The 70000-nt window shown below is 42.0% G+C and overlaps 2 protein-coding genes and 1 pseudogene across 3 annotated transcripts; 2 read left to right on the top strand and 1 right to left on the bottom strand.

The window, feature by feature from the left end:
- The first annotated feature begins 10761 nt into the window (after positions 1–10761).
- Positions 10762–22765, top strand: LOC308309625 (matrix metalloproteinase-17-like; annotated as a pseudogene). Its single transcript has 6 exons — positions 10762–10783; positions 12189–12294; positions 13735–13817; positions 16668–16820; positions 17585–17842; positions 22438–22765. The product of its transcript is annotated as a matrix metalloproteinase-17-like (transcript).
- A 3970-nt stretch (positions 22766–26735) lies between these two features.
- klf4 (Kruppel like factor 4) lies at positions 26736–38457 on the bottom strand. The gene is given in 6 exon segments (XM_080756232.1): positions 26736–28765; positions 29669–29836; positions 35304–35830; positions 35832–36127; positions 37878–37989; positions 38144–38457. Coding segments are annotated over 6 exon segments (1284 nt in total). The 5' UTR covers positions 38149–38457; the 3' UTR covers positions 26736–28589.
- Positions 38458–65344: 26887 nt separating this feature from the next.
- Positions 65345–66115, top strand: LOC308309624 (proteasome subunit beta type-4-like; the record flags this gene model as incomplete). Its single annotated transcript, XM_080755535.1, has 1 exon — positions 65345–66115. The coding sequence occupies one exon, from the start codon at positions 65345–65347 to the stop codon at positions 66113–66115; it is 771 nt and encodes a 256-aa protein (XP_080611661.1).
- Positions 66116–70000: the final 3885 nt, after the last annotated feature.

Raw genomic sequence — 70000 nt, 5'->3', positions numbered from 1 at the left:
AACAACCCCTCCATGATCTCAGGAAGGAGAGGACAGAATCTCACGCCTTAATGCAGGGGACGCAGGAGAGGATTGAAACCATGAGAGCGAAGGTACTTTTGTTTCATGGCTGTCTCACTGTATTTCAAGCACATATCTTGCTAATCCAGCCTGTGTACATTTTGTGTACTAGTCAGCACCATTTTAGACATATATTGTAATGATTTATGACCATATATCAATCAAAATGTACTGTAATTCTGCAAACTGTTAATAATTATTTCAATCAAAGGTTGCTGGGGTCTGGGGACCCCCTGCAGTAGGCTACCTACGTAGTACCTACCTGTTTGTTGCTGGGGGTCCCAGAGATAGAAATGCCACTAAATGGGGGTCCGTATTCTAATGCATGTCAAACTAACCATAACCTCACAAAACGAGTAGTCCGTGTTGTAGGAAATTTACCAACGGGGTTTGAACAGGCAAAGTTACGAGGTTAGGACAGGATGGCAGTTCAAGGTATCAGTTTAACATTGTAATTCATAACATTTTCAGAACAGTTGTATAAATAATTCATACAAGCGAGTCAGGTGACAAGTTACCTCCTCCTCCTCTTATCGGCATTTAGAGCCTGGATAGCTACAGGCACGAAGGAGAACTTATACCCTGTTGCTTTTGGCCCCTGGAACCTTTAGGCGAATGCCAGAGGGAAGCAGCTTGAGCTCAGAGCTGAGGGGATGGGAGTTGTCCGTACAAATGGACGTGGCTTTCTTAAGCACCTGATTTTTAAATACTTGGTCTAGATAGACTACTGAAATGAACTCCGACAATCTTTGAGGCCGTTCTCACAATCCTACCAAGGTGGTTTTTGTCCTTTATGTTTAGGTTTCCATACCAACAAATGATGGAGAATGAGATAACTGACTCAATAAAGGCACCGTAGAACAGTTTCATTAGGGATTTGTCAACCTGAAATTTAGCGATCTGCCTCAAGCAAAAGAGGCGTTGTTGGCCTTTCTTGCACAACATTTCACAGTTTCACATCGAATTTCAGCTTGCTGTCAAATGTAGTATACCCAGGTATCTGTAAGTGGTCTGCAGGTGGACTTGCTCACCATGGGCAACGCTGTTCTGGGGAACTGGGAGGGCTCTCCTGAAGTCTACACACATTTCCTTGGTTTTCGAGACATTCAGTTACCTGGATGTAAAACATAAAAACAATGTTGAGTTATAATTGTACACCACTGTGTTTGTAACTTACTTATTTCTCTGCCCTTGATTTTCTATACTGCTTATATTCACATTGTTAGTAGTTATGATTGAATTGATGAATATGGATCAATTATTTCCATCTTGACCAAGTGGGGACCCAGCTAGGGGTCCTTGAGGGAGTTCCAGGGGGTCCCCAGCTAAATGATGGTTAGTAACCAAATGGGTCTGTAGGCCTATACCTCAGAGAGTGTACAAATGGAACCAAATGGACCCGTTGGTTCCATTTGTCAGTTAAATACATTGGGGGACCCAGAGATAGATGGTGGTCCCCGGCATTCAAATGGGGGTCCCTGGCATTATGTTTTCAAATGGGGGTCCGCGGGATACTTAGTGGGGGTTCTTGACATGAAGAAGTTTGGGAACTACCACTGGTCTAGATATAGCAGTATAGTATATAGTCATCATCATTGCCATCTAGTGGCTGTTATAGCACATATCACTACATCCCTTTTGCTTTGAATGTAAAATCACAACAGAATACTTTTAAACATTTCTGTTGAACTCTGAAATTACACAACTCTTCTCTTCATCTTCCCTATCTACTGCTGTTGAACATATAAGAGTTTATTGCGAGCGTACGTGTGGGTGCGCGGCTGCGCGCATCTTTGCAGTCGGGTTTCTGAGCTGAGCTGTGTTTGAGCTGAAGTGGGATCCATGATAACGCACGTGCATGTATCTAAGACATCAGCTCGTGCACGCCACCTTTTGGTCACAGTGACGTCACACCACCACGACCACCACACCCACGCCCAACAAGCTGCTCTAGACTAGAGACAGTGTTTGTTACAACAATCCGTTTGTTTTAATATTAAACACCTCGGAATGCAACTTTTATTGACATGTAGGCCTACATGGAGTTAATGAGAGTCGTCAGTGTTTTTTTACCATGGCTGGTGAAAAACCAAACAACTATAAAGAAGAAGCTGTGGAAACAGAAGTAGGCCTTTATGTCCATCAGCTGCATCAAACTGCAGGTGAGTCACCGTGAGTGTTTGCAGGTGTTAGCCTACTGTTAGCTTAGCTCATTGCTTTTCAACCCCTTTCACATCAGGGTCCATTATTTAAATTAATTTGTTGACACTGCGGAAGCTAAATTATTTGTGGGTCATTGGCCTGTCTCATCTGCAGTGTTGTTGGTAATCCTGTAGCCCCGCAAGCAGAACCCAAATGTAGTAAAGTTTCTGAGACTTTGATTACTTTACACATTGCGACAATCTAATTTCATAAAAGCTTTATGTAGGGTTCCGAGAGGGGCTAGTAATCCTGTTGATTAGAAAGGGCCAAAGCACTGTAGAGGAGGGGGTGTTCATGTTCATATTTGTATGGCGTTTTGTCTTTTTGAGTGGTATGTGTGTCTGTGTCTGAGCACAGAAATAGTGTTATAGCATTTGTTCACCACCAAGTGTCACTGTTGCACAGCCTAACACACAGACACAGGCCAGGGAGGAGTACAGTACAGTACAGTACAGTACAGTACAGTACAGTCATGTTGGAAGTCAGAAAAGAAGAGCTTAGTATATACTAGCCCCTCTCGGAACCCCCTGGGTCAGCCCAATCCGAACCGAACCGGGCTGACCCGTAGGGTTCCTGGTCACGCTAAGATTTTTCAATGCGATTGTTGGGACGCGGATATACACAAACTCATAGTTTAGTCGATCGGCGCGGTATTACGACGCTTTTTATTGTGTTTGTTTACGGATGTGCGAACTATAAGTACCTTACATACCTCTGATAAAATCTCCTGTGTCGCGGAAGCCGTTAAGTATTTTTAATCCATGTTTGATTAAAAATGTCGCTTTGATTTCTTCTTGTTTATTTACCGTTTATTGTACCGCCTCCCGATGTGCGGTTGGCTTTGCGGGCTATGTCCCTGCCTTTGATCTGCTCCGTCATAGCTGTAGCACCACTAGCTAGCCAGATAGGCGGTACAATGAGGTGTCAATAAACAAGGTAGGAAGAAGCGCCATTTTTAATCAATCATGGATTAAAAATACTTAACGGCTTCCGCGACACAGGAGATGTGTCGGTATGGTATGTAAGGTACTTATAGTTCGCACATTCGTAAGTCAATACATGAATAACCATGGTAAAAGCGCGCAGAAGTCCGTCTCATGGCGTGTTTACATTGTATTTGTTTGTGCGTAACTGGCGACAGCCCCACGTGAAGCAGGACCCAATGCAGTAAAGTCATAAAAGTGTCAGAAACTTTACTACATTCGGGTTCTGCTTGCGGGGCTAAGTATATACATAAACTGAAATTGAAGAATATATATTCAAAGATTTGAGGCACATTTTCATGATTAAAAAAAAAATAGCAGACCTACTGTACAAGTTCATAGCACGGCACTCGGTGCCGCGCTATGAGCTTGTAGATCTGCTATTTTTCAATAGCTAAAGTAGGCCTATAACATAATGCTTAAAACACCAAAAGGGGTTCCTGCACAAAATGTAACTGGCCGTGATGCTGCCTCCTGCATTATGCAAATTCAAAACGGGTGGTACAGGGCTGTTCAGTGACTTCAATGAGCGCTTCCAACACTTTAGAAAAAATAATCACCTGCACAGAATTTCTTGACAGAAAGTAGCTCATAATAAATAACATGTCTACAGTGTTTTAATCAAGTACATTTTGAAATCTGGATATATTTCCACATGGAAGCATTGATACTTTTTCTTGAAGGGATATTTCACAATTTCTATAGTCGTTGCAACTGTATTAATTGATTGCCTGAGTCCCGTGGTGGGAATTCTGCTCTGGTTTTGATGAATATTAACCCATTTTGTGGCGGGAACCCCTTTTGGTGTTTTAAGCATTGTTTTACTTTAGCCATTGAAAAATAGCAGATCTACAAGCTCATAGCTCACAAGCTCAAGCTACGAGCTTGTAGGTCTGCTATTTTTGAAAATATTCTTATAAAATATTCATGGGGGCTTCTGGGTAATCCAGTCCCAATGCAATGCCTATATATGGAGTGTCATGGCAGCCTCCGTGTCGCTCTGTCCTCGTGTCACAAGTCGTGATGGACTGACGCCCGTATATGGTGACGGAGCCACTTGTTTTGCAGGTTTTCATAGTGATCTACGGTCGCAATTACTATGCAGAATGTCCCATTTCACACAAGTTTTCAAATGTATAAATTGTATACAAATATTTTTGAAAATGGCAGATCTTCAAACTCAATGTGTCGCATCGCATGCTTGTAGATCAGCAATTTTCAAATGGCCGAAGTGTATATAGGGCTTAATGTGGTTGATGTGTGTTTTGTAGTAATGATGTACCAAATGGACCTGGTATCATTTTACACTCTCGAGAGTTAAATTATTAAACATCTGCATTACTTAATTTATCAGAAGTCCACACAATTAGAGAATGTAGAAGAATTATTTTGATCAACGTCTGCCTGTTATCTCTCCTAATGGTACCAACATCAATACAGCAAGATCTTATCCAACGACATGAAAATATTCTTTAGTTTTGGGTCTGAGAGGCTAAATGTCGTCAAATGGTGGTTCAGTGGCTGCCTCAAATGCCCAATAAATAAATACTGGGCCTTGATATGAAGAGTTGAAAACCACTGCTCTAAATGTACAAACTAACATACAGTAAGGAAAGTTTTCAAATGAATGTAGTGGAGTAAAAGTACAATATTTGCCCCTGAGAGTGGTGAAAGTGAAGTAAAAGTACTGGAAATTGAAATACTCAAGTAACATTTTTTTACTGTTGTAGCCTACTTATGTTTTTCCCTATATAACAACGTCCAACAGTTTCCCTATATAACAATAGCAGATCTACAAGCTCATAGCGCGCCACTGAGTGGCGCTCTACGAGCTTGTAGGTCTGCTATTTTATATTTGACAAAGAAAGACGGGTTTTTCAGATTTTCTTTTGGGATCTAGAAGCCTTTTTTTAATCGACCTCAGTCCAAAATGGGTTAAAGGAGTAATGTCACGGCGAACCTATGCCCAATTTTGGTCCGAAATCAATTCAAACACAGTTTTCTTGTTCGGTTTATTTTTTTCAGTTCCCATTGACAATGAATGGTGAATTTACGTCATATGTGTCTGAGCAAATCGACATACGTTACGTCATGATGATGTACGATGATAAGACACCCCTCACTTCACACGAGTGTGATTATTTTTTAATAGAGCATTTGTCCCCACACGTCTCAATATTTGCCAATGACAGGAGAAATTAGGTCAAATTTCCTTCAAACATGACGTAAATTAAACATCAAAACATAAATTGCCATTGACAATGAAGAAAAAAGGTATGTCGTATGTAGACGAGCAAATCCGCTAACCAGTCGGATGTCGGTGGGAACACTCAGGAACACTAAGGGACCACCATTCTTGATGATGATGTACGATGATGATGAGCAACCCTCACTTCACACGGGTGTGATTTTTGAGTGGTGCAACCACTCCTATAGACAGCTATGTGTGTGGCTGTGTCCCTGGGTCCGAGCACGAAGTGTTATAGCGTTTGTTCACCACAAAGGCCACACAGGCCAGGGAGGAGGGCTTGTACAGTACAGTACAGTACAGTACAGTACAGTACAGTACAGTACAGTACAGTACAGTACAGTACAGTACAGTACAGTACAGTACAGTACAGTACAGTACAGCACCACTCACTTCAGACGGGGTCTGATCTTTTTAAGTGGTGCAACCACTTCTACATCCAGCTTTGTCCGTGTACCTGTGTACCTGTGTGTGTGTGTGTGTGTGTCTTTGAGCACGAGTGGTGTGCGCATGCGCGCGCGTGCACCACTGGTGTGCACCCGCACCCGTGTGTGTAGTGCCGTGCATGTGCGCGTGCACCACTGGTGTGCGCACGCACCCGTGTGTGGACGTTGTTGCTACATAATTAGTGTCAATGCTAGCGAGCTAAAATATAGCCATCCTTGCTCTAGAAAGCACCAATGTTTCCATCTAGACCACCGGATTATCAGCAAAAACCTCCGAAAATCGCGCTAATGGACCAAACAACGGAGAGCTCCGTAGATTATGAGTTATTCAGCTTTTAGAGAGGGGAGTTGCGCCACTTGGTTCACACAGGTGTGATTTTTATAATATATATACTTTTTTTGTTTGTTTTTAAAGGAGAATGATGCCTGGTGCTCTTGTCTGGAACCCTTCTCAGAACAGCGGGGGGAGAGGTACAGATTTGGCTCCCTGCCTCTCCCCGGCCTGTGGACCCGGCAGACCGGTGAGTGTGTTACAATGTTACAATCATGTTATTACAGTGTTACAATGTTATTGCAAGGTTACTACAATGTTACAATGTTAAAAACGGTTTTCGAGGGAATTTGAGTACTTTCGGTCATTCCTTTTTTGCAATTTGAGTTTTTTCCCAATATTTTTTACTTCTACTAACAACTACATCTCCGATGCAAATATTATACTTTTACCTCCACTACATTTATTTGAAAACATTAGTTACTAGTTACTTGCAGATTTCTTTTAAATATTTATTACAAAACATACATTAACCATTTAGACCTGAGGACTATTCTACAAATGCCTTCTAAATCCTGACAGTTTTCTGAAAAGCTCATGTTTCTATGTCAGTGGTGCTCAAACATTTTCATGTCAAGGACCCCCAAAAATATATGTAATTGGCCACCGACCCCCATCTGAAAATATGTTTTTCCAGTGACCGAAGTAAAGATTATTTTAGTTAAAAAAGTTTGATGTAAAAGAATATACATTCAAATATTTGCACCACATCTTCATGATTTTTCAAAAATAGCATATGTACAAGCTCGTAGCGTGGCACTGGGTGACACCCGTGCTATGAGCTTGTAGATCTGCTATTTTTCAATAGCTATAAAACCAATACTTTTGTAGTTTTGCTGAAGTACTTTTTAAATTCTGGACTTTTATGACTTTGAGTATTTCTATACAGCACTATTATACAGCACTATTGATACTTTTACTTAAAGGACAACTTTATATTTTTTTCAACCAAGGTTCATGTTTTAGGTTATTAGAGAAAGTAAAAGATGAGTGTACATTTTCTATCATTTGCTGCTTTCTTTCGATTTTATCTATTTTTGACATGGGGGTAGGGGCATTCGAACATGGGGCTAAATATGTTTTTTTTTCATTTTTTTACAAAATCATATAGCGTTTTCTTTTTTATTGTTATTTACTATAGTTCTACTAGACAAACATATCGAGTCTATATGACAGTGACATTCAGTTGATCCCGTGATCTTCTGTGGCCAGATGTAATAAAAAAAAATAATAATAAAGTCCTCGTTTTTCATCATTTTGGACCATGGGCTATAGCCCATATCGTACGGCATACTATAGCACGCCGTTTTTCATCATTTTTGAGGTTTTGAAAAAAGATGAAAAAAACGATGGGTTATAGCCCATCGTTTTTTGAATTTTTGAATTTTTTTTTATCCTCGTTTTTCATCATTTTGGACCATGGGCTATAGCCCATATCGTACGGCATACTATAACACGCCGTTTTTCATCATTTTTGAGGATTTGAAAAAATATGAAAAAAACGATGGGTTATAGCCCATCGTTTTTTTAATTAAAAATAAATAAATGTATCCACGTTTTTCATCATTTTGGTACCATGGGCTATAGCCCATATCATACGGCATTCTATAGCACGCCGTTTTTCATCATTTTTGAGGATTTAAAAAAAATGAAAAAAACGATGGGTTATAGCCCATCGTTTTTTGAATTTTTGAATTTTTTTTTATCCTTGTTTTTCATCATTTTGGACCATGGGCTATAGCCCATATCGTACGGCATACTATAACACGCCGTTTTTCATCATTTTTGAGGATTTGAAAAAATATGAAAAAAACGATGGGTTATAGCCCATCGTTTTTTTAATTAAAAATAAATAAATGTATCCACGTTTTTCATCATTTTGGTACCATGGGCTATAGCCCATATCGTACGGCATACTATAGCACGCCGTTTTTCATCATTTTTGAGGATTTGAAAAAAATGAAAAAATGAAAAAAAAAACGATGGTTATAGCCCATCGTTTTTTGAATTTTTTTAAGCCTCGTTTCTCATCATTTTGGACCATGGGCTATAGCCCATATCGTATGGCATACTATAGCACGCCGTTTTTCATCTTTTTTGAGGATCCGCCTATGCTCATTGTGCAGAATGTCCCATTTCAAGTTTTCAAATGTATAAAAACCTTTTAGAAAATAGCAGCTGTACAAGCTCAAACAATGCGCCGCATTGCGAGCTTGTAGATCGGCTATTTTCAAATATGGTCAAAATGTATGTGGGAATCCAGGTGAATGGGTGCACCTACTGCACCTGACCTAGTCACATGACCAGCAGGAAGCACAAAAGTCTTGTTCCTCCTAGTTGAGAGCCATTTTGCCTCTGCTGCAGGAAATGGGGTACCCTCTCATGCAGGGTGAAGGAGAAAGCACATGGTAGGCCTTGTTGGTTGCAGCCAATGTTGCTAATGGCTTTTGTTTGGTTGAGCACATGCCACTGTTGGCCATATTGTTCATTTGTGCACTTTAGTCTGTTTCCATGTTGTCTTGTTTGACCTTAATAATCAAATGTTCCCTAGTAATTATAAACTTGTAACTTTATTATCTTAGTATCTTGCCTCACTGATTATTGCCCTAATGTTTTATTTATAAAATATATATTTACAATATATTTACTTTACTATGTGAATTTGGTTTGGCATATTGACCTTATTTTGATTTGTTTATTTGCTGTGTGCTGCCTGGGGGCAAACTATCTCAAAATCTAAAGCTTTTAGAAGCCGTTGTGCCATGGCCTAATGTGCAATGATTGGGCTGAGGACATGGGTGCATACTGGGCCATTATTAATATTGATTGATTGGTTTAGATGTTGCTGCTATGCACTTTATTTGCTTTTGGTATTATTTTGATGTTTAATCTGCTGTGTACGGTTAGTTTAGAGGCCACAGTAGGCGCGTGGGCACAAACAGAGATGGGCAGTATTTGAAATACATGTATTTGAAATACGTATTTGAAATACTTTTTTGTATTTTGTAATTTGTATTTCGCTGGGATGGAAGAAATGAGATGTATTTTGTATCTAAATACTTTCAAATTGAGTATTTTCTGTATTTCAAATACATAAAATACTTTTTTTGTTTTAATGTAATTTTATTCTCAAATGGACACATGTTAAACATTTACACTGCCTCAGGTTTAAACTGTAGCTGGGGCAAAACACACACACACCCACCCATACACACAACACAACACAATGTGTGATGTCACTTCTATCCCGCCTTCTGATTAATCAATCAGATTGATTGAAATATTTATTAACAGTTTGCAGAATTACAGTACATTTCAAGCACAAACTCAATACAAAGACTGTTAACTATGAGTAGACGACCCAATTAAGGTCATTTTTTTAATATGCTACATCAGCTATGTTTGAAGAGAAATGGATTATTATTATTTTTTTCACAAATCTCTTTTCAGATGGGGAGGGGGGGGGATGCAACCTACAACACACATACATTTGGGTGGTCCTTGCCTTGGCATGAAAAATGTTTGAGGACCACTGTCGTAGCCAGGCCTTTACATAGCTCCACCTGATATAGTAGGCTACAGAGTTGCAATCAGATTTGATGTCAGCAGCACTGAATGTCAACCAATAGCTTGGCTTTCCTGCCCATTCTTTCCTGTGACAGGTGGAATACAACCCCCATGGACTTTTTAACATCTTTTTACCGCTAACATTGTCTCCGCTCGCCCGCGGCAGTGTCACTATTATCAGCAGATGATATTATAGGCGAGCCTACTGTGAGCTATTGTTGCCATTTAAACGTGCTTATCCGTTACACAACCATGCAGACTAGAGTGACAATTGGCCACAAACGTAACAATGTTCCAGTGGATGAAAGCTTGGCTGGGTCATCTGGGTCAGTGGTTCTCAAAGGCCCATTTTCCACCAAAAGAACTTTGGATCTAACTGGTTCTCCGTACTATAGATACTTGGAACCTTGGCGCTTTCATGGAACCGGCGGCCATTTTTTGGTTCCAGTTCTAAACCAACTTTAATTTGAAGGGTTCTGAACCGATTCATTTTCAGAGGAAACACTCTGAACTGGTTCAATATTAGGTGGGGAAGAAATAACCAAAGGGGAAAAGGGGCCAAAGTGGGGCCTGTGAGGGCGGTTTCCATTATGAGTCCCTGTAAAAATAAGTTCATATATAGCTTCAATCATTGTCTGGACCCAGTGGCTCAGTGTGTTAGAACGCTGCCACATGATCGGGAGATGGTGTTGTCTTTACTTTCAAGACCGATTTCAGAAGAAGAAAACAGGTGAATGGTAGCCTGGGTAAACCCCTCCCCCTCGCCAGATTTGCATTCTGGGGGAGTGGGTTTACCCAGGCTAGGTGAATGGTGCACCTACTGCACCTGACCTAGTCACATGACCAGCAGGAAGTACAAATGTCTTGTTCCTCCTAGTTGAGAACCATTTTGACTCTGCTGCAGGGAATGGTGTTCCAGCTCTCATGGTGAAGGAGAAAGCACATGGTAGGCCTTGTTTGTTGCGGCTAATGCTGCTAATGGCTTGTGACAGTAATCATTACTATAGTGTTTGTTCAGTAACAGAGGTCTCCCTGTCTCTCCAACTTTTTATACTGAACAAACACTATAGCAATGATTGCTGTCACAATATAGAGCTTAACACTGTTACTGAACACTCTATAGCAGGGGTTCGCAACGTTTTTGGCTGGGGGCCCTCGGAAATGCTTTGGCCATGTTTCGCGGTTTGACCATCTCTCCCATCAGTGGTCAGAATGTTGTGCTCTCAAAGAATAACAATTCTGGACAGGAATCCTGAATTGGATTCTTGGGATTGTTTCTCCCACAGTACAGTTAGGGGTGAAGAAACGGCACCTCTGTCCCTATTATGTTCCTTTTCACTCCTTACATGGACTGCCCAGCAAAGTGTGTGCAAAATTTGGCATCGACCGGGTTAACCGTGCCGGAGATTAGCTGTTAACAAACTGACGGACAGACACACACACACGGACGGACGGACGGACGGACGGACGGACGGAGTGCAAAACATACTCTCTCCCCATGCCTTTGGCCTGGTGGAGACAATAATTAGTTTTGTGCTTCTGTGTTTTTTTTTCTTTATATCCCTGCACTGTTCTGCTCAATTTGTTGTATTTACATGGTTTATTTTTATTATCTGCTCATAGTGTTGCCTTTTCATAGATGATATCCCCCAGGTTCTTTACTGTGTTTGTACTCCCTGCAGTTAGGTTACCAAGTCTGTTAAAAAATATCCTCGTTTTTCATCATTTTGAGGATTTGAAAAAAAAACGATGGGTTATAGCCCATCGTTTTTTGATTTTTTGATTTTTTTTTTATCCTCATTTTTCATCATTTTGGACCATGGGCTATAGCCCATATCGTACGGCATACTATAACACGCCGTTTTTCATCATTTTTGAGGATTTGAAAAAAATGGAAAAAACGATGGGTTATATCCCATGTTTTTTGAAATTTTGAAAAAAAAAAAGTTATCCTCGTTTCTCATCATTTTGGACCATGGGCTATAGCCCATATCGTACAGCATACTATAGCACGCCGTTTTTCATTCATTTTTGAGGATTTGAAAAAAATGAAAAAAACGATGGGTTATAGCCCATGTTTTTTGAAATTTTGAAAAAAAAAGTTATCCTCGTTTCTCATCATTTTGGACCATGGGCTATAGCCCATATCGTACGGCATACTATAGCACGCCGTTTTTCATTTTTTAGGATTTGAAAAAAATGAAAAAATGAAAAAAACGATGGGTTATTCCCCAGGGGTCAGGGACTCTGTGTCATTAGAGCTCTGACCTTTGACCCCCATGTCCTTCCCCAGGGGTCAGGGACTCTGTGTCATTAGAGCTCTGACCTTTGACCCCCATGTCCTTCCCCAGGGGTCAGGGACTCTGTGTCGCACACCAACGGCACGCAGCAGCAACACTCCCACACGGCCGAACCACCGGTGCTGCTGGACCTCCCCGTAAACAGGTCTACTGTTCTGTAAGTCCAACGCCATGTACGTCTATACTGTTGATTTTGACAGCACATTTTCATATCATAGTATTTGGAATTAAACTTAATTGAGTTTTAGTCATATTTTTTGTCATCTGAAATGTTTTGGTGTTAGTCTAGTTTTAGTCGACTAAATATCATAAGAGTTTAGTCGACTGATGCAGTTGATTTAGTCCACTAAAATGTATTTTGGTGGGCCTTGATGTTGTCATAATGGCTGGTCACGTGCTGAAAATAGCAGATCTACAAGATCACAACATGTTGCGCTGCGACACGTAGTGAGCTTGTAGATCTACTATATTCAGCATATTATATTATATTCTACTGGATCTCTTGTCCACTAGTCCCTCCCTAACATTTTTTGTGGGATTCTCGCCAGTCTCCACCTCCATCCACAGTGCTCAAATTGGAAATACTTGCGCTTTGCACACAAGTTGGCCATGAATGGCCTACTAGAGCACGCAACTTACCTCAATCAAGTTATGGTCCGTTTGATACTCAAATTGGTTACGTCATCCACATATGTATAGATATTGTGTATTTTTGGTGGCCCCCTTGGTCAGTCAGGGATTGGCTGATGATGTAAAAAGGGTGGTTCCTTATTGGCCGAGCGTGCCATCAAAAGACACAATCCCTGATTGGCTGAGGGAGTCACCAACATACGCAGCCGAAAACAGTACTTGCGCTCTGCTCGCGCAAGTAAAAAATACCTCAAAATTGTAAGTAAGTAACTAAGTACAGTACTTACTTTCCACCACTGCTGAATGGAGATCTTTGTTGATAGGCTGACTGGCGTCTTGCTCACACAGGGAGCCCCTGTGGTGGCGATGGCCTCATCATTGGCAGTCTGGCCATGTTGCCACTGGTTTAAAGCACTAGACAGCCCATATAGACCAATGAACTGGAGGAGCTGATGTCATGCTCTGATATTTGGCTAGCTAGAAGTAGGTTTAACCACTCTAACCCTGTATACTTGATGTTGAACAGCCGGAGTCCCTCAGGGCTCTATACCAGGCCCGCTGATGACATGACACAGGATTGGGATACAGTATAAGAGAATACATGCTGTATTATTTAAACACTCGGTCCCGTTATGTCTAGCAGCGCAGTGAGCGCGCACCGATACATTAAAGCACGCCCCTCATTAGAACGACCCCACCAAGCGCAGGTTTTGGTTGCACAGTGCTGCTCACACAAGCACACTGTACCATGTGTACATAATGTACTGTGCACTGCACACAGCACCATTCACCGAGTGATCTCCAGACATATAGTTTATTGGGGACGATAAGGTTCAGTGTTTATAGGTCGCTTAAGGTCCTGGGTTAGTTTCATGGTGTGTCTACACTTTCTGTGATCTAGCACTTTGTTATTGCCAATCCTTTTCCTCCATCCTTATCTCTTCTCCTCCCACTCTTGTCCTCTCAGACTGGCACGAGATGCCCCAGACAGATGCACCAGTCACTTTGATGCAGTGGCCCAGATACGAGGCGAGGCTTTCTTCTTCAAAGGTACGGAATTAAACCCAAAGATGAAATGAGTGAGGGTGGCGAGGTGAAACCAAATGAGCGTTGAACAGAGAATGAGAGAGGACCAGTGGTGACATGCTCGTAGAACACAGTACCACGGCGTGTACTGGTACCCCCAAAACATTTTACGTGCACGCGCAGGTACGGAACGGGACGGTGCACGTGCGTGCACACTAGAACGCGTCCCCAATCCCCATAACAGAAGCGTAGCGTCTGTTGGGAAGCCCAGTCAATGGGCTGCTGAAAGACGGAGGTGAGAAAATAAATTGGCACCTTTTACCAAACTACTAAACAATATCCCACTAAAAAATGTTAGTAGAACTAAAAGACTAAGTAATTTTATGTTTGGCTGCATGCTGAATATAGTATAGATCTACTGTAGGCTAGTCTGTATCTGTATCGGCACATAGGCTACCGTGTGTTGACACGTCGGAACCAGTAGATTATCAACACAGTATGGTGCTATAGAATGTGTTGTTACTTGTTACCTGTTGTTTTATGGTCGTTTGAATTAATTAATTTGTCACGAGTTGACTCATACACTATAGCTGTGCTGTGCACGTGCAGGTTCATAGCTCTATGCGCCGCACGTGACGTCATTAAAATGCTGTGGTACCGAAAAGACACTGTGTGAATGGGTGAATGTAATGGACATTGTAAAGCACTTTCGATAAAGGTTCTACCGGTGTATATATATATATACTGTAAATCAGGGGTGCCCACACTTTTTTGACTTGAGGTCTACTTTTAAAATTGCCAGCTCAAGGTGATCTACCAACCAAAGAAATATTATCCCATTACTTAAAATACTCAAAATAAATAACATTAAGGCATTAGGACTGTTTCAATCAATCAATTCTATTTATTTACCACCTTTATTTTGTTAAAGTTACTCTTTGTAATAACGTCAATCAATTTCAATTTGTAATAACATATTGCTCATAAAATGTTACAAATATTAAAAGTATCACACATAAAAAGCATACACAATCACATGAAGGAATAATGCACTCAACTCAACCAGAGCAGAACTCCTACCACAGGACTCTGGTAATCAATTAATAGGCCTACAGTTGCAACCACTATTAATGGAAAGTATTTCATACAATTTAAGTTAAAAAAATCGGAACTATCCCTTTAATCAGATGACTGCTTTCAGCCTTGCACTGAATGGAGTCCGTCAGCGCTGCGTAATCCGGACAGTCACTGCTGACAGCTAGTCTTAAACAGGCCTCCAAATGATCGTCCGTCAATGTGGGAAAACGCTGATTCACATAAATATGTGGAGCCAAATAACGCTGTGAGCGAGGCTGCACAAGTCCTGATGTTTGGATACTTTTCCTTCACGAGTAAGTTACAAAACTCTCCATCGCGGGCGCGCAACTTTAACTGGATGTCAGCCTGCAGTGCCATGATCTCATTCTCCAACGCAGAAGAGTTCATGTTAAAAAGTGTTGCTATTTTCGAGGCAATGGAATCAACATCAGCTTCTGAATGGGAAGCACATGAATGTAGCGATGGGCTCGAGTAAGGCAAACGCAGTTGGACTTGGAATGTGACATCGTGAAAAAATAATCTTCTTCCCACTCTGCATGGAAGTGATTTGTTTTAGGCTTCTTTGCCGCGCGCATCTTGCTATATGAACAATGATGGATAGATATCCTTTTAATTTGTTTGTTTAACAATAACAGACCCGATGTTCCCCACACTTGAAAACAAGGCACTGCATTGTGGGGGGTTTTAAAGCCGCCGCCGCCGCCTGCCCGAGGCGACTCGAGGATTGTTTTCTCTTTTTTTTTTCATGTCAGGGCCAAGCGGTCTACTTGCGCAGCGCTTGCGATCGACTGGTCGACCGCGATCGACGTAATGGGCACCCCTGCTGTAAATGAACCATTTACCAAGAGCACAGAGATCATTAATTCAGACTGTGGTCTTGCTCTCTCTGATCAGACCAGATGAACAGAACATTGAGTGGTTGAGTAAAACTGTGCTTAGTTGTCACAACCAATCCAGATAGAATGAGCCAAGTCATGCAACTGAGAAACTCCAGTCCAACAGGACCACGGAGCTGAGGTTCCCAAATGGTGTGCCATGGCACCAGTGGTGGAAACTAAGTACATTTATTAAGTAGTATTTCCAATTGTCTGTCACTTCGTGCCGTGCTGCAAGCTTGTAGATCTCCATTTTGTCTTTTCTTTTTTTGAGTGGTACAACCACTCCAAGGAACAGCAATGTCCGTGTCCGTGCGTCCACCTATGTGTTCACCCACCTATGTGTTCATTAATGAGCACCAGTATAATGAGTACCAGTAGGGGCGCTGTTTGCCAGAAACAGAGAGAGAGAGACAGTGCTGCACTGTTGCCTGCTAATATGAGAGAGAGAGAGGGGAGTTGCACCACTCGGTTCACACGGGTGTGATTCTTTTCTTGAAAGTATGACTGATTTGGAAGGCATTTGTAGAATCGAACCCATGGATAAGGAATGAAGCCATTCATTCGCACACTGTGGGCTCCGATGCTAGTGATGCGTGGCTTTATTTGCACAATGCTCCTCCTCAGACCTGAGGAAGAGCATTGTGCTCGAAACGTCACAGTCATTCATTTGTGCAAATAAAGGCACGTATCACTAGCATCAGAGCCCACAGGTAAGGTAAGGTCATTTTAGTGTGCGAGCGTCTTCATTCCTTATCCTTGTATACTACTCATCGCTCGGCTGCGCCCAAGTTTGGGTTGGATTGTGCATGTCTTTGTACTTTTTTTCCCGTAGAATCGAACCCATGTCATAATGGCTTAAAGCACCTTTAACTTCACCCTATTCTTCTCTGTCACGTAGGGAAGTATTTCTGGCGTCTGACCAGAGAGAAACACTTGGTGTCTCTGCGTCCCGTTCAGATCCATCGTTTCTGGAGAGGCCTGCCAGTCAACCTGGACAGTGTGGACGCCGTATACGAGAGACCTGGAGACCACAAGATCGTTTTCTTTAAAGGTACTATAGGACCGCCCCTCCGGGTGCCGGCTTATCGCAGGCCACGTTTATTTGTTTATTAAATGGATCCCCATTAGCTGACGCCTCGGTGACAGCAAATCGTCCTTGGGTCCATAGAAGATACACTGCATTCAGTAAAGACATGATAAAAAGACACAATATTACATTATATGAAAAGAAGACAACGTAAGATTGACGGATGTGCAAAGCAGTGTTCCAGGCTCTGATCCAGAGATTTCCCAGCTCTAGTAAGTGCAAAACACAGCATTGTCCTAAAGTCCCCTAGTCTAGACCTATGTCAACCTATACGTGTCAGACACGCTAGCAAGCTGTTCCAAGCTCTGAAACAGAGATTTCCTGGTTCTTAAATGGCTGTCGGGAACAATGCAAGCCGTTCCATTTATACTGCTGTGCAGCACAAATGTTATTCGGACAATCAGGGTTGGGTTAGCCAATCAGGGACTTATAATGGCCTAGAGGCATAAAAAGTGACGTGACATGACGCCAATATGTTGATTCTATTACTAATTTACATGTTTGGAATCATAACCTGACCGACCTCAAAAACTTCAGTTCAGTTCTCATTGTGAATGATTTGTCTCTGGTGAATGGTAAAAAAAAAAAACCTTTAGATAGGTGTTGCGGGCATTCTGCATTTCCGTGCTTTCTCTCAAATGATCAATTATTAGAAAATGTCTGGTAGATAGTCAGCATCAGTTATTAAGCTCTCTCTCTCTCTCTCTCTGCCCTTGACCGACACTCAGGTCTAAAATACTGGGTCTTTAAAGACAACAACGTGGAGGAGGGATACCCCCGTCCAATCAGCGACTTCGGCCTACCCGTTGAGGGGGTGGACGCGGCCTTCGTTTGGCTGCACAACGAAAAGACCTATTTCTTCAAGGACAATCACTACTGGCGCTACGACGACCACCTGAGACGGATGGACCCGGGCTACCCCAAAGACGCCACGCTGTGGAAGGGGCTGCCTCTGCACCTGGACGATGCCATGAGGTGGTCTGATGGTGAGCGGTCGTAACCACTTAAACCCCTGTAGTCTTAGATGCCCCTTTTCCACCAGGATTGAACCGTTTCGTTTATTTTTTTCCCACCTGATATTGAACCAGTTCAATATTCAGTGTTTCCACTGAAATGTATTGGTTCAGAACCCTAACATCTGGTTTGGAACTGGAACCAAAAAAATTCTGCTGGTTCCGTGAAAACACCATGCATGGTTCCAAGAATCTAGAACGGAACCTGCAGTTCTAGAACCAAAGTTATTTTGGTGGAATAAGGGGCCTTAGAGATTTGGACTTGGGTTACAACTGTACTCTTAGACCACTATTTGTGCCTGATCATTTAACTTTGAGTGTCAAAATGTACACGTTTAGGGGCTTTAGGTGTAGCCCCTAAACGTGTACAGTCGGTTAAGTTCTGCTTTTAGCCGCTAAGCAGAACTTAACCGGCTTCACTTAGAGTGGGACAGTCCACAATGGCCAAGCATGCGTGCACCGTGCGCAGTGCGTCCATGTATAGCCTATATCGTACGGCATACTATTGCGCGACCGTTTTTCATCATTTTTGATGATTTGACAATATTGAAAAAATGACAAAAACGATGGGTTATAGCCCATGTTTTTTGAAGTTTAAAAAAAAAAAGTTAGCCTCGTTTCTCATCATTTTGGACCATGGGCTATAGCCCATATCGTACGGCATACTATAGCGCGCCGTTTTTCATCATTTTTGAGGATTTGAAAAAAATGACAATGACAAAAACGATGGGTTATAGCCCATGTTTTTTTAAATTTTGAAAAAAAAAGTTAGCCTCGTTTCTCATCATTTTGGACCATGGGCTATAGCCCATATCGTACGGCATACTATAGCGTGCCGTTTTTCATCATTTTTGAGGATTTGAAAAAAATGACGAAATGACAAAAACGATGGGTTATAGCCCATGTTTTTGAAATTTTGAAAAAAAAAAAGTTAGCCTCGTTTCTCATCATTTTGGACCATGGGCTATAGCCCATATCGTACGGCATACTATAGCGCGCCGTTTTTCATCATTTTTGAGGATTTGAAAAAAATGACAATGACAAAAACGATGGGTTATAGCCCATGTTTTTTGAAATTTTGAAAAAAAAAGTTAGCCTCGTTTCTCATCATTTTGGACCATGGGCTATAGCCCATATCGTACGGCATACTATAGCGTGCCGTTTTTCATCATTTTTGAGGATTTGAAAAAAATGACGAAATGACAAAAACGATGGGTTATAGCCCATGTTTTTGAAATTTTGAAAAAAAAAAGTTAGCCTCGTTTCTCATCATTTTGGACCATGGGCTGTAGCCCATATCGTACGGCATACTATAGCGCGCCGTTTTTCATCATTTTTGAGGATTTGAAAAAAATGACGAAATGACAAAAACGATGGGTTATAGCCCATGTTTTTGAAATTTTGAAAAAAAAAGTTATCCTCGTTTCTCATCATTTTGGACCATGGGCTATAGCCCATATCGTACGGCATACTATAGCGCGCCGTTTTTCATCATTTTTGAGGATTTGAAAAAAATGACGAAATGACAAAAACGATGGGTTATAGCCCATGTTTTTGAAATTTTGAAAAAAAAAGTTAGCCTCGTTTCTCATCATTTTGGACCATGGGCTGTAGCCCATATCGTACGGCATACTATAGCGCGCCGTTTTTCATCATTTTTGAGGATTTGAAAAAAATGACGAAATGACAAAAACGATGGGTTATAGCCCATGTTTTTGAAATTTTGAAAAAAAAAGTTAGCCTCGTTTCTCATCATTTTGGACCATGGGCTATAGCCTATATCGTACGGCATACTATAGCGCGCCGTTTTTCATAATTTTTGATGATTTGACAATATTGAAAAAATGACAAAAACGATGGGTTATAGCCCATGTTTTTTGAAATTTTGAAAAAAAAAGTTAGCCTCGTTTCTCATCATTTTGGACCATGGGCTGTAGCCCATATCGTACGGCATACTATAGCGCGCCGTTTTTCATCATTTTTGAGGATTTGAAAAAAATGACGAAATGACAAAAACGATGGGTTATAGCCCATGTCTTTGAAATTTTGAAAAAAAAAGTTAGCCTCGTTTCTCATCATTTTGGACCATGGGCTATAGCCTATATCGTACGGCATACTATAGCGCGCCGTTTTTCATAATTTTTGATGATTTGACAATATTGAAAAAATGACAAAAACGATGGGTTATAGCCCATGTTTTTTGAAATTTTGAAAAACAAAGTTAGCCTCGTTTCTCATCATTTTGGACCATGGGCTATAGCCCATATCGTACGGCATACTATAGCGCGCCGTTTTTCATCATTTTTGAGGATTTGAAAAAAATGACAATGACAAAAACGATGGGTTATAGCCCATGTTTTTTGAAATTTTGAAAAAAAAAGTTAGCCTCGTTTCTCATCATTTTGGACCATATCGTACGGCATACTATAGCGTGCTGTTTTTCATCATTTTTGAGGATTTGAAAAAAATGACGAAATGACAAAAACGATGGGTTATAGCCCATGTTTTTGAAATTTTGAAAAAAAAAGTTAGCCTCGTTTCTCATCATTTTGGACCATGGGCTGTAGCCCATATCGTACGGCATACTATAGCGCGCCGTTTTTCATCATTTTTGAGGATTTGAAAAAAATGACAAAATGACAAAAACGATGGGTTATAGCCCATGTTTTTGAAATTTTGAAAAAAAAATTATCCTCGTTTCTCATCATTTTGGACCATGGGCTATAGCCTATATCGTACGGCATACTATAGCGCGCCGTTTTTCATCATTTTTGATGATTTGACAATATTGAAAAAATGAAAAACTTATACTTAAGTATAAGTATATATATATATATGCTTAACTTATACTATAAGACTTATAGTTATGTTATTTATAATAGTGTGTCGATTTGAAAATAGGTGTGATGATATTGTAATGTAGACATATGGTACTGTAACTTACTTAACTAGTTTAATATTATGTTGACATTAGAAAATGGGTGTGATATAATTGTAGACATATTGTTGTAACTCATGTCTCTCTTGTCTTGTCTTGTCTAGATGGTGACCCAGAGCCAGAGCCTCCCAAGAAGAAGTCAGCCTTGGACCTGATGCTTGGCGGTTTCCTCAGTCCGAGCGCACCAGAGAAGACCCTGTGGGAGCAGGCTAAGGAGGAAATTGCTAAATACAGGGGGAGGGAGGGGTCCGGTCTGAATGAGGATGTGCTGCAGTGGTGGAAAAAGCAAGTAGATCTTCCACTGCTGTCAAAATTAGCCAGGAGCTATTTATCCATCCCTGCTACAAGTGTCCCCTCTGAACGAGTGTTCAGCACAGCAGGGGACATTGTAACTGCAGAGCGCAGTCGGCTTCTCCCTGAACATGTGGACCAACTCATCTTCCTGAAAAAAAGCCTGAAAAAAAGCCATATGAAATAATTCACAAAGATGCACAGATCTTTCTGTAAATGCCACTCTCAGTACTGAGAGTGGCATTTACAGAAAGATCTGTGCATTTCTTTCTTTTTTCTTAAGACACAGAGTTGGGTTATAGCCCATGTTTTTTGAAATTTTGAAAAAAAAAGTTATCCTCGTTTCTCATCATTTTGGACCATGGGCTATAGCCCATATCGTACGGCATACTATAGCGCGCCGTTTTTCATAATTTTTGAGGATTTGAAAAAAATGACAAAATGACAAAAACGATGGGTTATAGCCCATGTTTTTTGAAATTTTGGAAAAAAAAGTTAGCCTCGTTTCTCATCATTTTGGACCATGGGCTATAGCCCATATCGTACGGCATACTATAGCGTGCCGTTTTTCATCATTTTTGAGGATTTGAAAAAAATGACGAAATGACAAAAACGATGGGTTATAGCCCATGTTTTTGAAATTTTGAAAAAAAAAAGATCCTTGTTTCTCATCATTTTGGACCATGGGCTGTACAGTATGTGTGACAGTAAACTTGTTCCTCCCTCAATGACAGCCAACCTTATGTCTGTCCATCAACCAGTGTTCCTCTCTCTTTATAAAGGTCACTTTATATTCAGTAAGTATTTACTCTAGTTAAAGTAGCACTATGTCACTTTTTATAGTCTGAATGGGACAGTATGTTTATCTCCCTGCTCTTCTATTGAGACATTTAGATTGTACTGTATATGTTGTTTTGATGAATTGAACATGGTGGACCCTCTTGTAAACAAGTGTAATGCTTAATTGGGTCGTCCACGCACAGTTAAGTCTTTGTATTGGGTTTTTGCTTGAAATGTACTGTAATTCTGCAAACTGTTAATACATATTTCAATCAAACAATCAAAGTCATGTCTCCCCGAGACAAAGGATCTGATACCAATGTTGACCTGATGGTCAAGATTCAATTGATCCCTTGAGCAAGTAGTCAGGCTCTATTAGCTCAGTGGTAAAATAAGTGAGGTAAAATAAACATGTGCAAGTAGCCTACTGTATGTAATGCGTTCTGTTGGTGCTCCCTCCCTCTCTCGCACGCACGCACGCACACACACACGCACGCACGCACGCACGCACGCACACACGCACACGTTCACTAACATTACCCCTTCCATCTTCTTGCAGGCTCCTCCTACTTCTTCAAGGGGAAGGAGTACTGGCGTGTGCTGGCCAGCGACATGGAGGTGGAGATGGGCTATCCCCGTCTCATTGCTAAGGACTGGCTGGTGTGCACGGAGATGCAGTCGGACTCCCCGGACACGGAGTCCAACGGCACGGTGACGAGGGTCAACGGGCAGCACCACCCGGACCACGCCGAGAACGGCTACGAGGTGTGCTCCTGCACCTCGGACACGGCCTCCCCCTGGGGGTCCATCGCTCCCCCTCCCCCCTCTGGACCCCGACACCGCTCTGGACGCTGTCACTGGCCCTCCTCCTGTCCTCACTGCTATGATGTCAAAGGAAAGGGGGAGGTCAAAACAACTGAACCAGGAAGTACTGTACTGTACTGTACTGTACTGTACTGTACTGTACTGTACTGTACTGTACTGTACGTCCAGCCAGTTGGCTGAGCACCGCCGGGCAATGGCCTAGAGACTCCTTCATGGAGGGTCATTGTAATTTGTCCTCTCAACCCAAACCACAACTGGACCAATTTGATCTTGTACTTATAAGTATATTCGTAGCATTTTGTTATTATTTCTCTGTTATTTATTTCTACGTTTAGTGGACACAGTCATCCGAAGCGCCTTATGAGGAGTGCGTGCATTACCGCGAGTTGGTAGTCAGACTCGCTACCTTGACAGTGCCAGTGTCATACAGTACACACTACAGTGAGTTGTTACATACTGTAGGACCACATATTCATTTCACAAAGTTTCTCTGAGCGAAATCAATCGTTTTGGATTCCGGTCGTTTCCTTTTCATGAGAAGGCATTTACTGTACGTTGGTTTGAAAACGTGTCGATATGATCCCTTTAGGAAATATGAATGAAAAGGTGCTCCGTGATTATTTTCTCCATACAGACAGAGCAGGTTTACAGAAACCACGGCTGAGACATGGCAGAGAAAACAGGTGAATAGATGTGGCTAGAACTAGAATGTTTAATGGCACTATAGAATGAAGCACGGTAGAGATCAGAAACGTGAATAGTAAATAGGCGAATAGACAGGAATATTGCTACACAAACCCAGTTGTCATTTTCTGTGCACTTAGACAACGTGCTAAGAATCCAAGAATCCACTAGTACTTAACACTTACAGTACGTAACCATGGCATCAGTATTCTGAGGGGAACCTTTGCTGAAAATGGGACTAATGTGAGGCATTGTGAGCTTGAAAAGAGATTTAGTGTAGAAGGGAAAAGGGAGTTTTGGTATAGAGGCCCAGGCTTAAGCGGTTAAACTGACATGCAGGGTCAAGCACCCACCCACAAATACACAGTCAAGCTTCACGGTTCAAGGTTAACTTGCCATTTGTCTCCCTTGGGAGTCACAGCTGCATACAAATAACAGACATGTTCACATAAGAAAAGGAAAAACACCATGAAACACCCAACATACTGTACAAAACAGAGATATTGCACACATTCCCTTGATAAAGTGCAACTAGTCAATAAAGTGCATTCGGCAATCCCTGAATCTCTGATTGAGTCAAAGTGCATTCGGCAATCTCTGATTGAGCATTTTGATTGACAGGGGAACAAAAGAGTGTTTAAATATATTATACACATACCGTGGAGTTCTATACCTCCTACCGGATGGCATTAGCTTATACTCTCGGTACAACACATGCAAGGGGTCACTTCATGTTTGTTTAGAACAGCGTCTGAAAAAAGCTTTGGTCATGTAATGTCTGCATGTCTTACCCACTGGACGAATGTTCCTGTGGGTAACGTTGGAGTGGACACTTGGGAAGTTGGGACACTTCGATACCATGGGAATATAGTCCCATGGATGTTTGGATTGAATGGTTGGTTGGAGAGATCGGAAGGGCTCCAACACCTTTCTGGAAAGTGTGCCCCTGTATCTCCATGGAATCATCAACTTAATTCTCTGTTATGGAAGCAACGGATAACTATTGTTTTTGCTGAGACAGATGGAACGTCTATGACTGTGGATGAGGGAGAACCAGGAATTTTGTTTATTTCATAATGTCCCCAACAACACCGTCATAACCATGGGTCCCTCTTCATCACACCTGGACACTTTCCTTTCTTCGTTCAAGTACTTTGGTGAGAGGAGACGCAGGACGGATACTGTATAGCAGGATACCAGAGAACAATAAGGATCATTTATATTTTGTCACATGACCGGGCCATAAACGGGCCTTTAGACGGCTTGTAGACCTCACAACTTGGCAAATGGATTTATTCTTATTGTTAAGATTTGTTTACATACAATAGAGACATATATTTGAATTGAAAAGCTCTACGGCTATGGGGGGGGGGGGGGTGCAAATGGAATTGTGAGCATTTCAAACCACGTTTTCTATTGTGAGATATTTTTGTAGACAATAAAGAATCAAAATCTCTTGTTTGCCAAAAATAATAAATCGACAGAATGTGTCTTAGTCACTTATTGGGGCTGAGACAAGGGTATTATTATTCACAGTACACACAGGTAAGTAGACATAATCCTTGTTGTTTGACAATAGACCCAAATGGACCTGTCCCTTAAACGCCTTAATACGGTCCATTGTTTGCACAATCTTGCGCCACCCCTTACCTCTTTTCCCTAAACTTCTTTGCAAGTTTTTACTATTTTAAAATGGTTCAAATAGCCGATCTACAAGCTCACAAAGTTTCGATATAGATCAGCTAGTTGAACTGTTTTATAATGTTTATCAAAAAAGTTTAGTGATAAAGGGTAAAGCGCACCCAAGATGCAGATTAGAATTAAATGAACACAGGATGTTTCTGTGTGAGAGCCCGGTGTGCATACAATGGCTTCTTAAGACAAAGCTCAGGTCTGAATCTGGAAGGGACGTCCATGATTTATTTCTGTGCGTCTTCCTAACCTTTTTTAATTTGGTTTGAATGCTTTTTATGTTTTAACATTCTGTGCAAGAGGCTACACATGTACACAACGCACACATAGAGGGATAGAGATGTGTGTCTATCTACAATTTGATTGAAATGTGTCCAAATGTTGCAGGTCTGTGGGAACTCTTCCATTTTATGAATTGAGCGGCTCCAGAACAAACAGTGCATCACACTGCTGTACTGTATGTCTGTCACTAGAGTGAGATCCCCCACCTCTGCAGAGGTAGTGGACTGGGCGCATCGACAGACACAATTCACTGTTCACAGGTGGAAACCCTGTGACAGATTATGTGCTTTCCAGCTTCTGTTCAGCAGGGAGGTGAACTGGGGGAGATAGCGTGAACCTCCTGCTGAGGAGATTCTTCACTGTCAGGTAAAAAGAAATGGCTGGTGATGACACACTGCTTAGTGGAATGTGGTACAGTAGGGTCTCCTATTCAGTGGGTGTTGGCAGTGACAAAAATTACTTTCACCTAGAAACTCCATTCACACTTTTTATCGTTTTTATAATTTTAGATTTTTTTTATCCTTGTTTTTCATCATTTTGGACCATGGGCTATAGCCCATATCGTACGTTTTTCATCATTTTTGAGGATTTGGAAAAAAACGATGGGTTATATTGAAGCTTGCATGCGTATGCACAGTTTGCACACCTGGACCTGTAAATGAACAACACAAAAACTAAGGCACTGGTGTCGGACTTCTGGTTTACCGGAACGGGGTTCAACTCCCTGCAGTGCCCTGCTCAATGTGTTGTAGTAGTAGTAGTAGTAGTAAGGTAGTAGTAGTAGTAGTAAGCTAGTACTAGTAGTAGTATTAAGGAAAATTGCGGAAATTGCGGAAAATTGCGGAAATTGCGGAAATTGCGGAAAAATTACGAAATTGCGGAAAATTGCGGAAAATTGCGGAAATTTGAAAATTTCAAATTTCCAATTTGCGGAAATTGCGGAATTGCGGAAAATTGCGGAAATTGCGGAATTGCGGAAATTTGAAAATTTCAAATTTCCAAATTGCGGAAATTGCGGAAAATTGCGGAAATTGCGGAATTGCGGAAATTTGAAAATTTCAAATTTCCAAATTGCGGAAATTGCGGAAAATTTCGGAAATTGCGGAAAATTGCGGAAATTTGAAAATTTCAAATTTCCAAATTGCGGAAATTGCGGAAATTGCGGAAATTCTTGTGTCTGCCAAGTCAACTTGACTGAATTGATAACGTAGTGTAACCACTCAAGGAGTAATTTTGTATATTGTACAAGAAGACTGCTGCATCTCAAACCAGACTAACGTATTACATATTGTGGGTCGATTATATCTTGAGAGAAAATACAACACAACAATCATTTCAAATGTTTTATTTCATTGTATTGTAAAGTATGTAAAATACAAAACATTAAAGTGTTTTTTTTATTTACAAATGTACAAAACTTGATTATATTACAATATTTGGCTATAAACAAAAAAGAACTTTGTTCAGAGTTACTCATTTATTTAAAAATATGAATATCTCATAAATTATTGCACTTTGCGATTGCAGTGCATTGAAGATTGCCTTCACCACTGAGGAGCGAAATGTTCACCTGATTTCATGTCAGATTGTATAAGAGAGGTCACCAAGAAACGCACAGACAACCATATATGGCACTTTTCATATTTCATACCGTTGTTGTCGGGTGGAAACCTTGTAGGCCTATGTCCGTTCCTTTTTAAATATTATTTAAAAAAAAAAACTTTTAAAATAGATCGGCTATTTTCACCCCGGGCTTAACCCATTAAAACAGGGAGAGCATCTGTATCATTTTAGATTTGAGATACATTTTATACTTTGGTCTTTTTAATTAAATCTTTGATTCTGGGAGTCCCTGCAACAAACTATTTTGATATGGGGGGGCCGACGGCCAAATTCATATAGTTTTGTGAGTTTTTGACATGAAAATCTTTGAGAACCGCTGATATAGCAACATACAGATTTTCAGAAAACTGTTGCTGACATTGGACTCGGCTTTAATGCATGGGCTTTAGGGGCTGCAGCCCTGGGCACCAACCTCTAGGGGGCACCAAACGCCTGGCCAAGTAATGCTCTGAAACGTTGTCCTGGGGCTGGTGACAACACGCTAAGAGGGTAGCAGAGCGTTCATTTACGAAAATAAGGAAAATATGTCAATACAAAGTTTCTGCCCGACATCAACGATATCTTAATCCAGTTTGCGTGTGTTTTTTTTCCTTTTTTCTATTGATCTTTGGTACCTTTTCTTACAATACTTCTTTAGTCACTGAGCACCACCATCCTGTAACATATAAATTACAATTGTACCTGAAAATGTATGTGTTTACAGGTGAGTTTTGTATAAATATAGATTGTAATACTTAAAAGCAAGTGCTCGAGTACTTTTAACTCAAACTACAAATTTGAGTAATATTTGACCAGGAGTGTAGATACTTTGACTTGAGTATAAAACCGGGGTTGAGTACTTAATAAAAGGCCTCTGGGAGTGGTTTGTCTGTTTGTTCCTGATTTCCCTGACAACAATAATACATTTTCCAGTCATACATCGTCCGTTGGCACCTTGGTCCTCCAAGTTTTGTCACTTTTAAATAAGACAAATTTCCAGTTTTGGTCCCTCAAGAAAGGTGTCCCACACACGACTGAGAGGGTCTCGTCCAATCACCTGCCCAAATACTGAAGAGCAGGATCAGTCTATAAGACAATGATTCTTTTGTGTAGAAAAAAAGGTCCTTATTGCTGCGAACAACACAGCTTGTCTTGACGAACAGCTTGAAGGCAAAAGATGGTTTTAAAAGTATGTAAGTCACAAGTTTGTTCAGGGTTTGGATACTAGGGTACTTCTTTACGTTTTTTCTTTTTTCCTTCTTGTTTTTGGCTTGAGCATCCATGGCAGTCCAGTTTGGTCCCAATCCAGTCTCACAGATCACTGGTTCTCAAAGCAGGGGTCCGGGGACCCCCAGGCGGTCCTTGAGGGGCATTCCAGGGGTTCCCCAGCAAAATGAGGAACAGTTGAAATACTTAAATGTTTTGGCTATTCGGAAATAAAATTAGAAAATGTGTATCTACAATGTGCATCTACAAGCTCACAATGTGTCACGGCGTGACACATTGTGAGCTCATAGATACAGCTATTTTCTAAATTTGTCGACAAATGTTGACAAATCATTTCTTATGGCGGTTCACATAAATTCGGGGGGGTCCTTGACATGTGACAACGTGTGAGAGCCAGTGTCATAGATGCCTCTTCATGTGAAGAGCCAGATGATCTGACCTCGAAAAGGCTCGGTCACATTTGGCACACTGGAAGGGCCGGTGGCCCGTGTGCTTCCTGTAGTGGCGCGTGAGCTCGTCCGAGCGGGCAAATTTCCAGCCACAGCCCTCCCAGTCGCAGCAATAAGGCTTCTCTCCTGTAATTGAGAACATAACACACACACACACACACACACACACACACACACACACGCACACACACGCACACACGCACACACACGCCACGCGCACACAGACACAGACAGTCGGTTAGTCTTTGGCCCTGAGGTTAACTTGGACAAACTGTCACCACATCAGTAAAACCGAGAGGTTTCTCCGTGTTCAGTAGCCAGTTTATTGAAGGTAATTACTTAATCAGGTTGTGGTTCGTATTAGGTGAGGAATCAGTAATAATTTCTTCATCACACCTTGCCCCCTGTCCCACGCACGCACTATATTCACCTTGCTCTGCCCTGTGGTTTTAAAACTGGCTTTTCTGAACGCATCTTTACACCTATCTGTTGATGATCTATAGCTGTGTCCTATCGCATGGTACTTATGTCAGCCATGTGTATTGCACATTTTTATTATGCTTTACCGTGTTTCCTTGCTATTGTGTTATTGTTCTAATGTGTTTTTTGCTGTGTTTTGCTGTGTATTGTTGTGAAGTGCACAGAGACCCCTTGGGGTGATGTTGCACTATAAATAAAAAATAAACTGAACTGAACGCACGCACGTACGCACAGTTCTACAAGCTCACATTGCATCAGTTGTGAGATTTTAGATAAGCTATTTTCACGATACATCATACCACTAATACCTTTGCATTTGTTGCTTAACACAGCATACTGTAAGTATAATAGTGGGCCATCTATAGTATACCAAACACTATAACTATTATTGTTCAACAATGTCATCATTATAGTTGAATAATTGTTGAAATCTTCATAGTTGTAGATATACTGCATGTGGATGACCCATTAATATATATCGTCAACATAAAACAACATAAAAGTTGAAACATGGATACATAAGGTTTTGCAGGGCCGCGGCGCACCGACCTGTGTGTGTGCGGTGGTGTGCTTTGAGGTGGGAGCTCTTGGTGTAGGTCTTCCCACAGCCGACGTAGTCGCACGTGTGTGTGGCGATCCTCTTCCGGGGCCACGAGCGCCTGCCACGCTTAGGCTTGGGTTCCTCCGGCAGGCAGTCTCCGCTGGAGATCATCAGCTCTGAGGAGACACAGGGAGGAAACAATACGGTCAGTGGGGGACAGTCACTGTAAAAGGGCGGCCATTTGCCTGAGAACAGATGAGTGAATTCTCATGAGTTTTGGGAGGGAATGATATTTTTTAGGCTGTCCTGACGAGAGGAAAATGGCATAGGTATAAATCTTGACAGTTGTATTGTTGGAAGAGATACGCGCTCCACTGAGTGCAAGCTTTCTTGTTTGAACTGTGGCTGTGTTATTGTTTAGAATCATACAGAGGGTTTTAATCAGTGGTGGACGGTAACTACAGTAAGTACATTTACTTGAGTAATGTACTTAAGTAATTGCAACTTACAAAACAATATGAATTAACCACTTAAGCCCTGTTTCAAAAATAGTAAAATACAAGCTCATATCCGAGCTTGTTGTTGGGTTGGATGAAGAAGATTGAATCTGCCAAATCTTAATTAGATAGAAAACGAATATCACTTTGTTTTGTATTGTCCTAATGATTGGCGGGTCCAAGGAGAGTTGTTTAACAATATCAATGGTGCTGATATTTCAGATATGAATGACTACAGAAACTATAGTAAAATACGCACATCACTTCGTGGAGGTGCTGGGTTCAAAAAGTAACATATGAAAAGAGAAGGGAACCCGCACACTTGTATGCTCCAAAAGATAACTTTATTGACGACGTTTCGAGCCAAGGCTCTTCATCTGGTCAAACTCAAGATGTCAGTGATCCACCCACTTAAATAGACACCCACGGGTCACGTTACTAGTCAGTGGGTGACACTAACACTACATGGTCATTAGATCAAATACTGAAATATCATTAAAAACAGTGTTACACATTTCTCTAATCCACCACAGTGGAGTAAGACAAAAGGACATCATGATTATTAAAGAATCTAGAACAGTGATTCACATAATCAGGTATTATTAATTAGGCAACAATTCAAATATATACAGCATACAATAAAGAAATTACAAAAAGTGGCTGATCGTTCATTGCCTTTGGAATACATTGTATTTAAGGTGTAAATCCAAAAGGATTGGTTATAGCCCATCGTTTTTTGAATTTTTGAAAAGAATGTTATCCTCATTTTTCATCATTTTTGAACATGGGCTATAGCCCGTACCGTACGGCATACTATAGCACGCCGTTTTTCATCATTTTTGAGGATTTGAAGAAATTTCAAAATTTCAAAAAACATGGGTTATAGCCCATCGTTTTTTTTATTTTTGAAAAAAATGTTATCCTCATTTTTCATCATTTTTGAACATGGGCTATAGCCCCTACCGTACGGCATACTATAGCACGCCGTTTTTCATCATTTTTGAGGATTTGAAGAAAATTCAAAATTTCAAAAAACATGGGTTATAGCCCATCGTTTTTTTTATTTTTGAAAAAAATGTTATCCTCATTTTTCATCATTTTTGAACATGGGCTATAGCCCCTACCGTACGGCATACTATAGCACGCCGTTTTTCATCATTTTTGAGGATTTGAAGAAAATTCAAAATTTCAAAAAACATGGGTTATAGCCTATCGTTTTTTGAATTTTTGAAAAAAAAATTATCCTCATTTTTCATCATTTTTGAACATGGGCTATAGCCCCTACCGTACGGCATACTATAGCACGCCGTTTTTCATCAATTTTGAGGATTTGAAGAAAATTCAAAATTTCAAAAAACATGGGTTATAGCCCATCGTTTTTTGAATTTTTGAAAAAAAAATTATCCTCATTTTTCATCATTTTTGAACATGGGCTATAGCCCCTACCGTACGGCATACTATAGCACGCCGTTTTTCATCATTTTTGAGGATTTGAAGAAAATTCAAAATTTCAAAAAACATGGGTTATAGCCCATCGTTTTTTGAATTTTTGAAAAAAATGTTATCCTAATTTTTCATCATTTTTGAACATGGGCTATAGCCCCTACCGTACGGCATACTATAGCACGCCGTTTTTCATCATTTTTGAGGATTTGAAGAAAATTCAAAATTTCAAAAAACATGGGTTATAGCCCATCGTTTTTTGAATTTTTGAAAAAAATGTTATCCTCATTTTTCATCATTTTTGAACATGGGCTATAGCCCCTACCGTACGGCATACTATAGCACGCCGTTTTTCATCATTTTTGAGGATTTGAAGAAATTTCAAAATTTCAAAAAACATGGGTTATAGCCCATCGTTTTTTTTATTTTTGAAAATAATGTTATCCTCATTTTTCATCATTTTTGAACATGGGCTATAGCCCCTACCGTACGGCATACTATAGCACGCCGTTTTTCATCATTTTTGAGGATTTGAAGAAAATTCAAAATTTCAAAAAACATGGGTTATAGCCTATCGTTTTTTGAAATTTTGAAAAAAAGATTATCCTCATTTTTCATCATTTTTGAACATGGGCTATAGCCCCTACCGTACGGCATACTATAGCACGCCGTTTTTCATCAATTTTGAGGATTTGAAGAAAATTCAAAATTTCAAAAAACATGGGTTATAGCCCATCGTTTTTTGAATTTTTGAAAAAAATGTTATCCTCATTTTTCATCATTTTTGAACATGGGCTATAGCCCCTACCGTACGGCATACTATAGCACGCCGTTTTTCATCATTTTTGAGGATTTGAAGAAAATTCAAAATTTCAAAAAACATGGGTTATAGCCCATCGTTTTTTGAATTTTTGAAAAAAATGTTATCCTCATTTTTCATCATTTTTGAACATGGGCTATAGCCCCTACCGTACGGCATACTATAGCACGCCGTTTTTCATCATTTTTGAGGATTTGAAGAAAATTCAAAATTTCAAAAAACATGGGTTATAGCCCATCGTTTTTTGAATTTTTGAAAAAAATGTTATCCTAATTTTTCATCATTTTTGAACATGGGCTATAGCCCCTACCGTACGGCATACTATAGCACGCCGTTTTTCATCATTTTTGAGGATTTGAAGAAAATTCAAAATTTCAAAAAACATGGGTTATAGCCCATCGTTTTTTTTATTTTTGAAAAAAATGTTATCCTCATTTTTCATCATTTTTGAACATGGGCTATAGCCCCTACCGTACGGCATACTATAGCACGCCGTTTTTCATCATTTTTGAGGATTTGAAGAAAATTCAAAATTTCAAAAAACATGGGTTATAGCCCATCGTTTTTTGAATTTTTGAAAAAAATGTTATCCTCATTTTTCATCATTTTTGAACATGGGCTATAGCCCCTACCGTACGGCATACTATAGCACGCCGTTTTTCATAATTTTTGAGGATTTGAAGAAAATTCAAAATTTCAAAAAACATGGGTTATAGCCCATCGTTTTTTGAATTTTTGAAAAAAATGTTATCCTAATTTTTCATCATTTTTGAACATGGGCTATAGCCCCTACCGTACGGCATACTATAGCACGCCGTTTTTCATCATTTTTGAGGATTTGAAGAAATTTCAAAATTTCAAAAAACATGGGTTATAGCCCATCGTTTTTTTTATTTTTGAAAAAAATGTTATCCTCATTTTTCATCATTTTTGAACATGGGCTATAGCCCCTACCGTACGGCATACTATAGCACGCCGTTTTTCATCATTTTTGAGGATTTGAAGAAAATTCAAAATTTCAAAAAACATGGGTTATAGCCCATCGTTTTTTGAATTTTTGAAAAAAATGTTATCCTCATTTTTCATCATTTTTGAACATGGGCTATAGCCCCTACCGTACGGCATACTATAGCACGCCGTTTTTCATCATTTTTGAGGATTTGAAGAAATTTCAAAATTTCCATTTAGATCCCCTCCTCGCCTGGGGCATTTAACATGTTCAATCCCCTGATATGAATGACTCACAACTTGTTTGAAAGGGGACATTTAAACTGGCAAACTATACTTGGACAAAGCCTGGGACCTGAGCAACAGAGCCTTGTACAGACAGCATGGGATATGTACCCTATGTTTTGTTTTGTTCTGTTCTGTTCTGTTGTTAAGGCCATCTACGTTGTATGACCAGCAAATGCGATTGTTTATTTATCAAAAAATCCACTTTGTAATATTGTCATTATGGTTGAAAATACGACATATAATCCCATGTGGGATCGGCCACTAGATAGCATGACACTAAAATTATAATAAATCACCATAATCAATCATCAAATAATTTCTAAAATAGACACAAAATGGATCACACATCAGTCATATTACACAATGTGTATAATGGACCACTTTCAACTTGGTCGTCGCTGTTTTTGGCATGGAAGAAATTGTTGACCATTTTCAGACATAGCAAAAAATAACACATCCACAAGCTGACTGTACCTTGTGCCGTTTACAGTTCTGTCTAATAAAGTATTCAACCAATCAAACAATCAATCAACACATCACAGTGCTGTTGGGAGCTTACATTATAGTCTAATTTAGCTATTTGTTGTATGACGAATAATATAGAGCTTAAGTTATATACATAGCTTGTGCATTGTGCCTGAGGAAGTACTCTAGTCCGTAATGCACTGTCTGGTGTTGAACATGTATAGTACTGTATAGGTGACAGGCCCGTGGTCCTTGCCTTTAACCCATTTTGTGCGGGAACCCCTTTTGGTGTTTTAAACATTATGTTATAATTGAGCTATTTTTTTAAAATCGTGAATATATTTATTTCAGAAAACCTTTTTCAAATTTGACGTCAGGCCTAAATAGATTAAGTTGCCTTTTCTTTTGACTGTGCACTACTTGATAGCACCAAGGAGCTTCCTGCTTAGATTCTTTCCCCCTACTTTTGTGCCAGTTAGGAAGCCCCCACCCCACTGTTCTTTGTTATAATAATGTAATCGCCAGTAAATTTCATATATGGTTCCCTCTGTCATTTTGCTGACATCTTCGTTTCCTTCTAGGAAACATTTACTGGTTAAAAGAGTGGCTTCATCCCTTCCACGGTTTCATTTCAAATGCAGGTCTATTTAATGTGATTAAGTGCTTTAACGGTTTCGTTTATAAGAACTGAAGATCGTTTTTCATTGGACAGTTTAAGACTTGAGTATAAGTGGCAAAGATACACCTAGCATAATTGTGTGACCAAGCAAAATTATAGTTTTGTCATTATGAGTTGGGTTAGGGTTATAACAAACTGAATATCAATTACAAACCAGATTATTTATTCTTTAAATTAAAAAGGTGAGTCTGGAGACATATGTTAATTAAATTATAGAGTGAATGAGGACTAAACAAATATGTATGGTATTATTATTTTTATATAATCTGTCTACAGTGTACAGTCTGTATTGTTAGAATGTACCGGTATACGTCTATACAGTATATGAGAGAGAGAGAGAGAGAGAGAGAGAGAGAGAGAGAGAGAGAGAGAGAGAGAGAAAGAGAGAGAGAGAGAGGGAGAGAGGGAGAAAGAGAGAGAGAGAGAGAGAGAGAGAGAGAGAGAGAGAGAGAGGGAAATTAGATATTATTATTATTATTTAATAATGAGCTAGATGCACTGACCTTGGTACTGCATGGAGGGTGGCTGTGGGAAGGGGGAGTATCCCTGAGGGGAGTTGTGGTGGAAGCCCTGTGGAGGCAGAGAGAGGTGTCCCAGCACCTGGTGCTCTCTGCCCACAGAGTGGTCCGGGGACAGAGAGGACGACGACGACAGCCTCCCGCCGGCCATGGGACGTCCCCCTCCCCCGGGGAAGCCATGGGGGGGTTCCAGGTGGCCCGGCCTCTGCTGGCCTCCCCGGGCTTGGGGGCTCAGGTGGAGGTCCATGGGCTGCGAGATACTGCAGGGGATGTCGCCGGGGCTCTCCTGCTTTATCCTGTGGCACGCGAACGGGAGCGACGCGGACGAACCGGGCTCCGACGCGGCGTTCATGCAGGCCTTGCTCACAGTCACGCCCTGGCTATAGTCGCCCACGTCCATGGTCGTCTTGACCACGAACTTGCCCTGGAGGCTGGTGGCGTGGAGGTATGCGGGGTCCAGCTCGGGCCTCATGAGCTCTGCCACGAAGCCGCCGGACGGAGAGACGTCGTTGAGACGGGAGGGCGTAGGACGAGGGATAGCCAGGGGACGGAGGCAGGGCCTGGGACGAGTTGCAGGCCATGGCAGCCTCTTGTTGCTGTTGTTGCTGCTGCTGTTGCAGCATGGAGTTGGACAGAATGAAGTCGTAGTCCAGCAGGTCCAGGTCTTGCTCTGAGTCTTTCTTGGCCTGCATGCCAGGGCTGCTGCTGCTGCGGGCGGTGGTGGTGGCGGTGGCGAGGTCTGTGTCCGAGCAGCTGCTCCCACTTGACATGCTGGGTCTCTTAAGATGGCACAGCTCCTCCTTCCATCTCTAGAGGACACACACACACATGGACACATTGAGACCAGCAGATTTGACAAAATGTCTTCTAAATCCTAACCGTTTTCTGAAAAACCTCAGTCAGTGGTGCTCAAACCTTTTCATGTCAAGGACCCCCCGGAATTATCTGTAATTGGCCGCGGACCCCCATTTGAAAATATTTTGTATCAGGGAGGGACCCCCCAGAAGCAAATACTTGAGTTAAAACCATTCTCTGTGAAAGAATATATATTCAAATATTTCCGCCACATTTTCACGATTTTTCAGCTAAAGTTTAAAATAATAGTTAAAGTAGTTAAACGCTAAAGTGACATAGATTCATTCCAGGTCTTAATGGGGTAATAATGCTTCAGTAAATAAAGTAGGCTACCTGAAATGAATACACCAGGCAGTGGGTTCACACACTTTTTTCAATTTCAAAGACTTCCATAGGCTATAACTCTGAGAGTGTACAAAAGGGAACAATTATTTTGTACACTGAGAGTTACTACAGACCTTTAATGGTCCATTTGGAAACCTGGAGAGGCCATGGACCCCACTTTGAGCAGGAGTCAGGACCACTGCTGGAATACATATTGAAGTAAATAGCCTACAGAAGGAACAGAGAACCTAAGACACTACCCTAAAACATTTGCCCACACAAAATTAATTCATATTGCAGTTAAACATAAACTTAAGGTGGTTGCACACTGGGCACGTTTTTCGGAAAACCGATGGAGAAACGCCGCTAAAAATCTGAAAAACGTGCTCAGTGTGTAGTGCTCGTTTTAGATATAGCCTACAATCAGTTGACAATATCGTTTTAGGGCATTTCAGATAGAAGCACAGTCAGTGCCTGTAAATAAAATGCAATTCACTGTGAATGCAAGTCATAGTTTGAGACAGCTATACAGCGGTATGTGTGTCCTTACTAGGAGAGGCAGCACACACAGTACACACTGATCAAGGACCTATCAAGGACCCCCACATTGATACATTGACTGACTGACTGTAGCTTATATTTGGCTGTGGACCAACATCTGAAATAGTTTTTGTGCCAGCTAGGGACCCGTACTGAGCTTGTAAGATTGACTATTGGCTTCTGAATTTGAGTTAGTGGTGAACCTGTTTTGCTGCTATATAATATCAACATGATAGGCTATATAGGTTTGGTTATATACCCCCTGAATCCCCCTTAAGGACCCCTGGGGGTCCCTCAGTCCCTGGACCCCCACTTTGAGAACCACTGGCATGGAGAACTGTCACTGAATCAGCAGTAGGGGACACAAGTCACACAACATGAGAGAATAATAAACAAGAGTCTCAGTTTGCTCTCCATTTGAAACATTTGTTTGGGTCATGCAAGACTAATAAAGTAAAAAATAAATAAATAATCTGAATTACGAGCCGTTCCTGCATAATACTAATTCAGTCCATGTGGGTTTATTATTCATTCAGCCATTCTCCACGCTCAAAATAAACATGTAGACTAGGCTACAGCAGGCTAGCCTAGGACAGGTCCCTGTTCTATGAGTGCATGCTGCTGGACTGGTGCACGCCCCAATACAGCGACGCAGACTGTGCCAATAACCTAACAGCAAATAGGCCTTATTAAATTAATAACCAAAGGCAAAGGGAATTTAAAGTATATTAGGCTACGCTAAAGGGATTTGCTTTTATAAATATGAGATTATGCTTATATTGCACAGTTTAGATGACATGTTTGATAATGAAAACAGCCCATAGATAGTAGCCTACTCACGAAATTGGCAGGTCCCATAGATTTACTCTTGATAGCCGGACCGCTGGCAAATGTAGATATGGATGGGAGAAGTGTTCCACTTAATGCCATCTCGAAGTCATGTGGTGGTTGCCTGGAATAATAAGAAAAAATAAAGAAAAAATAAATTTAAAAAACGTGTAAATCCTTATTGTAGGCAATATCCCAAGGAATAATATTGAGGGGGGGAAAACTACAAAAATATTAAAAAATAATAACTGTTAGTCCAAGTTTTAAAAGATCCACACCTCATCAATGAGAATATGCTGGTTTGGTCCTTTGGAATGAACGCGTTCCCGAGAAATAGCCAAACAGGCTGCTATGTGCGTTGGTTATGTCCCCGTGCGTGGAGCTGTGCATTCATAATCATTGTCCCGTAATGTTCTTTGGTCCATTATTAAGTCATGGTGGCGCTGATGGTGATGGGCGCGCCGGCCGCCCAGCCCGGTTCAACGTTGATGCAAATCGCCCAGGAGGAGCGAGAGAGAGAGTGGGAGAGGGGGGAGGGAAGGAGAGAGAGAGAGGGAGAGAGAGACAGTGGCGACACGCGGGGATTCCCTGGTCACGAAGTGAACGAGACTGAGCCTGACAAACCCGCGTGAGACGGCTATCCCTTAAATCATTGTCGTTTGGACACGCCCTCGTTGCCCGGCAACGTCGAGCACTACAGGAACAACACGCACACGAGGGAGGGAGGGAGAGGGAGACCCGGGGAGGCGGGGCGGAGGAGGGGGAGAGAGAGAGAGAGAGAGAGAGAGAGAGAGAGAGAGAGAGAGAGAGAGAGAGAGAGAGAGAGAGTGTGTGTGTGTGTGTGTGTGTGTGTGTGTGTGTGTGTGTGTGTGTGTGTGTGTGTGTGTGTGTGTGTGTGTGTGTGTGTGTGTGTGTGTGTGAGTGAGAGAGAGAGAGAGAGAGAGAGAGAGAGACGTTTGTTTGTGTTCATCATAGCAACAGTGCCTGTTACTGCTGCTTTATTTATGTCATTCCACACTATATAGATTGTGTGGAATTTAAATAAAACCTACTCTTTAACTACTTTTATGTATGAAAGGTCAATGGCCCTTAAGAGCAGTTTCATCTACAGACTCCAAGCTGAAATTGCAGACTTTGATCTCAAACATTTTCATGTCAAGGGTCCCCAAATTGAAGTATTACGTGGACCTCCTCCTCCCCATTTGAAAAGATATGCCCCCCCCCCCCCCCCCTAGCCATAATAAGAGAAGATATAGTTGATGTTACTACGATTTATATTAGTACATAATTATCTACAATAAAGTGAAACCTATTCCTCTCATTGGACTGCCTTCTAGCCGGTGAAATTATAGTGACTACTTTCAACCTGGTGTCTCTATTTTGAGAATGTCAGAGGCAAGTTGTGAGATTGGCTATTTTTGGCGAATGTAATGCTTAATTGGTTCAAGTGGTATAGTAGAATAGTGATATGGACAGCTTTTTGTGTACACAGACCAACCTAATACAGAATGATTGATTTGGTAGACATATCGTCTACCGAGGGGCCCGGTCAAGAGTCAATACACAGAGCCTAGTCCTTCCACGCGCCAGATTTTGGTTCTCCCAGTACCGGCAGAGTAGTTCTGGAGCAACGGATTGTGTGGCCTTGCTCATTCCCTGATGGACTGATCAAGGGTAGCTACTGGGACGTAAGTCGGGATTTGATCAACCCCGGCTGGGTCGCCTGAGTGAGGGGTATGATGTTGTAAGACCCAAACCCTGTTGACCTCAGGAAACATCACTGAAGATACGTCCCAGGTGCATCCATGCAATGTATTTTTTTGTCATTGACAATGTTATGGAAAGACATTAGTTTTACACAGTTATACTGTTATCAAATATACAAAATCTGATTTAAATGCAAACCGTAACTACTCCAATAGTCAGTTTATAAGCAGTTGCTAGAGTAGGCTACCCTACACCAAGTATAGGCCACATTTATCCCCATATAAACAATAAGCATCTGACAGACTTCCCAGGCCCTAGTCTACTTTTTATGAAGAAAAAACAAACAAAAACTAAATGTCATAGTGTAGGCCTCGCTTGATCCTGTGTATGGGAACCAACAAAACGAGACCTGCATTTTACAAATCCTAAAAAGTTCAGAATTGTTTGATCAGCTCTCGATCGTTGTATGCTCATGATGTGGGTTTAGTGCTGTGTTTGCTCAGAGCTCTGCAAGCTAACATAAAACTATCTGGCATAATTAGAGGTTGAGTTCTAGTATGAGAGCAAACAAAGCGCTTGCTGTTGTTCCTGCTGCATCAGGATCTTGTCTGTTGGGCATGTCAACAAACGGCCTCTCTTTGGCTTCAACAGGACATTTAAATAGCTGCACCTGTCATCTCCACAATCGCACTTTCGTTATCAGTAGGCTATTCTACTGCGCGATTGCGTGGTCCTCTTTGGAAGGCAAACAAAAGTGGCAAGAAATATACACAACAACGAAGGAAACGCAGATAGGCCAGTCTGTTAAAAAGTACCAAATAAAATTGCCCCAAACTGCCACCACACATATCGACACTAAACAGATGTTCAGAGCAAAATTCCCAGGTTACAATGTGAGCACTCTCAGAGTTACAAATGGCATTTATAAACTCTATAGTCTATGGACAACATATGACCATTTTGAACCACTGGAGAGACATTATGGTTTCAGTGTCACAGTGTTTTCACTCACCTGTTGTCTTTAAAAGGCTGCTTCCTGCAACAGGCAGGAGCACAAAGATAATAGCCATATTCTTTATGGTGCAGGATAATGGCTTTGTAAATGAGTCTGAAAAGAAAGGATTCACTTTCACGACTGAGGTGGGCCTGGCGTTGTGAGAAGGACAGAGAGGAGAGAAACAGAGAGAAAGATGGTGAAGAGATAAAGAGAAGGGAAAGATGATGACACCATTGTATGCCCTCCTGTCACAATGTCACAATGAAGTCATGGAGGGTATAGTAACCCGCAGTCGCAAACCGGGATGGAACTTGATTCTATAACGCTTCACTTATCTGAACTGGAACTTAAAGGGCTGCAAAATGTGAGAGTTTCGATATCCCGCCAACAATGCACCATTTCAAGTTATAACACAATTCCCATTATCAGAGGGAAATATTGTCCCGTCCGCGTGCTATAGACACTGGTGACATAATGAGAGAATCGGAAGTGGAAAGAACTGAGGTAATGTTATTGTATCAACAGGGGCGGTCGTGTGAATGCTGTCGATACTTAAGAAGTGTCATATTCTAGCCCAATTAACTCCCCAATTTGGTCACACGGTTGCCATGTTATTCTTGTCCTATCGCAGCAGTTTGACACAACTAGGCTGAAGCAACGCCTCCACTTTGTCTCGTACAGGTGAGCTCAGGTGTTGTTTCTGGCCACCTCCATGAAGTTTCCCCGTGATGAAACCACTTGTGTTTTCACAACAGTTGCTGTAAGAGTACTTTTCCTTTTATTAGAAAGAGGAGAGAGAGAAAAAAAGGAAGCCGTGATCTAGCACTTTCAACCTGGCGTCACTGTTTTGGACATGTGTCAAATTTGTCAAAAATGTTAATTGGTTTTCAAGAACTCATATTTTTTTAATAATTTTCTTTTTCAAGAAGTAAGTAATCGTTCAACATTTTCAAACACGAAACATTTTCAAACGTCACGTTGATGTGACACAGAGTGACGTGCGTAGATCGACTGTTTTCGTTGTTTTAAAATGATTAAAAAGTACTTTTAAGTGGTAAATAATAATAAAAATGTACGCAGACCAAGATATGCTCTACTCATATTATCAGTTCAAGACAAACAGACAAATAACTCAAACTCAATCAAGTGTGAGTGTTTTTCTCATACTTGTAACTGACTGGCAGTCTAGTCCCACTGGAAGACGTCCAAGTGAACATGAGCAACAGTGGATCATAACTCCAGATATTGAGGTTTTCGATGCTCTCTTCCAGATGCTGTTCAGTAATTAAAAAATAGCTTTCATTCTTTCCTTAACTCTTGAAAGTTGAGTGTAGTTTTTTATTTCTTTATTCTTAATGCCCCACTCCCCTCAACTACACCCCCCCCCCCGATTAGTTCTAATGCAATTATATTTGTCATGACCGTTCAAGTAAGATTGAACTTGAACCTCAACTCCAATGATTGTTTGCAATAACACCAATGTTTCAATCATGAACGTTTCCTAACTCCTAAATGGGATTTTATCTGATTTAGTTATGTAACCTTATATTTTATTTTATACTATTCGTACCTAAAACAACATTTCAGATAAAGTGAGATAATTACATAGATGGGTCACAGAGAGGTCAGTTATACACCAGTGAAACATTCTTTCTTTAACTTTATGAGTACAATGTTAGACATGTTCATTACTTTGCACTTGTTAAAGCTGCAAATACTGTATGGGCTGTCTTGTAGATTGGCCATTTTCGTAGAATGTTTGCTCCCAGAATACAGACTCTAGTGTCCATGTGATTAAGAAACAAATAGTGGTGTGTATACTGTAGTTAAAGAGACATAACAAATTTTGGAGCGGGGTGAAACAACCCTTTAAATGTCATTATGACCTTTTTGTCAATATACAATACTAGCTGATCTGAGCTCATATTTACAAATCCTCTCAGAATTCTAGTAATGATACAGTAAGATGACAGATCCACTTGATTAATCTCGATGCATTATAATTAAAAAGCCAAACCTGATCCTGGATCAGCACTGTAATACTCTCACTAGCACGATGAACCCCAGGGCCAGTGATTGCGCTCAGCTCAGCATAATCTGTTACCACACAGACCACAGTTCATTATACCTGTCACCTTAGTGCAGGCATCCACCCAGTGTTCCATTTGTAAATAAATAAATAAAAATAAAACAGAGGGGCGGAGGGCGGGGTACATTTTTGTAACTACAGATACCTCTTATCTCCATATTTAAACATTTTTTTCCTGTCCTACTTGATCATACTGTACTACAGCATCACACAAAATGCATCAAAAAAGGAGACCTGCAAGTAAAAAGAAAACTACTTTTGCCCCATTTTTTAATTTGAATTCTGAAAAGTAGTAACAGTTTTGGACCTAATGAAGTTTCCGCCCTAACAGAGATGATACTTTGTCGACAAGTAGCAAAAATAGCCACTCTACAAACTCACAATGCGTCGCAATGGGACACATTGTGAGCTTGTAGATCGATCGGCCATGAAAATTAATAACCAGAGGGTTTTCAAAAGGAGAGGCATAGGTTTTCACCCCCCTGCAAATCAAACCCAAACTTTAGCACCACATAGAAGAAACCACAGTTCATTACATGTGTCACCTTAGAGCAGAGTGCAGACATCCACCAACACACACTGCCTTGTGAAACCACGACAGCACGCCTAAAAGCCTCGCGGTGGCAGAGACTGGTTATTGCTCCCTTCACAACAAAACAATTCCCAGCTTGTTTTCCTGAAAGCTCCTGTTATCGGCAAACCATAACAACAACAACAACAGCAGCAGCAGGAGCTCGGACTGAAAGCTACACTGTGTGGTGTGGTGCTGGGCACGCATATGTGATATGTGCGGCCCCCCGAGACTGTGGGGGACGTATGTTTACAGAACCCCAGCCAAGAACCTACTGTAACAGCCGGGCAGGGATGCGGCTGACCACTAGCTGCTGCGCTTGCACAAGTACGGTACGGTTTGGAGTTCCCAGTTCAGTAAAGGGTGGGGGAGCTGGAGCAAAGGACATTATGGAAGGTGAAAGTCATAGGGAGAGGGGTGAGAGGGAGTGTAGAGAGAAAGTGTAAGAGAGAAAGGAGAGGAAAGCAAATTGTGTGGGAGGGGAGAGAGAGAGAGTATCTCTCTCTTTCTCTCTGAGAGAGCTCCTGCCGGTTTGCAGGCTGTCCAGCCTCTGCCTGAGCTGGGATTCCTCAGCAGCCTTAAATATGCCGGTTATTTTTAACCGGCAACGTAACAGAGCCCAGCGCCGGCCCACTCCGTTAGTTACAATGTTTCCCCTCTGTCAGGAGGGGAAATGGATGGGAGCCACACTTCCTGGTCACATGACAGAGCCGGCCGGCCGGCAGGGAGCAGAGTCAGAGGAATTACAACAGGGGAAGTGGGGGAGAACGAAGGGGGGAGGAAACAGGGCACGCGTGCGTACACGCACGGACAAACAGTATTACTATACTTGTGTAGACTTCAACATTTCAGTATACGGCAATTTTATGAATGACATTTTTTGCACTTTTTAACACTAACTCAAAAGCTGGAAATAGCCGATCCGGGCTCACGGAATACGTCACACAATGTGACTCGTTGTGAGCTTGTAGATCAGGTATTTTCGGTGAGTGACACCGGCGCGTAACCAAGTACAATTCATGCAAAACTCCAAACCCAAATTACAATGTCTAACCCTAACCCCATCCTGAATCTTTTCCTAATCGTAACTTGCCTAAACTCTAAGAATCGACCAGGAAAATCGACCACGCAATGATGGTTTCTCAAATAGTTTGGCCCTCATAAGTATAGCAACACAAGTACACACACACATGCACACACACACACACGTGCACGCGCAGCTATCCCTCTAAAAACTTTAACCCTCTGCGCTCTGAGAGGGTTCACTGGCCAGATAGAGAGCCTGCAGACGAAGGCAGGCTGTTTCAATCAGCTGCTCGGATGTCGGGAGCCAAACAAACAGAGCAGATGGTGGAGATTGGTGTTCGTGAGTCGTGGAGGAAATGAGAGCGTGGGTACGGGTACATCGGCAGACGAAGGGGGCGGAAGGAGGGAGGGAGGGCATGGGGAGGGCTCCCGTGACGTCAGTGCAGGGCCCCGCCAGGATTAGAAGCCTCTAAAAAGAAAAGGTCCGGGTCCTGGATGGCTACAACCATTTCTCTGCCGGGCAGAGAGGAGACTGGAGAGAGAAAACATGTCTCTCTCGGTCTGTCTGACAGGGAGAGAATCAGGGGCTTCCCATGAGCTCAGCATGGTTGACATACTGTAGGGGGAACTTGGGATGGCAGCTAAACAAAACTACAGTGTAGTTAGATTAGTTGACCCAACTTTGAGTCATGGATTATAATGTACAACTTTTCAATAACTGCATGTACAACCATTGGAAGTTTGCAAATGTACAGCATATTATCTCTGTCGGGTGGGAAATGTCCAAAACTGTTACTCTGATTCAAATTCTAAAGCATCAAAAGTAGTAGACGGACAAGCTTTAAAAAAAGATTTGCGCTGCGCTTCAAGTGTGCAGATCTGCTACTTTTGTTGCTTTTGTGATGCTTTATGTCAAGTAGGGCATTCATTTACGGTATGAAAAAACACAAAAAGTTAAAATATGGAGATAAGAGGGTTCTGTCCGACAGGTAGCAACGATATATTGTAAGGTTCAGGAATGTGCACCTTCTCTACAGCCATTGGGACATACAGTAGCTGCCTTGCTCAAGGGTAACTGAAGGAGGAGAGAGAGTCACTTTTTCTTTTCTTATTTTCAACAATTCTTTCCCCCAGGCAGTGCAGCCAGGCCCACTCTCTCTCTATCCACCTAGCATTCAGGCCCACTCTCTCTCTATCCACCTAGCATTCCTCTAGTTACAGGCCCACTCTCTCTCTAACCACCTAGCATTCAGGCCCACTCTATCCACCTATAGCAACCTTCTAGTTGCAGCAGTGTTGATTTTAACAGCAATCAGTCTTTTGAATGAGATTTCATAACCAGATTTTACCAGTCTACTGTACACATCTACAGTTCATTTTGTCAACACAGATGTATTTTGGCAGGGCTTGATGGCGTCGCAATGGCTGATTTTACACTTGATGCATGCTGAAAATAGCCAATCTACAAGCTCAGAGGGTGTCGACACGTTGTGCTTCTGAGCTTGTAGATCGGCTATTTTCAGAGTGCAACCCACCATAAAATTACTTGTCTTTTAGTTCTACTGGATCTCTTCTCCACTACCTCCCTAACATTTTTTGTCTATTTCTATTTGTTGACGAAATTGTCAATACATTTAAAATTGATTTTGTTTTCGTCTGTGAAAAAAGGTAGTCAACAAACATGTTTTGTCTTAGTTTTAGGCGACAAAATCAACACTGGGCTGTGCGTGCGTTTGAATGTGTGTGTGTGTGTGTGTGTGTGTGTGTGTGTGTGTGTGTGTGTGTGTGTGTGTGTGCATGCGTGAGTGTATGCAGATACACGCGTGCATGAGAGTTGGTGTTGGGGTAAATGAGATGGTATTGCACCGTGGACTACAAGCACAGGTTCTGTGTGAATAAGTGACTCTTTCAGCGCAGAACATTCTTGAGGTTTTTGGGGGTAGAAGGGCCTCTTTCAGGCCTGTGTATGTATCTGAGAACATTTATGTTCCTGTGCAATGTGGTGGACAATATTAACCATCAACTCACAATCCATTATCAGACTTTTGTGTTCTTTTTTTTAAATTAAATAATACCTGGAATTGGTTTAATGAAAGTCACTGTACATGCATGCGTGTGTGGCCGGGGGGGGGGTGTGTGTGTGGACGACACGCGCGCACGCTCGCACACACACACACACACACACACACACACACACACACACACACACAGTGCCATAAACCTCAAGATTCATTAAACGTGCCAAACAGCTCTATGACTCCCAGGCTACACCTACTAGTGTTAGAAAGGTTCCCTGAGAAACAAACGGACATTACAGTTTTTAAACAGTCCCAGGAATCAGATGCCAAACTGCAGTGAGCAATTATTGCGATCACCAACTTTGTGAAGCCTTCCAGAGTATGCTGGCATATATTCACAGGCAACTAATAGGTCACCTATCCTTCTCCATGCTCAACACGCTGCCTTCAGACCACAAGCCATTACATTTTCATTTTTATCCCACTGTGCTTTTGAAGCACACTGAAATATGAGATGCCGTATGAGAGTTCCAGCGGTCGCTTGCTATAGAAATGTAGCCTAAATGTATTTTAACCACTTAAAACTCTAGATGCTTTTGACCAGAGTCCCTCAGCACTCTAGGCTGTGTTCACTCTACAATAAATATCTTCCGCAAAAATAGCCGTTGCAACCCGTTGTGAGTTTATAGATCTGCAATGTTCTTTCTAAATGTCCGCTCCCCTATAGGGACATCAGAGTTTAACTGGGTAAATCTTTGTCTAACTACTCACACAGCACACTTGATCTGGATACTTTTGACATTGCTCATTTTAGATAATTGGCCTGAAAAAACATTAGGAGACCACAAGGGGAGATAAATCTAATTTCCCCATCTCTTTTGTACATAGTGTTTGTATTTGTTGATTGTTAATTGCGTACCGTATGCTATGTTGATGAAGTGAATACATAGGCCTGCAATGGACTTTTTTGTGTTATCCTTATAGCTTTAAGGTAGTCTCGAGAGACTATGGGTTCTCAGAAGGTGGTTGCACACTGGTAAATGTTTTCGCTGCGTTTTGCGGATCCGAAAGTAGGCTATCACTAGCTATCAGCCTGTCACCAACACCCCACTAGACCCCACTAGACAGCTGCAACAGATCAAATCGACCCCGGTCTGAAAAAAACGTTATACGGACAAAATATTCGGCAGCAGTGTGCAAACGTGATTGACATAAAGTGAGTTGGATTTTGTTTTACATCCTCCGAAAATTCGCTCCGATATTCGGCCGACAAAACACACCAGGGGCGAACACCTTTAATGTCTTTAGTCTGTGCCAGAGCCATAGAATAAGACAGAGTTATGACTTATGACAACATGGGGCCAGTCCAATGGCGGGCCTTCTACATAGACTTATATTGGCGAATAGTGACGAAGGCCTGAACCGGAAGTTTACGGAATGCATTGGAGTCTATAGGCCTTACAGTGACAAACGAGTTACATGAACCACGTGACCGAAACTCTGTCTTACTCTATGGTTCTGGTCTGTTTACATTTCTGAATACTGAAGTATTCAATCAATCAGTCAATCAATATGATGATTTAGTTGCCTCAAAAGTGGATATCGAGCATCACTACCGTTTTGGGGGGATTTGTGATGCTACACTGCCGTTGCTTCTCCAACGGCGAATGACTGACATCGTTCTTCGCCCGTCGTGATGAACTCCAGACTGAAGAACAACTGAGTCGAGGTCTACATGTATGTAGAGTTTGGCGTTCTGCTGAAATGCACGTGGTAATTGTTGTCAGATTTCTGGGTACCAGGCAGGCGTGCGTTCCCGTGAAGGTGTGGGCTCTCCTAATTTCCCACCGGGACCAGTGCAGAATGTGTGACCTTTTACTGGGTCTTTCTTTTTTTCAGGCCTGAACTCAACGACTGGAAACATGCCTGGATTTGGTGCAACCATCCAGAGATGTGAGATGACAATAATAATCCCAAACACAGTGGTGGAAAGTAACTAAGTACTAATTTACTTAAGTACAATTTTGAGGGTTTTGTACTTTACTTGAGTATTTCCAATTTCCAACACTTTTACTTCTACTCCACTACATCTCAGAGGAAAATATTGTACTTTTGCTCCACTACAATTATTTGACAACTTTAGTTACTAGTTAGTTTGTAGATGATTTGATTATTATAAAAAATAAAAAATAATTTTGTAACCACTTCAGCCCTACAGGTATATACATTTCAGCCACTTGAAAATAGCCGATATACAAGCTCACAATGCGTCACGATAGGAGGAATTTTGAGATTGTAGATCTGCTACCGGTATTTTTTTTTAAATGGGACATTCTGCATAATGAGTACTTTCTACTTTTGGTACTTTAAGTAGCCTACATTTTCATGCCAATACTTTTGTACTTTTATATAGTAGAGTATTTCTATATTGCAGTATTTATGCTTTTACTTAAGTAAAACATGTGAGTACTTTTCCCACCACTGCCAGAGATGTGAGATGACAATAATAATCCCAAACATCAACACGTTGGGGTTTTTTTCGGGATGATCCATGGTTTCTAACCCTGTTGAGCAACTCCCTTAACTCAGACAAGGGAACTCCTAATAAATCAGTCGTTTAATGAACGAGGAGCAATAGAAATGTCACCACAGTTTGTATAAGCTCTGCTCCGGTATGAAGCTGAACCGTTGGACCATTTCATTCCTTGGTGGAAAAAAAAGAAAGACGACAAAAGGCGAAGTGTGGGAAAAAAGGAACGTTATGAAAAGTGAAGGACAAGGACAAAGCATGGAAAATACTGTCACAGAACAAGGATTATAGGAGTTCAGTTGAAAAACTGCAGTATGGTGTGTATATATACTGTATTTACAGTATACAGTAGGCGTCACTGGCCTGTGACCCAAAAGAGAAATTTGGGGAGTGAAAATAGCCGATCTACAAGCCTCGTGCTGCGTTGCGACCTTGTAGATCGGCTATTTCCAATACTATACTTAAAAATTTGTTTTCTTTGAAATTTATTGGATTTGTCATCTATTTCTTCATGACATTACTGAAAAAAGTAATAATCATTGAATTTGTTTTTAATTCATGGAAAGTTTTGCTTTTTTTGGAGGGACTGATAATAATTAAAAACAAGTATTGTAGGTAGGAAACAAAAAATAGAGGGATCAATAAAAATGGCACCGTTTGGGAAACGGTGACTTACAGTACATTCAGTCTCTCTCTCTCTCTCTCTCTCTCTCATTTAGACAGGGTATCATCATCAGGTTCACATAGCCTTTTAGATTGTTCTTTTGGGAGGAGGACGTTTTGAAGGCCAAAGTGACCAAATTAAATCACAAATGGCATATTGCGGTAAACCTAATCAAACTACAAATCATTTCAAATTGATTAGCCCAGCTGGAATGTTAAGGAAAGAACAATACACGACAGGCCTAATTTAAGTGATGGCTTCTCCAGTCTGACATTTTATTGACATCATGCTGAGTTTAATTGAGGAGAGAGAGAGAGAGGGGGGGGGGGGACCTACATAACCAAAACCAGATGGGCCACCAGCTCAGGGACTAGTAACAACCACCCTCCCCCTTCTGCGCTCTCTCACACACACACACACACACACACACACACACACACACACACACACACACACACACACACACACACACTTTATACGGTATATTGTTGCTGTCACTGTCAGGCAGAAACCTCATATATCCATATTTCAACGTATGTTTATTGGTACATTAATGCCCAGCTATACTTCATCATACAAGTGTCGCACAAAAGTAGTGAAAATATAGCAGATCTACAAGCTCAGAACACATCGCGATGCGACAACTTGTATGCTTGTACATCGGCTATTCTCACTATACAGTGGACATACAAGGTTTCCACGCGACAGTATGAGCTAGCTGGCTCCATGAAATATTTTGTAACAATGTTTAAAAAAAAGCTAATGAAGCTTTTCATATAAAATGTTATGTTTGGCACTTCAATGATGAGTATTCTGTCCAACCGCCTGAAAAAAGTTCTCCCCCCCCCCCCCACACACACACACACACACACACACACAGTCTCACACACACACACACACACACAGGCTCTTCATTAGACACATGGATTTAATGTGTGTGAAATGAGCGCAGGCTGTTAGAGAGTTAAATTAGTAGGTTCACATGGACGTCTTTATGATGATGGGAATTTTGCCACATCAGCGGGGGAAAGAAAAATTTGTGGAGGTTTTTGAACAGACATCAGAGACTTTTGATTTCATACCAACTGTGATCAATAGGGGGCTTTGAAGGAACTAAAGTCATTTCACCAGCAATTAATGACTATTCATGCTATTGCTTGTAAACTACAGTACTGTAATCGAACACAGAAAAACCTTGATAGTACTATTATATTATTATTTAACTGGCAAAACTTTCCACATAAATATGCATACGCAGAAAGGAAACATGGCTATGATTAACTTTTGGCCATCGGTTGAAGTAAATCACTTTTCACTCTTCTTTAATAGTTTGTTTTTTGTTTTTAATTAGACTTTTTTAAAGGACTAACATATTGGTAAAAAAAAATCGAACAAACCCAAAACTAAAAAAACTAAACAAAGTACAGAAAAGGCATGGCCTCCCTGTCCGATATTGAACGATGACAAACCAATCATCACTGTGCCGTAGAAGGCTGTTGGCTGTGCATGTCCGCGTGTGGCGACGGTCTATTCTTTAGAGCAGGGGTTCCCAAAGTTGGGGTCGCGGGTCACTGACGCTGGGGTCGCAAAATTAACAGTCAGATATCTCACGAATAGATTGAACAAATATTTATAGAATGAGAATTGTGGAGTTCGACTCTGCTAGATTTTTTTCCCTGCTCGGCACAATTATACAACCATCATTAACCATTAAGAGCAGGGAGAAAGATATACAATAACAACAGTGGGGAGGGAACAGAAATAGCAGAGCCCACCGGTGGTGCTGGGGTGGCGGTGGAAGCAAACACCAGGAACCCTAAGGGTCTATTTGGTTCCATTTTACACACTCACACTCCATTTAACTGGGGACCAGCTGGAACCCCTTCAAGAACCACTGGTGGTCCCCGGACCCCTGGTTGAGGACCACTGCTCTAGAGTAGATCTTCCTTGTACGAGACTTCCGGTGGCATTTCCAGTCATCCTGATCCTCATCCATACAGTACATCTGGCTAGCCCGCCAGTACTTTCCGTCCGCATATGACGCCCTGGAGAGGGATGCCAGTGTGTTGGCTGTGGCTGTGTGGGAACCAGTGGTGGAAAGTACTTTTACTTCTACTCCACTACATCTCAGATCCAAATATTATACTTTTACTCCACTGCATTTATTTGAAAACTAGTTCACTAGTATAGTTACTTTGTAGAATTGTATTATGATTACAAAACATACACTATAACCACTTCAGCCCTATAGGTATATAGGCTACATTTTGGCCATTTGAAAATAGCCAATCTATACAAGCTCACAATGCATCGCGATGAGATACATTGTGAGCTTGTAGATTTACATTTTTAACTATATAAAAATATATAAAAAATATACATTTTGAAAACTTGAAATGGGACATCCTGTATAATGAGGACTTTTACTTTACATTTTTATGCCAATAATAATAAAATGCCTTTTATTCAAGTACATCTTGAATTTTTACTTAAGTAAAGAATACTTTTTCCACCACTGGTGGGAACTCCCACTGTCTGTGACAGTGACCGGCCATACATATTTTCCTGGCTGCTATCTTCTCACTCGCTCTCGGTAACCGTGAGAGATGCTGGCTGGTTGATGTTTAGTATATACTGCCACGTTACATTCTGTAGTACAACATCCAGGGACTTGGTCAAATGGAAAAACGCATCTTTATATACTGTAGTCAGTGTAGTGTATAATCCAATAAGAACAAATGTTGTTGTAAACTTAAGGTTTGCTCCCTATATGGGTGCCATTGAGCTTCCCCCCCAACTCCTAATAGCTGGGATGGGTTCCTGTGCAGAGGACAAATAGTGACAAATTACTACATAACTAAATGGGACTAAATGATACAAACAAGAAATGATTTACATTTGTTTTCTTCTTGGCTTCTGTTTTTGCATGAGTGGGACTTTGTCTATTTTTGAGTGAACATCCATCCATCCATCCATACATACATACAGTACATAAATGTATACACGCAGAATAAATGTTTCAACATGTGAGGAACTGGCAAGGTGTTTATGAAGTATTCTCCATGCCATACCAGCTCAATAAACATGACAACAGAGCATGAAATGCTCATTTTCAAAGTAGGCCTATTATTGAAAAAGTATAGGTCTAATAATAATTGCGGAAATCTAAGTAAGCAATAGAAATGGAAAGGACATGTTGGGACTGTCTTTTCTGTTCACCCGGTAGAATTTGTCAAGAAGACACCGGAGTGATAATCTGAATACTGAATACTAAACTAAATAGGAGCCAGCAAACCAGAAAGAGAAGAAAGGCATTAAACACGTTATAGGCTTCCTCGTGATATGATGCCACTGAAGCAGACCAAACAGTAAATAGAGGATCAGATTAATTACTGGTGTTGAACAACCTTCTGATGTCTAGGTGAAGACCACACTATGTCCTGTACACTTGTGGCAGTACAGTGCGTGCAGTATCTGGACTAGAGGAAATGTTTCCTTTATTTTGGTTTGGTGCACTTAATTGGCAAGAGTTGCTACTTGGCCGTAGCAATTTAGGGTGAACTAAGATAACAAAAGCTTACGCAACGCATTGGATTCAAACATGAGGCTGAAGAGGTCAGAAAATAATGGAGTTGTAGTTAATGTGGACAAGTTATGGCATGTTTAGGAACTGGGATAGCAGATGTATTGTAGGCCAACAGTTTACTGCCCCTGATATAGTCAGTACCTATAGTCTCGCATAGCCAGAAAACAATTCCATAATCTTTATATAGAGTCTAGATAGAACTACACCTCCCTAAAGCAGAGAAACGAAGCTGGCATCAGTTCATCATATCTGTTCACGAAAATATTTTAAAATGTTTTAAAAACTTTTTCTTTTTGAACATTTCTGATAAGCATGCAGCAAGCTATATAGGCCTAGATTAGTTTCCTTTACATTAGGACACATTTACACGCGACTGCAAAGACAAAACGGGAGGAGGAGGGACATCCAATTTTACTCCCGGATCATTTTCAGAGCTTCCGTAGCACAAACTTGTGTGACAGAAGCATTTGAGAATTGTGGGAGTCAACATTCTGGCTCGAGAGACTATAGTCATACCAAATCTTGACCTGGTGTTTGGTTTCCAACAATAGTTAGACTCCTTCTCATTTAGTGCAAGTCACTGTTCCATATGGGAAGAAGAACAAGTAATGAACCACTGCATGAGAGAACAAATATGTACAGTAAAGCTAAGTAACAAAGCAGGAAAAGCTTGAAAGGGAGCACAAACTGAAGAGGTTGGAATCCATGAATTTCATGGAATGATTACACAGAGTTAGAGATTTGTGGACAGTAATTAAGTACTTAAACCCTATACACGTTCCACACTGGAAGACGGTTTCTGAACTGCCCACAGCCCTCCTATGAGACACAGACCGAGTAGAAACAAATTGCACCATTTTTTCATGATTATTAGTGAGGACCTATTATATGAAGATAGGTTGAAAAGTGGTGAAGTGGTCCTTTAGCATGCAAGAATGAATTAAGTGTTTTGCCAATTATATTTGTGAGCCCAATTCCAATACCCTCACGGGTGGCGGCCCACCGCGAGGACCCCTGCTCGCATGTTGGTTTCTTGAGGACCACTGAAACGGAGCTTAAGTGGTTAACGTGGTTAGAGAATGGTCTGACTCACATAGCAGGTGTGTTTACTACAGTGTGTGACCTAGTTGCCCTGCCTTAGTTTATAGACCTACCGTCTGAATGGACTCTACCCACCCTAGCCAGTGTGTGACGTATTATCCTACTTAGGTCTATATATTGTCCTTGTAGCTCCTTAATTCATATCTTTGTTTTTTTTGTCTTTTTGTTTTCATAAATGAATGCCCTATTTTATACTGTGTAATGACATGTGTCATGTACATAAAAGTAGCGAAAATAGCCATAAGCTCACAATGCCTTTGTGAGCCTGTAGTGTAGATTGCCAGTTTTGCTGAAGATGTGGGCCTCCAAACAAGGATGCCACCACGTCACGTGTTTTTGAATATGGAACCAAAGAGAAGTATTAACAACAGCTTGTGACTAAATAATAACTACACTGGATCCATTGGAACGTTTCCCCTGTTTCCTGAAAAGGTAACAGTTTTGGACATGTATGGTTTGGAACCAACAGCGACTACGTGCACAGTACTGTGTGTGTGTGTGAGTGTGAGTGTGTGTGTGTGTATATATGTATGTATGGTCACTCACATGCATGGCAGACGTGAGCTAGCAACACTTCGACCAGGAAAATGTGATTCAGGACGTTGAGCTGTGGTGACATGTCTGAACATTATGGAACTTAGCCGAGATCCACGGAGACATGGGGGCGCACACACACACACACACACACACACACACACACACACACACACACACACACACACACACACACACACACACACACACTCTACAGTATGTGGCTGCATGGGGAAAAATACAACTTTTTGTTTGTCTTGGAGACTTATGGGGCACCAGTGTCACCACATTCAAATGCAGCGAAAAAGGAGTCATCTTGCTATTTAAAGCTCAGCAACGTTAACAATGAGGGACTTTATTCGGCTTGGCCTTTTATTTGTGTTTTCTAGTTAAATAAGTCAGGGGCTCCTTCCTGTGCAAAGCAAACAAATGCAGGAACCGGCTCCACGGAGTGCGGAATGACGTGGACTCGTGGAGTAGGAACAGTGCGACAGTGTTTGTACCTGTTGTGGCCCAAGACGGATTGGAACTGAACCTGTCGCAGTGGCTTTACTGTGCACAAGAAACCATAGTGTGTAAATACTGGAGTTTTATTGTGCATTTCCTTTGGGTATTAGTTGACTGACAAGTCAGTCTCCAAATAACCGTGCTGTGTGTGCGTGGTGAGAGAGACAAAGAGAGAGAGAGAGAGAGAGAGATTTAACACAGTGTGTGTGTGTGTGTGTGTGTGTGGTGCGACCTGGAAGAACATGGTTGGTTTAGTGTGACACCTTCTCACCTTTGTCATTGAGCTGAGAACCACTGCAGGGTAGGCAACCACACACAACCAACCACAACACACACACACACACACACACACACACACACACACACACACACACACACACACACACACACACACACACACACACAGTCTATTTTTGGAACAGCCAACCAGAGTCCTTTGTTTCCAGACCGATTTCATGAACACTATATGCCTATTATATATGGTCTTGGCCATTATATGAAGTCATCAAATATCTGGCTACCAAAGTATTTGAAGATTAGATTATACGCTGTGTAGCTTTGTATCTTTTGCATCTGCCCATGTGAACGCATGAAAAATCTTTATCAAGAGAACCCAGTGAACTACTTTCACTGGGTTCTCCACCACTGTTCTCATCTACTGAACTACGTTCACTGGGTTCTCCACCACTGTTCTAATCTACTGAACTACGTTCACTGGGTTCTCCTCCACTGTTCTCATCTACTGAACTACGTTCACTGAGTTCTCCACCACTGTTCTAATCTACTGAACTACGTTCACTGAGTTCTCCACCACTGTTCTAATCTACTGAACTACGTTCACTGGGTTCTCCACCACTGTTCTAATCTACTGAACTACGTTCACTGGGTTCTCCTCCACTGTTCTAATCTACTGAACTACGTTCACTGGGTTCTCCTCCACTGTTCTCATCTACTGAACTACGTTCACTGAGTTCTCCACCACTGTTCTAATCTACTGAACTACGTTCACTGGGTTCTCCACCACTGTTCTCATCTACTGAACTACGTTCACTGGGTTCTCCTCCAATGTTCTCATCTACTGAACTACGTTCACTGGGTTCTCCACCACTGTTCTCATCTACTGAACTACGTTCACTGGGTTCTCCTCCACTGTTCACATCTACTGAACTACGTTCACTGGGTTCTCCTCCACTGTTCTCATCTACTGAACTACGTTCACTGGGTTCTCCACCACTGTTCTAATCTACTGAACTACGTTCACTGGGTTCTCCTCCACTGTTCTCATCTACTGAACTACGTTCACTGGGTTCTCCTCCACTGTTCTCATCTACTGAACTACGTTCACTGGGTTCTCCTCCACTGTTGTCATCTACTGAACTACGTTCACTGGGTTCTCCTCCACTGTTCTCATCTACTGAACTACGTTCACTGGGTTCTCCACCACTGTTCTCATCTACTGAACTACGTTCACTGGGTTCTCCTCCACTGTTCTCATCTACTGAACTATGTTCACTGGGTTCTCCTCCACTGTTCACATCTACTGAACTACGTTCACTGGGTTCTCCACCACTGTTCACATCTACTGAACTACGTTCACTCACTGGGTTCTCCACCACTGTTCTAATCTACTGAACTACGTTCACTGGGTTCTCCACCACTGTTCTCATCTACTGAACTACGTTCACTGGGTTCTCCACCACTGTTCTAATCTACTGAACTACGTTCACTGGGTTCTCCTCCACTGTTCTCATCTACTGAACTACGTTCACTGGGTTCTCCACCACTGTTCTCATCTACTGAACTACGTTCACTGGGTTCTCCACCACTGTTCTCATCTACTGAACTACGTTCACTGGGTTCTCCTCCACTGTTCACATCTACTGAACTACGTTCACTGGGTTCTCCTCCACTGTTCTCATCTACTGAACTACGTTCACTGGGTTCTCCTCCACTGTTCTCATCTACTGAACTACGTTCACTGGGTTCTCCTCCACTGTTCTCATCTACTGAACTACGTTCACTGGGTTCTCCTCCACTGTTCACATCTACTGAACTACGTTCACTGGGTTCTCCATCACTGTTCACATCTACTGAACTACGTTCACTGGGTTCTCCTCCACTGTTCTCATCTACTGAACTACGTTCACTGGGTTCTCCTCCACTGTTCACATCTACTGAACTACGTTCACTGGGTTCTCCATCACTGTTCACATCTACTGAACTACGTTCACTGGGTTCTCCTCCACTGTTCTCATCTACTGAACTACGTTCACTGGGTTCTCCACCACTGTTCTCATCTACTGAACTACGTTCACTGGGTTCTCCTCCAATGTTCTAATCTACTGAACTACGTTCACTGGGTTCTCCACCACTGTTCTAATCTACTGAACTACGTTCACTGGGTTCTCCACCACTGTTCTCATCTACTGAACTACGTTCACTGGGTTCTCCTCCAATGTTCTAATCTACTGAACTACGTTCACTGGGTTCTCCACCACTGTTCTCATCTACTGAACTACGTTCACTGGGTTCTCCACCACTGTTCTCATCTACTGAACTACGTTCACTGGGTTCTCCACCACTGTTCTAATCTACTGAACTACGTTCACTGGGTTCTCCACCACTGTTCTCATCTACTGAACTATGTTCACTGGGTTCTCCTCCAATGTTCTCATCTACTGAACTACTTTCACTGGGTTCTCCACCACTGCAGTTTATTCACATTGTGTAATTGGCTGTCAAACCTGTTCCTGCAGCATTCAATACCTCACCACAAGTTGCACAGAGCGAGCGCGAGAGGGAGGGCCCTCCCCTCCCTGTGAGTCATTCACAGTTTGTGCGTAAGCAGCTACATACGGCGCTAGGAGTAGTATTCCATTACTCTCACCACCATCATCATCATTGTCTTCATCCTCAACGTCATCCGTGCGCCAGACGAGGCCGGGGGCCCCACTGGCTTTAACCGCTTAAACCCTATACACTTAGTTGATCGGCGGGGTCCCCCAGGGCTATATACTGGGGCCGCTCCTCCTCCCCCCCTCTACACAAAATGTCATAGGCGGAAATATGGCGATCGACAAGCATACAAAGCGACGTGCTGTAACCAAGCGTTGTAGAACGGCTATTTTCGTGGGATGCGGGAACTAATGATTAGACAGAGGTTAGAACTTAGAATGAGCAGCGGAGAGAACCGCCATGCGTTCACATACAGTGTGAATGTTGGTTCATGTCGCTCTAGCAGACAACATTGACATGAGACATTCGATATGAGGAGATAGAGCGGGAGAAGAGAAAAGAGAGAAACAAAGAAAGAATCATACAAAGAAACAAAGGTGTGCTAAAACAATCAGAGGTGCTAAACATCACACTGTAGTCTCTATAGTATTCTGTTACCATTACAGCCCTGTCAACACTTAATGAGGGTGTTACTGCGTATGGTCATTTCAGACACCAGTGATACTATTACATTTAATTGTTTCATGAACTATTACAGGCTGTCGGTATCAATTACCACGCTGTATAACTCTGCCTCAGAGGGGACACAGAAAGCATGCTTTATGCTTTATAACTCAGCCTCAGAGGGGCCTCAGAAAGCAGCCAAATGGGAAGATTATTCATCGCTTTGGCACGGTCAGATTATGGTTCTACATACGGTTGACATGCACTATACATCTTTGCTGTCGGGTGGAAATCTTATAGGCCTATGCTCAAAACCGTTACTTTAAAGGAAATGGAAACGAAAATCTTCTGAAATAGTGAAAATAGATGATCCGCAAGCTCACAATGCGACGCATTGTGAGCTATTTTCACTAGCTTGACATCATTGGATCTGCCTGACAGCAGCGATATGTAGGCATATGAAAGAGTCGAACAGTTGCCACTGTACAAAGTAAATATTCACTTGATGATAATGTGTGTGTAAGAGTGCATGCGTTTGTGCGTGCTGATGCCTACACACACCCTCCAGCCACTGATAGTAGCAGAGTTTATGCTTAAACGACACACATACTGGCGTTCTAATTCTGCCCACAGCCCACAGCAGTGCTGATTTTGCGTCCCCTAAAAAAAAATCATATCCAGATGAAATGCTAACTAGCGTAAGGACATGTATTTATACAGAATGTGTTTAGCCGCTAATTATTTGATTCAACCAACAGAACAAATTGTAGTCTGAACTGACTGAGAATCGAGTTGTGGTTCGACGCTAAATGCTGTGAATATAAAACATATTCAGAGGAATTTGGCTCATCATCCAGTTGAATTTCCTGATGGTATTTGGACACCCAAAAAGGTCCTGTCCTGTCCTGTTCGTGCTACTCTTTTTATAACTGCAGCTGCAAATTATCACAAATGTTAAAAAATAAAGAGCAAAACAAAACAGTGTATTACATGAGCTTGGTATGAACTTGGTATACTATGAGTTTGGTATTGTTCTCTTTGTGGGGTTCTCTCTCTCTCTCTTTAACTTCCTCACAATAAACTATTTGTTTAAACAAAAACCAAAGAATCAGCTTACAGCATCTTTAATTTAACTCTGAAAGTAACAAACCTGTAAGGGTCCGTTTGGTTCATAACTATCACATTTGTGAGTCAATAACTCCTGTATGAGTTCTTAGGAGGTTAACTTGACCATGGCCAAGTTAACGAGGCAGTTGAGGGGTACGAAAAACCATATAAGTCCATGATCCATATATCCATAATGTATAAATCATGGTAGGTGTTTTTGGTTAATTAACCACTGTGTGTGTCACGATTCTTAAAAATAGCAGATGTACAAGCCCCTGGAAGGTACGCCACTTCCTCCATGGTGGTGGGCAGGACCACATGATTTGTTTCTGGGGGTCCTTTTGGAACAAAATATTTTGAGACAGGGATCCGAGGAATCAAATACATATCATTTTGATATCAGAAAACTATTAGGATTTAGAAGACATTTGTAGAACCGGCATCAGGTCTTGAAGTGGTTAAAATCAAAATGCCAGCCGGACGTCCAATTTGTGTTAATTTCAGCAGTATTTGTCTTTGTTGTCGTTCCTTGCATAAATAATTCAACAGTGTTTCTTTCTGTGCAAAGCCCTGTTTTAAACAGCCCCAGTCTCTGAATCAGTGAACAGTGAGCGTGCACAGCTGGTTTTAGCCGTTGATTGGGGTAATTTGATGCTTATCACTGTCTCTGGTCTCCACCGCATGGCCTACAAAATGTCATAATCTTGTTGGTGGGCAATAGGAAATGCTCGCATGGACTATACTGTGTACATCTGATAAAGACACTTTGGGTCATTATTGGACCACAAGTGACAAAACGCACCTGAACAGCTTCTCAAAGACACCCCTTATAAAACAGTCTGTGCTATACACGAATACCCCGACTGTACTCTGTAACAAGGTCCGTTTATGAACGACACATAAAGCGTGTATTTATTGAAACGTATAATTGGAGAGGCAAGTCCAACGTTATGGTACAGAGGCAGCCCTGGCCATTAAAAGGCCATTTCCTGACGAGGGCCTTCTGATGCGTCCATCGATAAGGACAAAGCTTTAGTTCTTGAGTTTAAAGATGCCCAGCCAAAAGTGAAAGGTAGCGCAGCATAGTGGTCTTATTGTACACTATGGAAATTATATTTTATAACCAGTGCGAAACAATGAATGACGTGCAAAACTGCATCATAGTGCTCATTGTCATTTTCTTTCTGAGTAGGCCTACTGCTGCATGTGTGACTAGTCAAAGGTAAGGTGAGGTTGGTTAAACGCTCTCTGTTGTGATAGTACTCATTGCTATGGAGTGTTTGTTCAGTAACACGAGTCATACCATGTCTCTCCAGCTTTTTACAGACAATGCATTTGTTTTTGTTTTACCAAAAAACACACTCACACCTTTCAAAATCGCTTAATAGAGGTTAATAGAGGTTTGTAACTTTAAGAGTTAATTTAAAGGTGCGTCAAAACAAAACGTTTATTGTCAGAAAGTTAAAGATAGAGCTATAAGCACACAGAAATAATTTATCAGCTTGTGCTCCAGTTCTCTCTCATTGGTATCCTTACCTGAAAGTGTATTTTCTGTTTACTAAAGAGCTGGAGAGACAGGTGACACTGAACAAACACTAGTCTAAAACAATGATTACTACCAGAATATAAAGCTATTATGACACTTGTTTATTATAACCGGGAAAGCATCCATGTGTCATTTTAGATTTTAGCGTTGGCTATTCAAAAATAGCAGATATACAAGCTCACATGTTCTCTTTTTGGAACCGGAGGAACCGGATCCAACATTGAGGAACCGGAACCGGTTTTATCACATTGTCAGAGCTGGTATGTGGACTTACTTCACGTCTGCTATACGATTACAACACAAGAGGTTCATTCCAAGGACTACTATAACTCTCAGAGTTAGTTATATATTAGCTTGCACCGGGGAATGCAAGCTAATAGAAACAAGAGGCTTTCTATTCCTGAAAATGGAAGCCATCGTTCTCACGATAATACAAATCTAACTATATTTTTTAAAGAAAAAAAATATCTAGGCTATACTGTATCTGCCTAATGATGATGTCAACGGAAGACGGGTTTCAGATCTGCCCACAGCCCTCCTATGAGACACAGAAGAAAACAAATTGTGCTATTTTATCATGAACATAAGTGAGGACCAATTAAATATGAAGACAGGTGGAAAAGTTGTCCTGTGGTCCTGTGAAATCCTAAAGGATCCCGACCCTAATAGAAATAGAGAAGCAGGCATAATATTGGACATAATAAGTATGTCAGTCCAGAGTCAACGGGGTGGTGACCTCATAACATTGTGCCTGGTTACGCAACAGCGTCAGGCAGCACCACCCATGTACTGGCAAGGTGGAGGAGGAAGCACCGCCCATGTACCAACAAGGTGGAGGAGGAAGCACCGCCCATGTACCAACAAGGTGGAGGAGGAAGGCACGGGGACAGACAAGACCCCCACTACTTTACTTTTGGTAGGCTATACTTCAAGTACATTTTAATGCCAATACCTTTGTACTTTTACTCAAGTATATTTTGAATTCCGCACCTTTACTTGTAACATGCAGTATTTGCATCGCTGATACTTTTAATTAAATACAAAAATGTGAGTACTTTTTCCGTCGCTGCTGGGATGGGGCCAGGCCGGCGGCGGGCGGACGGGCGGAGAGACAGGAGGCCAGCGGCCTCTGAGATCAGATGTTTGACAGGAAGGAAAGGAGAAGGCAGCGTGCAGAGGGATAAGGCCACCGACACGACGTGTGCTTTAGGCTTCCTCCCTTTTAACTTTGACCCAGACTGAGCTCTATGAATGCCACGGGACGAGACGGGGTTATTATTGGTCATACAAAAGGCAACCAGGTCTAATCTTGTTCTTGTGTGGCTATTCTGGACGTTAAACAATGAAGCTGCTCTCCTTCCATATACCGGAGTGAGATATGAGGAGGAAGAGAAATTAAAACTAAATTAAAACTTAAAACACTATGGGCCCAATTTCGTGTGACTTAAGTACCAGGTCTTACTACCTAACTTAAGACCTGGAGGCGTGATCAATACCATTTGGCTATTCTGAGTGGCCAAACAGCATTGCCCACGCCTCCACGCCTACTTAAAGGACCACTTCACCACTTTTCAACTTCTCTACATGAAAATACGTAGGCTGCAACCATGAGACCTGTTACGTAATCGGTTCATATAGGCTACGTAAGATACACCCTGAATAAGTTACGTATCGACAAAGGCGGAATTGTGCCAAGCATGTGAGCAACGCTGCTTGCATTCTGAACTTGTATACATACTTACTAACACAAGTAGGCTATGTGTCTTACGTATGTATAGCATACATGTGCTGCTGTACAGCCTACATACTGTACATACGCACTGTACAGTATGTACTGTAGGCTAAGAAAGCTACTCCCCTTGTACATATATGTACATTCAGAAGGGGAATATGCAGTAAATGGGTCAACAGGTGATTATGGTGTGTGTGTGTGTGTGTGTGTGTGTGTGTGTGTGTGTGTGTGTGTGAGAGAGAGGGTGTCTGCCTGCCTAAGGGTTGAGGTAGGCTCAACCTGGCTATAAAAAGATCATTACTACAACAGGAAGCTATACTGTCAGCTGGAGGGAGACGGGCCCGTCCCTCCTGAACAAGGAATGCACACACACCCATGTGCTCGAGCGCGCGTGTGTGTGTGCATACATTTTAGAGGCACCAATACTTGAGCACACATCCACCAGTAAGCGTGCAGACATGTATATAGTCGCACGCACGCACACACGCACGCACGCACACAGTCCAAGCTTACGTACACACATATACTGTACAAGTATGATTTTCTTCTGCCCCTCTCCCTCATTATTCTACCATGACACAGCGTTTTTTATTATCACTGAACTGACTGACAAAGAATCTCTCCACCCAGTGGAGTGACGGTGCCAGGGTTTGGATCTCTCCACCCAGTGGAGTGACGGTGCCAGGGTTTGGATCTCTCCACCCAGTGGAGTGACAGTGCCAGGGTTTGGATCTCTCCACCCAGTGGAGGGACGGTGCCAGGGTTTGGCCCTTGGCATGGCGGCAGGGAGCTGGAAGGGGAAGTGAACCAACACCCTCCCAGTGGCAAGTGATCAACTACAACACACATCCTATCTACCAGTCTGGTGGGCAGTGGTGGACGGTGGAGCAAGTACAACACTTTTCCTTTACTTAAAGGGGTGTACCACTCATTTTCAACATTGTACTATATGTCATTAATGTACCTGAGGCCCAAACGACACCAATGCCATGCAACTCCTTGATTGTTGGGTCATCTAATCAGTGACATACGGAAGGTGTATTCATGGCCTGCAGCCTATTAATCAATTACTCAACCCATGAAGCCTTGAATTCATGGAGATTAGTTTTTGTCACATTCCTGAGGCAATACTCCAATATAGGTTTGCAGGTGTTGGTACAGTCAGTGTAATCACCGGGATACTGTATGCATGAAATGTCTGAATGTGAGACCATCTATTCCAGAAAATCTGGTTCTATAAATATCTGTCTTCATGTATCTCGAGAACCGCCCAACCAATTATGGACTTAAAACTCAATGTGTGTCTCTTCTCCAAAAAGAAAATCACACTGTGTGAAGTGAGGGGCGCTCTTATCATCGTACATCATCATGACGTAACGTGTCAATTTGCACAGACACATATGTGACCAGATTTGACTGCAGCTTTTCACTTTCAAAATGAGTTATAGCACAGGCAGACTAGAGCATGTCTGAAATAGCGTGTAATGTTAGAGACCACAGAAGTGAACCTTTCAAGCCCGTTTTCTGCAAGACATTACTCTATAAGCCATATAGACAAAACTGGTGGGTCAAACTGAACAACCAATATGTCAATTTCATTCATTCATTCAATTTCAGTCATACGACATGAAAAGACGAAAATTAAAAAAAATGCAATGGCAGTTCCTCGGGCAAATTTGGTCACATATGACGTAAATTCTCCATCATTGCCAATGTGAATTTAATGTTTGTGTAGGACGAAAATAGCCGATTTGCTCAGACACATACAGTATGACGTAAATTCTCCATTCATTGTCAATGGGAATTTAATGGTGATGATCTACACTAATATAGCTGAATATAGTGCCCCTCAAAAATATCTATAGATCTGCAAATCATTGTACAGACGTCATGTACTGGCCTTCTATGGGTAGTACTCATTGTACAGACGTCATATACTGGCCTTCTATGGGTAGTACTCATTGTACAGACGTCATATACTGGCCTTCTATGGGTAGTACTCATTGTACAGACGTCATATACTGGCCTTCTATGGGTAGTACTCATTGTACAGACGTCATATACTGGCCTTCTATGGGTAGTACTCATTGTACAGACGTCATATACTGGCCTTCTATGGGTAGTACTCATTGTACAGACGTCATATACTGGCCTTCTATGGGTAGTACTCATTGTACAGACGTCATATACTGGCCTTCTATAGTACTCATTGTACAGACGTCATATACTGGCCTTCTATGGGTAGTACTGCTACAATGTTGCCTGATGTCACGTTGATGACATCATGTAAGCTATTTCAAATATAACACTGAACGGATGCCGTGTTAAGTGGTAAAATATCTACAATCTCTGAAAGACTGTCAACATGCAGTCCAACGGTATCCAGATGGGTCTTTGGGATGATGGACCCGTGCCCGCTCACTTTTATTCCTTCCCAGGAAACAAGCAACACGTCGGCGGCGGCCCCGCCAAGCGCACGCTCCACCCCGCGGTGACGGGCACCTCCGTGGTCGGGGTGAAGTTCACCGGAGGGGTGATGATAGCGTCGGACATGCTGGGCTCCTACGGCTCCCTGGCCCGCTATAGGAACATCTCGCGCCTCATGAAGGTCAACGACGGCGCCATCCTGGGCGTGTCGGGCGACTACGCCGACTACCAGTACCTCCAGCAGGTCATCCAGGAGATGGTGACGGGCGGCGAGCTGCTGGACGACGGCCACAGCCTCAGCCCCAAGGCGGTCCACTCCTGGCTGACCCGGGTGCTGTACCAGCGGCGCTGCAAGATGAACCCGCTGTGGAACACCGTGGTCATCGGAGGCGTCCAGAACGGAGAGAGCTTCCTGGGCTACGTGGACAAGCTGGGTGTGGCCTACGAGGCCCCCCTGGTGGCCACGGGCTTCGGCGCGTACCTGGCCACGCCCCTGATGAGGGAGGCCGTAGAGAACAAGGCGGCCCTGACCAAGGAGGAGGCCCGCGATCTGCTGGAGCGCTGTCTCAAGGTGCTGTACTACCGCGACTCGCGCGCCTGCAAGCGCTACGAGATCGCCATCGTCACGGAGGAAGGGGTAGAGATGGTGGGTCCTCTCACCTCGGAGACCAACTGGGACATTGCCCTGATGGTCTCCGGCTATGAGTAAAGAGGAAGGCCAGTTATACTCTGTTGCTGTTGACATAAGGATAAACATGGATCATAATGATTCCTGCCAGGCTGAAGGCGGCAAGTGGGGATATCATGTGTCTTTTGTGTCTGGATAATCTCAAACTGCTGCCGGTAGGCTAGGGCGAAAATCCCCAAATATTTTTTTCCCCATTATTTGTGACCCCCCCCCCCACCTTCCAACAGCCCAAATATGTCGTCCCACGCTGATGTCATCAATATGAAGTCAAATCTATTCTTGTTGCACCGATGGCCAAATGGTTATATGACGCCTATACTACTGTAGGCCATCCCAAGTTTAATTCCTGAGTTTGGCTGCAGATTTGCCACATGTCACCGACTCTCCACTGTACTATCAATAAAGGCCCTAAATAAATCCTAAAAACAAAACATTAAAAAAGAATCACTGGTGTGAAGTGAGGGACACCCACGGTCGCTGCCACATGACGTCGCTGCTTAACATCACTGCTTAAAGCAAACATTAAAGACCATAGACTTGGCTGCCACATGTCACGGGTGGGGTTCTGTTTTTTTTCTTCAAGGTCAGGTGGGCCACGACAGCATTATATATTTTCAAGTGGGCTCTGATCCAGAAATGATTGACGGATCCAAACCAGCCGTCACGTGTGTTTTGTCGGAAAGGAAAAATGAAACTCATAACTTACATAATATGGATATCCATATGACCGACCTTGGCTTCATATGAAGGGTGACGGTCCATTGTTGTCCAGAGTTGGATAACAGTGGCTGATGGATTCATGAACAAATGCAATTACAGAGGTGACATTTGCGAGATAAATGCATAATCATGACAACACTAAAGTTTCACTAAAGTAAATATACGGTAGGCTGGCATTTAAGAGGTTATTTCAATCAGTGATCGCCTGTGAGCACTTGCACGTGCGTGCGGCAACGGCATAGCCCCACTAGTTAAAGAACCCACAGAACATCCCTGGGTACTGTATATCATATCATCCCTGGGTATATCATATCATCCCTGGGTATATCATATCCTTGGCCTAGAGGAGATATACTGTATGCGCTCTACAGAGTTCCCCTTGTCTGGTGGACCCCTTTTCCTTTTTTACCTCTTTTATGATTAATTCCTGTTCTGTTCTTTGGCTATATAGAAGTGTCTATTTGTACGTCTCTAAATGTTTAGATGAATTGAACAAGGTGGAGCCTCTTGTAAACAAGTGTAATGCTTTATTGGGTCGTCCACTCACAGTTACGTAACAGTCTTTGTATTGAGTCGTGCTTGAAATGTACTGTAATTCTGCAAACTGATTTCAATAAATCAAAAATCAAACATAGCCTACTGTACACACAAACACACACACGCCTACAACATACTGTTCATGCATGCACAGAATTGTTTTTCGTCTTCGACTTCAACTCTCAACCACTTAAGCCGATCTTATAAATGCAAATTACAAGTCCATAAAGTAACCTCTGTGGTTTGTGGGGCCATATTGTGAGTTGTGTGACGGCAGCAAAAAAAAAGTCCCCTAATTGTGTAAGAGTTTAGAGTGGTGGTTTACTCAGATATTAATACTCATGGGAGAGAGAGAGAGAGAGAGAGACTGCATCTGCTCGACTCTCTGTGTACCATCCTTGCAATGTGAAGACATTGAAACGGCCTTATTACCTCAATTGTTTGGAACTGCTAATTTAAAATTCCACGAGAGACAAATCATTTGTTGGCCGCACACAGCTACGTATGCAGCTGTCCTTCAACCTCTGCTTCGCGCTGACAGCAATGTCACTGGACATATTTTTTTATTGCGTCTAATTTGGGGTTTGGCTTTCCGCAAACACCAAGGCCACCTCTCGGTGAATCACACTTAATAAATCACATTTTGTTTATTTTCTTAAACTTCATGATGTTTTGTATGGTTTTGTGTCGTTTTGTGTCCCTTTTTTATTACAAAGAATAAAAAAAAACACTGTCAAATACCGGTACACCCACATGCTTACGCCTGATGTAGGCACTTCTAGGTTTCGCACACAGTGCCACGTCGTATAAGAAAATAGTATAAATCATCCTTCACATGTCCTTAGAAACCACAAACCCTCACTAACAGCCATATAGAGAATGTACTGCACTACCCTATATATAGCCTCGGTACCCAGGCTTTTATTTTCGTTCGCATTCGTCTCAAAAAGAAAAGCCTGGGAAAACCCATTGGAAGATTTGGCATAGGAAGCCCACTTCCTTGAAATCCGCTAACCAATAACAGTGCAGAGGGGCGTCGCTCCAAATTTGGTGCCGTCAGTGTTTTCTATCGGGAAGGAGAGGAGGGGGCGGGGCAGGGCGCTCAGATCAGTGAACCAGTAGGATCCATCGCAACCAATAGGATCCCGCCTTGTACTCGCTGGCACCCGCCTCTGAGGGACGATGTTAGGAGCTCAATAAAAAGATTATGGCGACATAGCGGGTAAGGTTATTAGTGCTTCTGACGCTGGAGAAGGTGATCGACGGTGGCTCGAAAATGGACGATTACTACTTTTGGTTCACGGGGTCTTCTTCGCTGCCTTTTGTCGTGCATTCTGCGCCACAGCGCCGGAGTCAATGGTGGCATGGAATCGGCTGTTTAGTAGCCAAAAACGTCAACACATCTAATTGCCGTCTTTGTAATGGATGCCACGGGCGTCAAGACGTATCCCCTTGGGAATAAAAAAAAACACAGATTTCATTTCTTTGCTAAATACTGTATCGATTTTAAATCATTAAATCGTATCGTATATGCTCATCATGAATAAACCAATATCGTCCATGTATCGTATGGTTTTGCTGTTGAAATGTATCTTTACAACCCTATACTCAAAACGCATCGCATGCAAAGCGAACTTCGCAACGCTCGAGCTCAAGTTAACTTGAAACGGTGCCCCTCCGCCGGGGTCTAAAACTGTACTTTATCCCCTACCTCTAGTAGGAGGGGGGCGTGACCACCGCTTACGCGACCATTTCCATGCTCACTTTCTATACACTGGTATTGCAACATTTACTTAAGTGAACCGAAATCTGTGTACTTCTTCCACCACTGGTGGAATAAACCACGAATCGGTGTGAATCAGCATAATTTGCATCAGCAGTGTGACGAGCACAGTGTTGGGCTGCTGACAGGAACATAATGATTAATCACCACAGAGCTTCCCTGACTGACAGCACCAGTAATAATTCATAGTGGAGCATTCAGAGGAATCCATTGCACTGTGGCTTCGAACAAACACATCCATCATATGAGCCATGTTCACAACTATAGGGCTTATACAGTTCCTCCTGTCCCCTGCCTAGGGCACTGGGCAGTAAAGCTTTCCTCCTGGCATTAGCTTTAAGGGTCCTTGAGCAGCTGAGTGAGGTTTTGGTGTGTGTGTGTGTGTGTGTGTGTGTGTGTGTGTGTGTGTGTGTGTGTGTGTGTGTGTGTGTGTGTGTGTGTGTGTGCGCGTGTGTGTGTGTGTGTGCGTGTGTGTGTGTGTGTGTCAAGAGTTTCCCAGTTAGTAAGAGTCAGTAATACTGCAGGTACTGCATGAGAGGGAGTTCCTCTCTGACCTCTGACCTCTTCCCCCTCATGGAGGTCAGCATTTCAAGTCTGATTTCGAGGAAAACGCTCAATGGAAAACGTTTGGCTCTTCTTGAACCTAGCCAATGACCCCACCCACCATCGAGCACATAATCAACCCACGTCTGCCGATGACCACGGCCGAGTACCTGGGCATACCCTACCCTATGGTTGTGCCATTGTGAAACAAGCTTGTAAATCTGAAACCCCTTACTTTTTGTGGGAAAAGCGCTCAAACTTCTTTCCTGCCTTGATCTCCTTTATACCCCTCTTCTTCCCTTTCTTTGTTTTTTTTTTCTTGG

Source organism: Protomyctophum bolini (assembly GCF_963924005.1).
Source record: "Protomyctophum bolini genome assembly, chromosome: 22".
Classification (NCBI taxonomy): domain Eukaryota; kingdom Metazoa; phylum Chordata; class Actinopteri; order Myctophiformes; family Myctophidae; genus Protomyctophum; species Protomyctophum bolini.
This window is presented reverse-complemented; position numbering and strand designations above follow the sequence as displayed.